Here is a 72089-nt window from a genome sequence, read left to right on the forward strand (position 1 = left end):
TTAACTGCTTGAATCTATCTGGTTGTAAAAATAAAAATTAATTATGAATCAATTTTCTTTTTAGAACTAACATTCTGTAATGTCCAGTCAGTGTAATAAGCAGATTTTTACCATCTGTACCTTTAAAAACCCTTTAATCTATTTTTTTTTAAGGATGGAGACGGATTATAATTTCAAGTAAAAACCTAAAAACGTTAATGGTTAAAGATTTTTTAATTTTTTTTATCAAAATAAGTTTTCAAATATAGAGAAAAATGTTTTTTGTACCAAAGATACACATCCCTCAAATATAAAATTTCCTTTTACTTGTAGTCAATGCTACCCAATAGGAATGTTATAGATCTGTACTATCCAATTCAATAGCTATTATCCAATGAAGTTAGTGACCACCCCAAATTTGGTGAGTGTGACCAGGCAACTGATTTTTTTTTTATTTTCTTCAATTTTAATTAATTTTAAAGTATTAATTAAATTAAATTAATTGCATTAAAATAGTCACATATAGCCAGTGGCTACTGTATCATAAAATCAGAGTTTAAGATGGGAAAATGTATATATTTTTGATATTAGTGTAATTCAGAGAGTCAATGACTTAGCTGATGACATACCAGAGGTGGAAAAATTTACCATGGGACTTATCAGGACTGAGCCAAGAACCTGGAAAAGCAGAGAACTCCTGGAGTGAAGAGAGTAGGGAAGTCTTAAAAGGTAAGTTATATCTTAGCTATTATAAAACAGAGTATTTTGGTGACATAATGACATTTTGTCTTTTACCTTTCTTTTTTCTTTCCCTGATTATTGATTGATTGATTGTTTGTTTTTTAATTATCAGAGGCTGTGTGGAAAAGGAATGAGTGTTTGAAGTAAACCTTGTGTTCTAATCCAGACCCAATCACTCGTTATATGACCATAAACAAGTTACTTAATCTCTATGATCCTAATTGTACTAAATGAAAATATTACCTATAATACTTAGAGTTTTCAAATTAAGATGATAGGGGCGCCTGGGTGGCTCAGTCGTTAAACGTCTGCCTTCGGCTCAGGTCATGATCCCAGGTTGTTCCCTCTCTCGCTGTGTCTCTTGCTGTCAAATAAATAAAATCTTTAAAAAAATAAAATAAAAAAATAAAATTAAGATGATATATGAAAAACACTTAAACTGTACCATTTAATGCACATTCAATAATGAGAATTGTATTTATTATTATTTTTTCATTTATTCTCTTCAGATAACTTTGTGCTGGAATGCCAGCAAGATGATTTGACTGGCCAAAACTATATTTCTGATAGTCCTAAAATGGCTGGGAGAGAAGGCAGGGACTAAGATAATTTGTGAATTAAATTGATTTGGGAATTCATAAAAGGGTGCATTGACAAGGATGTCACACAAATTATCTACCCCCAACTTTTTTAGAAATACACCTGCTGTCCGCACTGTTCCACAGTATAAGTACACTGCGGGAGTTCGCGATCCTCAACAGCATCTTAATGCACAGCCACAAGTTACCATGCAGCAGCCTGCTCTTCATGTACAAGGTCAGGAGCCTTTGACTGCTTTCACGTTGGCATCTGCCCCTCCTCAAGAGCAAAAGCAAATGTTGGGTGAACGGCTCTTTCCTCTAATTCAAGCCATGCATCCTACTCTTGCTGTTAAAATCACTGGCATGTTGTTGGAGATTGGTAATTCAGATATTTTTCTTCGGTGAAGCACGAGTTTTTTTCGTGGTCCCTGATCAATTTTAAACAGTTTTAACACCAGTGGTACTGTTAACTGCTTTCTGGGCAGCCTCTTTAGCTTGGTGGGCTTGTAGTACAACTACAGCTTCATCAACTTTAGAACGGAGAGACTCTGGAGACTCAAGCATATGAAGAAGTTCTAAACATCGAAAAACTTAAACATTATGAAAAAAAAAACCATTGCAAAATGTAAAATAAATAAAAAAAGGAAAGGAAACTTTGAACCTTATGTACCGAGCAAATGCCAGGTCTAGCAAACATAATGCTAGTCCTAGATTACTTATTGATTTAAAAACAACAACAAAAAAACCCACAAAAAATAGCAAAATATAAAAACAAATTAATGTTTTATAGACCCTGGGAAAAAGAATTTTCAGCAAAGTACAAACATTTAAAACATTCCTTTCTTTAATTTTGTAATTCTTTACTGTGGAATAGCTCAGAATGTCACTTCTGTTTTAAATAACAGAATTGATAACTGAGCAAGGAAAACTAATTTGGATTATAAAATTCTTGCTTTAATAAAAATTCCTTAAACAGTGGAAAAAAAAAGAAATACACATAAACTGTAGAGTACACAAAAATCAACATGAAGGTTTTTTTAAAAAGTGGATTCTTGAGTTCTACCTCTAGAAGGGCCCAGTAATCTGCATTTGTAATAATCAAAAGTAATTTTAGGCAGATGGAAAATGAGCAGCCTTTGATAAACAGTAGATTTCACCTCATTTTTTGTTGAATTATTATTTATTAACAAAATAGGGTAACAATCTGTATTCAGATTGCCAAGATTTAATGCATTTTGCTTTAGTTGCCAGTGTACCTCTTCCCTGAGTGGATTTTTTTTTGCATACAACTGTTTTGTTTAACTTTACTGTCAATATTCAAACCCATTTATGGTTATAGACATCGTTTACATACTTTATAGCTTTGCAGATATGAGAATTTAAGCTATTTGCCCTTGTTACAGATCACATGAAAGGCAATAATTAAGTGTAGCCTTGGATTCATCAAATGATGAGTGCAATTAATGTTGAAATTATGAAAATTTCTGAGTGAGCTCTTGAAAAGAATATTGTCTTTCATTTAAAATATCAATTTGAATTCTCTTTATCCATCATTACTTACTATAGGAAGTAGCATTTCTTTACTAAATCTGTGGACATGTAACTCAATTCTGTTTGAAAGTCCTTCAGTGAGATTTTTCTAAGAATTAAGACTAAAGATTACATTACTATTTAATAATATTTAAAGATTCTTTCAGTGGTGGGATAGAACAAACTAATCTTGGATAGATGAAATGCAGAAGTCTGTGTTACTTATATTTACAAACTAGACAAGGCTGCCACACAGAGAGTTGCACTCAGGAGCAGAGTAACACGGAGCAATTGATGTATGGGGAGTGGGGGTGGGGTTAGCTAGTTTTCCTAGGCTTGATGTGGATTGGCTAAACTGAATAATTTCTCATGTTCTTGGGCATAGGGGCTGTCCCTATTTGTCTGGTACCTAGCTCTGGAGTGTGGGAGCCTAATGAGGAAGGTGGTTAGGGTGGGGGCTTAGCAAACTGCCAGCACATAGGAACTGAGAGTTTTTAGGAATGATTTTAAAACTATATCAATACCTGATACCTGGGTGGCTCAGTCAGTTAAGCATCCAACTCTTCATTTCAACTAAGGTCATGATCTCAGGACCCTTAGAGCAAACCCTGCGTTCTTGGGCTTCCTGCTTACTGGGGAGTCTATTTGAGATTCTTTCCTTCTGTGCCCCCCTCCCCACCTTGGGTGTGCACTCGCACTCGTGCTCTCTCTCCCTCTCAAATAAATAAATAAAATCATTATAAATAAACAAACAAACAAACAAATCTATATCAATACAGCATTTATGACACATTACATTATACTAACCTTTCCCCTCCTTCCCACAAAATTTACCTTAGATAACTGTGTGAATGAAACTTCACAAGCATTTAATGTTTATAGTAAGGCACTGAAAAGAAGCAGGGATTTCCACACTCTAGTAAGAAAAGTAAATATCTATTAAGCATGTCTTATTTGATAAGCATTTTTGTGAAGTGTTTTAATACATGTCTTCTCTATTCTTACTCACCTAGAGATACCAAAAGCCGCCCAATTCTGGAATAGCGATGAGAAGGTGGTGTGATTAAGTTAATTATCCCTAAGTTGAACCTTGAGGTTGAGCATATTTCATTAGTAGATGAGGGACAGAAAAGGCATTGTGGATAGCAGGAATATAACACAAAGGTACAAAAGCATGAAAAAGTATATTGTGAATGTTTTCTCTATCCTTCTCGGTCTCTTTAACTCTTCTAATAATCAAATTAACATAAAACAGATTAACAGGAAAAATTTTTATTTACATACATACAAGGGTCCCATAAGAATAGACAAAAGGACAAGCTAGGAAATTGAGGCTTATGTGTAATTTTGAACTAAGGAATGGTATAAAGGTGTGGGAGCTTGAAATGGGGTGGGGGAGGGTGAGTCACAGGAAGATAAAAAGAGCAGATGTTTAGTAATTAGATGTTTGTCCTGCCATAAATATAGGTCATTTAGATTAAAAAAAAATGTTATCTCTTGGTAATAGTTCTCTTTCTGATCCAGTATCCCTATCTAAATTATTTTAGGTAATTAGGGCGCCTAGGTGGCTCATTTGTTAAGCATCTGCCTTCGGCTCAGGTCATGATCTCAGGGTCCTGGGTTCGAGGCCCACATCGGGCTCTCTGCTCAGCAGGGAGCCTGCTTCTCCCTCTCCCACTCCCCCTGCTTGTGTTCCCTCTCTCGCTGTGTCTTTCTCTGTCAAATAAGTAAATAAAAAATCTTTAAAAAATTTATTTTAGGTAATTTAACAGAGAGGTAAAAGGTTTTCTTCAGTCTTCTGGGTCTTAATTGAATTCAGCTCAAAATAGACCATATGACAATGTGGCACATTTTGGGAGAATTGTTCTGGACCCTGTGGTCCTGCCTTTGAAATTTCTCCAAGAACCTTCACAGTCCAGAATTTGGTAGATTATTCTATCTCAGTAAACCAATCTCTTACTAGTGGGGGAGGGATTTCATGCCCACTGGCTCTTTTGTCTCTGGAGAGATGTCTCTGCAAATGCCACCCCTCACAGATGTGCTACAAGAAGAGTGAACAGTCTCTCCCCTAGTGCCTTAGACAATCCTCAGATGCCACTGTCTGTACCTCCTGCCCCCCCCCCCCCCCCGGGGTTGCTTTTCTGCCCTCTCTCCATAAGTAGGGCAGCACCCTCAGGGCTCTAGCCCAGCCAAACCTTCTGACCTTTAAAACTCCATTCTTCGAACCCTGCTTATTGCAAAAACTCATGAAAATCCCCCCTCTTGTTTTCCCAGCCAATGGCTTTGGGGAAGTGTTCTCCTTGTGCATATCCCTGTGCACTCCACTCTCTCACCTTTCTCCATGACCAGGGCTCCTTCCCCTCTACAGTACCTGTGATCTGTTTCTCCCCCAAACCATGTCTCTGCACTTTCTACCTTCCTTGATGCTGTCTTTTCTTTACCTCTAGTTGTGCAGCTGTTCTATCAGTCTTCAGGGCAATTTCTTGGGTATTCAGAATGATTTGATAGTTATCTAGCTGTGTTCAAAGGATAAGGCAAGCCTAGGGTCCTCTTACTATGCTGCCATCTCAGCTCCCTCTGTCTCCTGAAATATTCGTAAAAAAACAAACAAAAAACTGATGACATCTTAATAAAGTCTGTAGTTTAGTTAATATTGGTGTACTAATTCTAATCTCTTAGTTTTGATAAATACATTGTTTTTGTAAGATGTTAACTAAAAGGAAGTTGAGGGAAGTGTATATGGAACACTCTGTATTATGTTTTCAACACTTGGTAATCTAAAATCGTTCCAGAAAAATGATAAATTTTGTTTTATTGATAAAATAAGCTGCAATCTTAGCTTTTCCTCTTTTTACTTTTTGTTTTTTTATTTTTTTTTCTTTAAAAAATTTTCTTTCTTCAAAAAGTCATGGTTTAAAAGAGCAGTGGCCATAGAAAAGAGCCAGACCTAGGGGCGCCTGAGTGGCTCAGTTGGGTAAGCATCTGCCTTCAGCTCAGGTCATGCTCCTGGGGCCCTGGGATGAGCCCTGCATCAGACTCCCTGCTCAGTGGGGAATCTGCTTCTCCCTCTCCCTCTGCCCCTAGCCCCACTGCTAATGCTTTCTCTCTCTCTCTCAAATAAATAAATAAAATCTTAAAAAAAAAAAAGAGCCAGACCTAGAACTCTACCAAATGACTCTGGGGCTTCTGGAACACTCTTGGTAAAAGAGGCTGATGTACATGGTTTGTGCTCCACTTACCTCCTTGAAAACATCAGTGCTCCATCTGGTTGCCCTAACTGTCCTGTTGCCTCAGTGATCCTAGGGCCCATAGCCCACATCAGTGCCAACTGTCCTAACAAGGCAGCCACAGGGTGGTGCACACTGGGACAACCCTGGTTAGAGCTCACTATAGCCCCAGTCTTCATGCCAAGGTGACACAGGTACAAAGCAACCCAGAACATTCCAGGCCCATACCACTTCAACTTTTGATGGCTTTCTAGGGCAACACTGGTGCAGAGTGCTCCTGAACCTTTCAGCTGACATCTGCTTCAGATCCAGCTACCCTCCAAGCATGCCCACTGCTTGGAGTACCCACTCCCCAAAATCCCAGCCTGTTCTTGCATTGGTCCCAGGCATTCTACCAGGGCAAACCCCCATGCTAAGCACCTTGGGACATTCCTGGTTGCACCCAATTCAGGGACCTCCCAGCCCATACCCTGCTTCAGCTCCAGCCACACTGCCAGGGCATCTTCTGCACAGAGTGACCCAAGTGATACTGACTTGCACCTATTTCAGCTTCAGCTGTTTCACCAAGGTGTTTTCAATACAAAGAACCCCAGGACACCCCAGCCTGCATCCACTTCAACTTTAACTGTCCAGGCATTGCACCCACTGTTGGGAAAGCCCCAGGACTGCCAACCCACCGCAGCCATATAGTTCGAGCCAGCAAGCAAAAGACAACAACCACACACAGTCTAATTAGGTACAATAACACATGTGACCATTCCTTCAAGTTTAGGAGAAGTAGCTGTTTCACCTAATCCATAGAAACAAACAGAAAGTCAAGCAAAATCAGGAGACAGAGGAATAGTCTCCAAAAGAAAGAACAAGACAAAATCTGGGGAAAAGAAATAAATGAAATGGAGATTAACAATATGCCTGATAAGGAATTTAAAGTAATGGTCATACAGATGCTCACCAGTCCGGAGAGAAAATTGGAAGAATTCAGTGAGACCTTCAATAAAGAGCTAGAAAATATAAATAAAGAACCAATTAAGTAACCTCTTTGATATTGCCTGCAGCAACTTCTTTCAAGATACATCTCCAAAAGCTAGTGAAACAAAAGCAAAAATGAACTTTTGGGACTTCATCAAGATAAAAAGCTTCTGCACAGCAAAGGAAATAGTCAACAAAACAAAGAGGCAATCCACAGAATGGGAGAAGATATTTGCAAATGACACTACAGATAAAGGGCTGGTATCCAAGATCTATAAAGAACTTCTCAAACTCAACACCCAAAAAACAAATAATCAAGTCAAAAAGTGGGCGGAAGATATGAAAAGACACTTCTCTGAAGAAGACATACAAATGGCTAACAGACACATGAAAAAATGTTCATCATCATTAGCCATCAGGGAAATTCAAATCAAAACCACATTGAGATACCACCTTAAACCAATTAGAATGGCAAAAATGGACAGGGAAAGAAACAACAAATGTATATGCACCCCAATGTTCCTAGCAGCAATGTCCGCAATAGCCAAACTGTGGAAAGAGCCGAGATGCCCTTCAACAGATGAATGGATAAAGAAGATGTGGTCCATATATATAATGGAATATTACTCAACCATCAGAAAGGATGAATACCCAACTTTTACATCAACATGGATGGGACTGGAGGAGATTATGCTAAGTGAAAGAAGTCAAGCAGAGAAAGTCAATTATCATATGGTTTCACTTATTTGTGGAACATAAGGAATAGCATGGAGGACATTATGAGAATGAAGTATAAAAAGGAATGGATGGAAATCGGAGGGGAGACAAACCATAGGAGATTATGGACTCTGAGAAACAAACTGAGGGTTTTAGATGGGACTTGGTGGGGGATTGTGTTAGCCCAGTGATGGGTGTTAAGGAGGGCACATATTGCATGGAACAGTGAGTGTTATACGCAAAAAATGAATCATGGAACACTACCCCAAATCTAATGATGTACTGTATGGTTGCTAACAAAGCATAATAAAAAAAAAAAAGAAAAAAATTTAAAGAGTTAAAGAATATAATAACTGACATTGAAAACACACTAGCAAGACCCAACAGCATACTAGCAGATGCAAAAAACATGTCAGCAATCTGTAAGACAATGTAATGTTAAACACCCAAGCTGAACAGCTAAAAGAGAAAAGATTTTTTCAAAAAATGAAGATTGTGGGGCACCTGAGTGGCTTACTCTTTTAAGGCTCAGACCTTTGACTCAGGTCATGATCTCCAGATCCTGGGATTGAGCCCCACGTCAGGCTCCCTGCTCAGCAGGGAGTCTGCTTCTCTCTCCCTCTGTTCCTCCTTCCTGCTCATTCTCTTTCTCAAATAAATTAATAAAATCTTTAAATAAATAAATAAATAAATAAATAAATAAATAAATAAATAAAATGAGGATAGTTTAAGAGATGTCTTGGACTACATCATGAAAACAAACACTCACATTATAGCGGTTCCAGAAGAAAAAGAAGAAGAAAGAGAAGGGGGTAAAAAACTTATTTAAAGAAAGAATACATGAAAACTTCCCTAATGTAGGGAAGAAAATAGACATCAAGATAAAAGAAGCATAAAGAGTTCCAAACAAAATGAAACCAAGGATGTCCACACCACAGCACAGTATAATTAAAATCTCAAAATCTAAAGATAAAGAGATATTTTTAAAAGCAACAAGAGGGAAGCAAAAAGTTACATATAAGAAAAAATGTGTAAGGCTATCTGCTGATTTTTCAGCAGAAACTTTGCAATCCCAAAGGGACATAAGGACATAAAGAAGGGAGTGGCATAATATATTCAAAATGTGAAAGGAAAATACCTACAGCGAAGAGTACTCTACTGGCAACTTTCTCATTTAGATTTAAAGGAGTTATTAAGAGTTTACCAGACAAACAAAAGATAAAAGGTTTTATCACCACTAAACCAGCCTTTTAAGAAATGGTAAAGGCACCTCTTTAAGTGGAAAAGAAATAGCTGTAATTAGACATAAGAAGATTATGAATAACATAAGTAAAATATGACAACATATACATAAAATGTGGGAAAATGTGGAAGAGGGAGAAAAAAGAAGTTTATTTTTAAGAATGTGTTTGAACTTAAATGACCATCAAATTAATATACACTTCTATATAGTTATGATGTCATATAAGAACTTCATGGTAACCATCAGCCCAAATCCTACTGAAGATGTGCACAAAGAAGAAAGCCAAACAAAACACCACAGAAATTCTTCAATCACAAAGAAAGAGACCAAGAGAAGAAGAAAGGAGCAGAGAAGAACCACAAAAACAACCAGAAAACAGATAACAAAATGACAAGTACATACCTATCAGTAATTACTTTAAATGTAAATGGCCTAAATACTCCAATCAAGAGACATAGAGTGGCAGAATGGATTTAATCCAAACAAAAACAAAGAAAAAGCAAAACAAAACAAAAAACAAGACCCATCTATATGCTGCTTATGAGAAACTCATCTCAGACCTAAAGACAGATACAGACTGAAAGTGCAGGAGTAGAATACCATTTATTGTGCACTTGGAAGCAAAGAAAAAAAAAGTAGTAAAACTTATATCAGACAAAGTAGACTTTAAAACAAAGACTGTAACACCAAAGAAAGATATTACATAATGATAAAGGTATCTATCCAACAAGAGGATATAACAATGGTAAATATCTATGCAAACAACACTGAAACACCTGAGTATATAGAGCAAATATTAATGAACATAAATAAAGAAATTTATGGTGCTATGATAATAGTAGGAGATTTTAAAACTCCACTTGCAACCCTCAGTTTGTTTCCTGAGATTAAGAATTCCTCATATCAGTGAGATCATGTGGGAAGGATGGGGTGACTGGGTGATAGACACTGGGGAGGGTATGTGCTCTGGTAAGCGCTGTGAATTGTGCAAGACTGTTGAATCTCAGATCTGTACCTCTGAAACAAATAATGCAATATATGTTAAGAAAAAAAAAAAAAAGAAGAAGGTAGCGGGAGGGGAAGAATGAAGCGGGGGAAATCGGAGAGGTAGACGAACCATGAGAGACGATGGACTCTGAAAAACAAACAGGGTTCTAGAGGGGAAGGGGGGTGGGAGGATGGGTTAGCCTGGTGGTGGGTATTGAGGAGGGCACATTCTGCATGGAGCACTGGGTGTTATGCACAAACAATGAATCATGGAACACTTCATCTAAAACTAATGATGTCATGTATGGGGATTAACATAAGAATAAAAATAAAATAAAATAAAATAAAATAAAATCTAAAAAAAAAAAAAAAAAAAACAACTCCACTTGCATCAATGAATAGATCGTCCAGGCAGAAAATCAATAAGGAAACAATGTTTTTGAATGACACATTAGACCAGATGGACATAACAGATATATACAGAACATTTCATCCAAAAACCACAGAATATGCATTATTTTTGAGTGCATATGGAACATTATCCAGAATAGGTCACATGTTAGGCCACAAAACAAACCCTTAATAAATTTTAGAAGATTGAAATCATACCATGTATCTTTTCCAATCACAATGGTATAAATCTAGAAATCAATCATAAGAAAGAAGACTAAAATACCCCACAAACATGTGGAAGCTAAACCACATGATCCTAAACAATCAATGTGTCAACAAAGAAATCAAAGAAAAAAATAAAAAAAAAAACTACTTAAAGACAATAAAAATGAAAATGCAACAGGTCAAAATCTTTGGGACACAGCAAAAGTAGTTCTAAGATAGAAATACACAGTGATACAGGCCTACCTTAAGGAACAAATAACAAGCTCAAATAAATAATTTTAACTTATACCTAAGGGAGCTAGGAAAAGAACAAACAAAGCCCAAGGTGAGTAAAAGGAAGGAAATAATAAAGATCAGAGCAGAATGAAATGACATAGAGACTAAAAAAAAAAAAAAAGAGAGAGAGAGAAAGAAAAAAATCAATGCTGCTTCTTTGAAAAGATAAAATTAATAACCATTAGCTAGACTCATCAAGAAAAAAGGTACCCAAATACATAAAATCAGAAACAAGAGAGGAGAAAAAAACATATTTTTATTGCAGCATTATTTACAATAGCCAAGATATGGAAGCAATCTAAGTGTCCATCAATAGACAACTGGAAAAGGAAGAAGTGGTACACACACACACACACACACACAAACACATACACATACATAATGGAATATTACACAGCCATAAAAAGGATGAGATCATTCCATTTCCAACAACATGGATGGAGGTTAATAGGCTAAGTGAAATATGTCAGACAAAGAAAGACAAATACCATATGATTTCATTTATATGTGAAATCTAAAAACAAACAAACAAAAATGAATAAACAAAAAGCAGAATCAGACCTGTAAATACAGAGAACAAACTGATGGTTGCCAGAGGGGAGGTGATTAGGGGAATGGGAAAATGGGTAAAGGGGAGTGGAAGATACAGGCTTCTAGTTATGGAATGAATAAGTCACAGTTATAAACAGAGAATAAAAAATATAGTCAATGATATTGTAACAGTGTTGTATGGTGACTGATGGTAACTACACTTGTGGTGAACATAACATCATCTATAAACTTGTTGAATCACTATTTGTACACTACACTTGAAACTAATATGTATTGTGTGTCAAGTGCACTCAAATAAAAAATAAAACATTAACATTTATTTGGCACTGTAAAAGAATTAAAACAAACCCCAGTTTTCCTTGCTTCTACTTTTGCCTTCTTTCTTTTCTCTCTGTCTTTCTCTTCTACTACTACTTTTTCACTTTTTATCTCACCTTCCTCTGAACTTCAACTGGCATTAGAAAGTTAACAGATAGCCTTCACATCTTATAAAGAGAGCTCTCTATTGAATTGTTCTTACAGCTGCAAAAGTGAGATTGTACCAACAATCCCTAGCAGGCAGCATGAAAAACTACATCTCCTCTCCAACAATTCAAGCTGCAAGTTTTGTAGAAGTTACAGATAAAACAAAACAAAACAAAAGCAAAAGCAAAAGCAAAGCAAAACAAACAAACTAAAAACTAAAACCCTGGGCAGGACTACAATCACTGTGGCAGACATACTCTCAGGTGAATTCCAGTGATGTGCTCCCTTATATAATCTTCTTTTGATTGCAGACAGAATCCTTGATTTGTTTTTAACCAATAAAAATTATGACAAAAGGTTATGGTATATTTCTCCCTTGGTTATATTATAGAAGACTTTGTTTTCACAAAATGGAGCAAGAGGCTTTTTTGCTGACCTTGAAGAAGCAAGCTGACATAAAAGGAAAGGTATATATGACCGGGACCTCAGGACAGCCTCTAGAAGCTTAAAGTCTCAGTTCTACAATCACAAGGAACTGAATTCTGCTGGAAATCATGTGAGATGGAGGATCTCAAGCTTCAGAAAAGAATGTAGATTAGCTGACTCCTTGATTGCAGTCTTGTGAGACCCTGAATGGAAGAACCCAGCTAAGCCATGCTCAGAATCCTGACCCACAGAATCTGTGAGATGATAAATATGTGTTGTCTTAAATTGCTGTCTTAATTTGTGGTAGTTTGTTACACAGTGATAGAGAACAAATTCAGTCACACACCTTTCTTCTCACCCAATAAAAACTCCAATTCTGCTTTGGTTCAGAGTCACGAGGTCTTAAGCTGCTTTCTGATGTGCATCACTTAAATAAAGTCTTTAACATCTTTTTAAGTCACTTTGACTATTTTTTTTCTTGACAATTTTGTTCTGTGATGCAGAGCCAGTCTGAATGAACCCTTCTCCTGCTGAGGTTTCACACTAGAACAGAGTGCATCAAGGATCTCAGGCTTCCTCCCTTTTCTGGAACTATAGGTAGGTTGGGTGTTAAGGCCTCCTCCTACTCCTGTGCTTAAATTTGTCCCGCAACATAGATATTGTGGCTTTGAATCTTTGAAAAGGTTAATCTACTGTCTGATTAAAGGCACTACCTCTGTTTCCTTTCATCTTTCTGGAATATCTAGCCAAGCAGAGAATTAGATAATTGTCCTAAGGTACAAAAAGGCCTTTCTCCCTTCTTCTATCTGCAATCTTTTATCATGAGCTAAGTAGTGACCTCAGGGAAGATAAACTTGAACTTAGTGGCTCCTTTCATGGTGCCTTAAAAAAAAAGAAAATAAGATAGCCAACTAACAATGGGCAACTTTCTTTAACTAGTACAAAGAAGCTGAGAAAAGAAAACAATTCAAGAGATTCCAGTCTATTGTGGCCTCTCTTAAAACAACTTCAACCTCTCTCTCCCCAAAGACCTGCTCCTAACTCTGTTTCTGTGCCTTAGTGCCACTCTGCTAGTTTCTGGGAGAGGCTGTTCCTCAACCTCCATTACTTTTTTTCTCCTTCTTCCCTTTCCCAGGTCCTTTTAACCTTTAGAGTAGAACCTTTATCCTTTCTCCTTCAAATAAGTGAAAGCATTGGGGATACAAGAAAGTTTTTTAAAGGCAATTCCTGGGGATTTCCCCTCAAATTGACTGGGGAATAATCCAACTCTGTCAACAAATCAATCTGTCTCTTAATTTTAAGCATCAACTGGAAACCACTTTTAGGAAATATTCAGGGTTTGGCATTCACATTAACACTGCCACAGGCAATCTTCACCTTTTTGTTAATGGCCTTTAGCCTAAAATAGATGCTATTTTGAAGCATGATATAAGCTGGAAGACCATACGGCCCAGTGTTTTGAGGATAGCATAATAAACATAGAGAAAAACACACACTGCAAAATCATATCACTGTCATTTTAAAACAGACACAATGCAGGTAAGGATCGATACTTGAAGATATTACAAATAAAAAGGCTACTGGGTCCATAGTTGTCTTTCTTTGGCCAGGAAACAAGCCACCCAACAGGCTGCTTAATCAGAAATAGAACAATTCCTCTCTGAGGAGGGCTTCCTCCTGTGTCCTAACTGTCTCTGTATCAGTAAAAAAAACAAAACAAAACATAAACTAACTATATTAGTAAATGACTATCCAATCTTGTTTTTAGTAGACATTAGAGCCACACTATCCACCAATAATCTCTCCTAATTTCCTACCACCCTTCCTCAACAATAAAAAGGTCTTGGTGTTGGGACTTACCAAACACATTTTTTCTTCCTCATTTTTCTGTCCACTCCCATACTGCCTATCTCCTTGAGAACCTTAACTTCTCCAGGTGACTTTTTTCTAAGTCTTTACAACTCTGCTAATTTATTAAAATTAGATAAATGGGTAAAATTTGCTCAGTGGTTACCTACTATTAGGTGCACATTCAAAGGACTTTTTCTTGATTCCCCAGACTTTGATAGTCAAATATACCATATTATGTGGTTCCACTTGACTACTTTGGACTCTTGTGTCTCTAACTCTTTTCTACTCTAGAATTACCTAAAATTTCTTATTTGCTTGCCTTAATACCTTATGTCCTCTAGGCTACCTCATCTATGGATGTGGGAAAAATATAGAACTTTAATGAGTCATTATACAACCCATAGAGCCTCTTCTTTTATTACCCTAGGAACCCTAAATCCCAAAACGTTAGGGGTACTATCCATTTGATTTTTCATCTCCCCCCAAAAAGGGGTGGGTGGTTTGAAATTAGTACACCCCTAACATTATTCAACAAAATCCTAGCCATGGGCACCAGTCCTATAAACGTCCCTACCAGGCTCTTTCCCTCTCTCCTTCTGGATATCAGAAGGTCCTATAACTGGTTGGCACTCTTGCCCAGGGATTCCCCTTACTTTGCCAATTCCTGAAAGAGTAATAAACCTTTGAATCACTTGCAGTCAGCGGTTCCTGTGTGGAATATTTTGACATCTGATACCATTTAATGGAAAAGAACAGCAGATCCAACAAAGGGCCAAGGTGAATCATAACGCATCCATAGTTGTCATACCCTTAATCCAGCTACCTATCTTTTTTCCCTCTTCCAGAGAAAGTAATAGTTTAACATTAACCCCAAAATTTTCCCCACCTCACTCTGAACTCCTCTGTTAGACTCATAATTCTTTGTAGATGGGTCACATCTTAAGAATGAACAGAATATTTTCAAGCTGGATATACTGTTATCACTTTCCAAGAATTTATTGAATAATCCTTTTTCTGAAGTCAAATCAGCACAACTAGATAAAGTAGCTTGACTAGATCCTGTCAGCTAGCAAAGGATGAAATGGCTAACATAAATAGACAGCATATGCTTTGTGTGTGTTTCCAAATGTTATGGAAACGTGGTTTCTCAACTGCTGATGGTGCACCCATTAAGCACAGTGAGCAAGTTTGAGTTTTACTAAATGCCTTGTTTTTCCCTAAAAAATTGGTTGTAATTAACATTGAAGCTCATACTAGAGAATAAACTTGTGAAGGAAAATGAAATATCTCAGCAGACCAGTATGTTAACCAAGTTACTCTCACCCAGGTTTAATTAAGTCAGCAAATTAAAGTTAATCTGGTTAATCCAGATCACTTCATGAAGTTTATGAGCAAACTGAAATCACAATGATCAGACTGTGAAAAAAGATAACTGGAGAAATCTGGGTGTGCTCTCTAATCCAACTGGTTATAGAGGTAGCAAGATGACTGGTTAGTCTCTCCAGACACTCTGAAATGGATCTTGGCGAAAAAATGTGCACACTATGACCCACCACAGTAAAGAAAACATAAAAACTCTTCTGGAATAACATTAAAGGGGAAGATTTAATTGTATAACAGATAAGGGTCTCCAGCGTATGTCTTACCTACCAGACTCATAACTCTAGAAAACTTTGTAAAGGTGGTACATAGATAGGAACGACAAGGGAACCTTTGAATATTCTCAAATGGACTTTATACAACACCCTACATCACAAGACTTTGAATATGTGCTTATTATTGTCTGCTCTTTCAAATGGTGAAAGGCTTTCTAAATTTGCTAAAAGGAAGCTATTTTTATTGTGGCTGAAAAATGATTAGATTTTGTTTTCCTACTTAACTTTCTAGTAAAGAGCTACTCATTTTACCAGGACCGTAATTAAGGAATTTTGTAATGTGTTGCCTGCTGGCCAAAAATTATACTGTCCTCACCATGCTCAATTCTCAGGAAAAATAGAAAGAGCTAATACTTTAAAATCAAAACTTGCTAAGGTTTCTGAAGACATAAAACTACTTTGGCCTAAGTTTGTCCTGTTGACCCTAATAGCAAATGTAGATTATGAGCTTATATGTTTGTCACGGGCAGACCAAAGAGATTAGGAGCTACACTCTTATTTTTTATTTATTTATTTATTTTTTATTCTTATGTTAATCCCCATACATTACATCATTAGTTTTAGATGAAGTGTTCCATGATTCATTGTTTGTGCATAACACCCAGTGCTCCATGCAGAATGTGCCCCCCTCAATACCCACCACCAGGCTAACCCATCCCCCCACCCCCCTCCCCTCTAGAACCCTCAGTTTGTTTTTCAGAGTCCGTTGCCTTTCATGGTTCGTCTCCCCTCCGATTTCCCCCGCTTCATTCTTCCCCTCCCGCTACCTTCTTCTTCTTCTTCTTTTTTTTTTTTCTTAACATATATTGCATTATTTGTTTCAGAGATACAGATCTGAGATTCAACAGTCTTGCACAATTCACAGCGCTTACCAGAGCACATACCCTCCCCAGTGTCTATCACCCAGTCACCCCATCCTTCCCACCCCACCCCCCACTCCAGCAACCCTCAGTTTGTTTCCTGAGATTAAGAATTCCTCATATCAGTGAGATCATATGATACATGTCTTTCTCTGTTTGACTTATTTCACTCAACATAACACCCTCCAGTTCCATCCACGTCATTGCAAATGGCAAGATCTCATTCCTTTTGATGGCTGCATAATATTCCATTGTATATATATACCACCTCTTCTTTATCCATTCATCTGTTGATGGACATCTTGGCTCTTTCCACAGTTTGGCTATTGTGGACATTGCTGCTATAAACATCCGGGTGCACATACCCCTTCGGATCCCTACTTTTGTATCTTTGGGGTAAATACCCAGTAGTGCAATTGCTGGATCATATGGTAGCTCTATTTTCAATTTTTTGAGGAACCTCCATACAGTTTTCCAGAGTGGCTGCACCAGCTTGCATTCCCACCAACAGTGTAGGAGGGTTCCCCTTTCTCTGCATCCCCGCCAACATCTGTCATTTCCTGACTTGTTAATTTTAGCCATTCTGACTGGTGTGAGGGGGTATCTCATTGACGTTTTGATTTGGATTTCCCTGATGCCGAACGATATTGAGCACTTTTTCATGTGTCTATTGGCCATTTGGACGTCTTCTTTGGAAAAATGTCTGTTCATGTCTTCTGTCCATTTCTTGATTGGATTCTTTGTTCTTTGGGTGTTGAGTTTGATGAGTTCTTTATAGATTTTGGATACTAGCCCTTTATCTGATATGTCATTTGCAAATATCTTCTCCCATTCTGTCGGTTGTCTTTTGGTTTTGTTGACTGTTTCCTTTGCTTTGCAAAAGCTTTTTATCTTGATGAAGTCCCAATAGTTCATTTTTGCCCTTGCCTCCCTTGCCTTTGGCGATGTTTCTAGGAAGAAGTTGCTTCGGCTGAGGTCAAAGAGGTTGCTGCCTGTGTTCTCCTTTAGGATTTTGATGGACTCGGCTACACTCTTATTTTAAGCTCTACTTTGTTGCAGGAAAATATTACCCAATAATGTAAAGGGCTAATGCAATATACTCTGACTTATCATCAACAGGGTCAATTCGTCTTTCTAAAGAAGCCACCCTACTTTCTGGACTTACAATCAGGACACTTAATCTACTGGAATAGACACACACACACACACACACACACACACACACAAAACTGCTCTAGAACCCCACTGGAAAGACCTCTACCAGGTCCTCCTTATTACTAACAGGACAGCAAACCTACACAGGATACATCTTTGGTCCCTTGTGTTGCAGCTAAAGAAATATGTACCCCTTATCAACTCGACTTCTACTTTAACCAGAGTCCCTAAACTGAGGTATCTCAAAACTTCTCTGAAGTACATGATGACATAAAGGAGACAGCTATCTCATAAAAATTGGAATAAGTAGATTCAGATAGCGAGCAACTTCTGCTCAAAACAATGGAACAAAAATGCCTCAAATTTAGTATTTCCCTTTTTATCTTAACCTTGAATTTGTGCATCTCTAGAATTATATCCAAGTGCTGACTATAGAAATGCTTCCTATTCTTGCTCTGTTATTTCTACTCTGTCCTGCCCTTTCTCTTCTCTTTCTCAAATCTAAAATCTTTGGCATTTTTTGGGCTGACATGTCTATTAAACTATTATCACCTATGATTGTTGCTTCTGCTTACTCTTTCCCATTACCTCCTTCCCTCCTTTACAAATATCAGTTCCTTATCCAAGAAGATATCTCTGCCATTACCATTGCCATTTGGCATATAGTCCCATCCAAATTAGGTCTCTGACAAATCTCTGAAGTTACTACATCTTACCTAGTATATCCCCCAAAAGAAGAAGTTTTTCTTGAAAGAAAACATTTGTTTTTAGCAGCCACATGAAAAAATGTTCATCATCATTAGCCATCAGGGAAATTCAAATCAAAACCACATTGAAATACCACCTTACACCAGTTAGAATGGCAAAAATGGACAGGGAAAGAAACAACAAATGTTGGAGAGGTTGTGGAGAAAGGGGAACCTTCTTACACGGTTGGTGGGAATGCAAGTTGGTACAGCCACTTTGGAAAACAGTGTGGAGGTGCCTCAAAAATTTAAAAATAGAGCTACCCTATGACCCAGCAATTGCACTCCTGGGTATTTACCCCAAAGACACAGATGTAGTGAAAAGAAGGGCCATATGCACCCCAATGTTCATAGCAGCAATGTCTGCAATAGCCAAACTGTGGAAAGAGCTGAGATGCCCTTCAACAGATGAATGGATAAAGACGATGTGGTCCATTTATATAATGATATATTACTCAGCCATCAGAAAGGATGAATACCCAACTTTTACATCAACATGGATGGGACTGGAGGAGATTATGCTAAGTGAAAGAAGTCAAGCAGAGAAAGTCAATTATCATATGGTTTCACTTATTTGTGGAACATAAGGAATAGCATGGAGGACATTAGGAGAAGGAAGGGAACAATGAAGGAGGGGGAATCAGAGGGAGAGATGAACCATGAGAGACTATGGACTCTGAGAAACAAACAGCGTTTTAGAGGGGAGGAGGGTGGGGGGATAGGTTAGCCCGGTGATGGGTATTAAGGAGGGCACGTACTGCATGGAGCACTGGGTGTTATATGAAAACAATGGATCGTAGATCACCACATCAAAAACTAATGAGGTATTGTATGATGACTAACATAACAATAAAATTTAAAAAAAAGAAGTAAAAAGATGACCCATAGAATGGGAAAAAATACTTAGAACATATTATAAGGGACTAGTCTCAAAAATATTTAACAGACTCTTAAAATACATCAATAAAAATGCAAATAACCCAACTTAAAAAAATGACATCAAATATTTCATATCTTTACACAATTTTTAACTAAACAACTGCTTTATGAAAAATCCTGAAATTTTATCTTTTATACAGAACAGCAATTTTTACTAAAAACTGTTAGTGTGAAATCTAAAACTCTCCTTTGTCAACAAAATAATGTATTTAACTTTAAAACAAAGAAAAATATAAACCTTTATAGATGGCATTATTTTTTCTTGTCTTTGGTTAACAGTTTGGATTTAGTATAATAAAAGGAAATTTTGCTTTAAAAAATTTACATGTTATTGTCTCTGTTCTTATTCCCTTAGTCTCTTTAGTTTGTTTTCTAAAAAAAAGCCTTATTTTAGGTCAATATTATGTATTTATATATACTGCATTTCTCTTCAGCATTTTCCATTTTATATTGTAATATTTTGTGAAGCTATTCATGAAATAGTTGTAGCTATTGGAATCTTTCATATTTTTACCTTCTGTTAAACTTTTACTAAAAATTTTAAAACTCAAGTTACATTTCCTTTTGGAATTATTGAGTAATTACCAAGTAAAATCCAAATACCACATTCTAGAATATAAAATACTGGTGTCGTTTTATACTACTTATAGGTAAGAAAAATATTAAAAATAAAGACTGATTTATTGTTTTCTGTATAATTTTGCCATAGTCCTTCTACATCCTTTGAAAATTCTGCATTTTAATTTTTTTTAAAGATTTTATTTATTTATTTGACAGAGAGAGTTAGCAAGAGCAGGAACACAAGCGGGGGAGGGGGAGAGGGAGAAGCAGGCTTCCCGCCGAGCAGGGAGCCCGATGTGGGGCTTGATCCCAGAACCCTGGGATCATGACCAGAGCTGAAGGCAGATGCTTAACGACTGAGCCACCCAGGTGCCCTGGCATTTTAATTCTTTTTCTTTCCTCTTTCTCTCTTTTTTTTTAATTTCCTGTTCTTATATTCTGTATTTACTTTTATTTAAAAAAAATTTTAAAAGATCTTATTTAATTATTTGAGAGTGAAAGCACAAGTAGGGGGAAGTGGCAGAGGGAGAGGGAGAAGCAGGCTCCCCACTGAACAGGGAGCCCAACTTGGGGCTCGATCCCAGGACCCCGGGATCATGACCTGAGCCAAAGGCAGATACTTAATCAACTGAGCCACCCAGGCGCCCCTCTATATTTACTTTTAAACCCTGAATAATCAAATACCAGTAATGAAACTTGACATTTGCTTGGTAAAGTATAAATTTATTTTTCTTAAAAATTTGTTTTTATTCTCATCATTTTCTCCAATATTTATGTTTTTCATTGTTTGAAAATTTCATTTCTCCAAGCAGGAATTTCATTTTACATAAATTGGATACTGGGAGTGCTGTTAGTAGCTTTTAGGGCAATATCTTAAGCTTGGTTGGACTGCAGAATAAGGATCACTTCATTAATCTTGGCACGGAGAAACTCAGGATATTTGAGCATATAAAGAATTTCAGCATCATCCATCTCCAACAGTATTCTAGAGATTTTTCCAGCCAGAGTTGGGTGAATGGATTGAACCAGAGGTACCAGCTTTTCACCCAAGATATTCTTCTGAGTAGTAGCTGATGCCAACACAGACACATTTGAAATATCATGACCAACGGGGATAGGCTTCTGGTTGGATGCTGGCCTTCCTACTTTAAATTTAAGAGGCCTGCAGACATTTGCAATAGCTGTAACTTTTTTGAATCTTTGGTTTGCAGGTGGTCTTAAAGCAGAAGTTTGAGGGTAAACAGCCATTTTCGGGGTTGTCATATTGGTGATTTGATAGGTTGACTTGACCCCTGGCACTTGTGGCTGTATGAAAGTGCTGATTGATGGCTTAGGCACTGCTACTGAGTGGGTAGCATAATGTAAATTCTGAGATGGATGATATTTGGCCCTTACCACAGGCTTGTAAAGATGTACATTGCCACATTGAGACTGAGGAAGAATTGGTATGAAGTTATTGGATGATGTTATCTTTTGATAGTTGAGTATAGCATTATCTCTATCTCTCACAGCTGAGATTCTTTCCATATAGTTCTTGGTGAGGAAAGCCTGGCGCTCATCCTTACTTTGTGCAATAGCCACATACAGTGGTTTGGTGATCACAATTTTTCCATTCATTGCCATGACAGCTTTATTAGCTTCCTCAGGAGATGTATAACAAACAAAACCAAAGCCTTTGCTGTGGCCTGCCTCCATCATGACCCTGGCACTAGAGATTGTGCCAAAGAGGGAGAATTCTTCTCTCAGTCGTCTGTCATCAATATCATCTTCAAGATTTTTCACATAAAGGTTAGCACCCTTGCACTTGGTGAGTTTACCCTGTTTTATTTGTTCAAATTTATGTTTTAGTTCAGATTGTCTCTCTAGTTTTTTCTGGGCTCTACCAACATAAATTTGATTTCCATTAAGGACTTTTCCATTCATCTTTTCAATGGCTTTCTTGGCATCTTCAAAATTCTCAAAATTCACAAATCCAAACCCTTTGGATTTTCCACTTTCATCAGTCATAACTCTTACACTTAATACAGAACCAAACTCACCAAAAACCTCTTTAAGACATTCATCATCTACATCATCTCCAAAATTTTTGATGTAAACGTTGGTAAATATGTTTGCTTTAGCTCTCAGCTCTGCTTCCCTTTCTTTGCGAGGTTTAAACTGCCCAACAAAAACTCGGCTACCCTTCAGCAGAATACCATTCATCTTTGCAATGGCCCTTTTAGCAGCTTCTGATTTCTCAAAATGCACAAATCCAAAACCCCTTGATCCGTTTTCATCGGTTACTACTTTACAAGAAAGAATGTTTCCAAAGACAGAAAATGTATCATAAAGGGACTTACTATCAATAGACTTGGCAAGATTTTTGATGAATATATTGCCCACTCCACTCTTACGAAGTGATGGGTCACGCTGGGACCACATAATACGCAGTGGCTTGCCATTGATAATATCAAAGTTCATAGTGTCCAGAGCCCACTCAGTATCAGCCCGCAGCAAGAAGTTCACGTAAGCGTAGCCCAGAGAGCGGCGCGTTACCAGATCACGGCACACCCGAATGGAAAGGATTGGCCCAGCAGAGCTGAATTTCTCATACAGCATTGCCTCATTCACTTCGGGGTGCAGGTCTCCAACATAGAGTGTGGACATTTCAAAGTGGGGAACTGAAGCACTCATCTTCAGTTAGATCTCGAGCAAAATCTTGAGGGAGATCTCAAGCAGGCACCAAGACAGGATCTCTTTCATTGAAACAGTCAATGAAAGGAGGAATGGAGGCCGGGAACACTGTTTGGCCCCAGCCACAGTCCCAGGGGGGAGCTCAGCCCTCGGAAACAGACTATAGACCCCAGGTTATGGTGAGTCACGAACATTGCCAATAGATACCCAGCATCCCAGATTGTGATGCAATCTGTGATTCTTTGACGTCATGTGCGTAGGCGCCACGTGCGTAGGCACCATGTGCATAGGGCAGCCTTTGATGGCGTCTTTGTCTGGTCCCCAAACCCAGAAGTTCCTTGCTTCAGGTGGCCAAGGGCAGCAGCCATAACTGCTCAGTGGGCTGCTTGGAGACAAGAAATATGCCTGCAGGCAGTAAAAAGCAGGTAATTCAGTGGTCTTTTTCTGACTTTACTTTTTTTTTTATCTCTAACTCACCACCTCTACTCACCCCACCCCCTCCCCTCCCCTCTCTTTACCTTCTCTCTTCCACCTTTCTCCACTTTCCGTGTGTGTGTGTGCGTGCACACATGTCTGTGCTTTCTCTTTGAAAGCTTTTCTGGGGCAAGCCTGAGAGGGAGGGGGGATATTTAAAAAAAATCTCCAGGGCGCCTGGGTGGCTCAGTTGGTTAAGCGACTGCCTTCGGCTCAGGTCATGATCCTGGAGTCCTGGGATCCAGTCCCGCATCGGGCTTCCTGCTCAGCAGGAAGCCTGCTTCTCCCTCTGACCCTCCCCCCTCTCATGTGCTCTCTGTCTCTCTCATTCTCTCTGTCTCAAATAAATAAATAAAATCTTTAAAAAGAAATAATAAACAAATAAATAAATAAATAAAATCTCCAAGTGGATACACTGCTGTAACAGCTTGGTTGGGCTTAGGTTTTAAGGTGTTGTGCTTTTTTTTTTTTTTTAACTATTTAAAAAACTTCACTATTTCCTGTGGTAATGCCAAAATTTTTTTAGGCTTGTTACTGCTTATTTCTGGTATTAAAATTTTACTTTAGGGGGTGCCTGGGTGGCTCAGTCGTTAAGCGTCTGCCTTCGGCTCAGGTCATGATCCCAGTGTCCTGGGATCGAGCCCCGCATCGGGGTCCCCGCTCAGTGGGAAGCCGGCTTCTCCCTCTCCCACTCCCCCTGCTTGTGTTCCTGCTCTCACTGTGTCTCTCTCTGTCAAATAAATAAATAAAATCTTAAAAAAAAAATTTACTTTAGAATAAATACCAGCAGCTTAAACCTTAGATGTTCCTGGCATGTCTGATGTATGCTAAATTTTGGGGCTAATAAAATTTTCAAGAATTGAACTATCAGTAGGAAAATGTCACGTTTAGAGCAAAATGAAAGAGCACTCTATTACTGTTCTGTCTTGAATTGACTGATGGAAGTTTGCTGATGTACTGTTAATTTTTTACATATAAAAATTAGTAAGAATTAGGGGTTATTAAAAAGAATTGAGATGAATTCTCCAAATTACTCACTGTTCATCCTGTTTGGGGAATTCTTGTACATATGTATCAATGGAGAATGGACCTTGGACCCAAATTTAGGAAATCAACAATAATTCCCTAATTTTCTAATAATTCTTTAAACTGTAAAAGGGTATCATGTCCTTTTTTGGTTGCTCCCCAAAATAATTTACATGTAACAAAATATTTTTTTTCACTATATAGGTTTTCTTGTATCTTATTTTGTTTTATTCTAATAGGTTTATGTAAAAGAATATTTGCAAATTGTATGTAGAGCAGAGCAGTAAAATAAAGCAAACATTTATTGAGCAACTTGATTGTGTTACTTCATTGGGTCTATATAACCTTATGAAATTGGTACTTTCATTGCCATTTTACATATAAAGAAACTGAGATACAGGAATATTAACTTGTATAAACTGGTAAGTGTCAAAACTAGGATTTGAACATATGCAGCCTGGCACTCATTCTTTGTTTCTACTCCACATTGCCTTCCTGTAATAGGGGAAAAATTTTGCTTGTCTTTCTATGTGATCCATCACTATAGATTTCAAACTAAACCTCTGTGGGACCTGAAACAATAGTACCACAGATTCTGAAAGAAGTCTAAGGTTCTAAGAAAATCTAGAGTTCATTAACACTATTAATATACTTGGCACAGTCTAAAACTTTGGAACTGTATTCAAATATATCTATTATATATGGTTGAGCAGATTATTCACACTTAAATTCTTGGGCATTTGTTAAGATCAGACATTTTCTGATCAGTTGTACAAATGCTGAGCTTTGAGTTTTTGAACCCCAAAACCCAGTAAATACATGTGGTAAGATGTTATACCTTCTGCATTTAAGCCAAATGTGTACAGAAACTTTGTGTATTTTAATTTTAGATTTAGCTCTATTGTCTTTTTAAAATTCATATTGTCTCAAAATGAATTTAAAAATTTAAAAATCTACTTCATAAAATTTAAAAATCTTTTATTCCTGGTTATTTTCTATGCCAAGATAATACCCTCATTTAGAGTTTATACTGTGATTATCTATGAAATTATATTATCAAAATAAGGGTTAGCAGTGTAATGAAAAATAAACACTGACCTTTTCATTAAGAGTTGTATAAACACATGCATGTATGAATAATAGTAGTGGCACTACTATTACTTGGCAGAGAAATTTAAGTTACTTAAATATCATCCATATGATGTCATCCACACCATTAAACATTTACTAAGGTTTAGGAATTCAGTAAGTAAAAACACACTGCAAATTTTAATATGTTAAGGATCATTAACTTCACTGTATCAATTTGTTAAAGGGCCAAATAGTGATTTTACAAATAATTAGACTTTAACAGGCAGAAATGAATTTATGTCCTTCTTGCTTTTAAGATGCATATAATGATAGATGTACTGTCATGCAAGCTTTTGTTTTTAGGTACACAACATCTCTTAATGTCCTCAAGAAAATGAAATATTACATATCAATTACTGATCAGTGACTGTATAAAATGCATTAGTGGCTTTTCTTCTTTTAGTTACTTTTAATTAAAGCTCATCCATCATAGGTTAGAAAGATGGAATGTTTTCAGGCTGTTTTTATTGGAAAATGGCAGTGAGCCTTTAAAGTCAAAAGTACATGACAAGAGTTTCAGATCAATAAAATTGTTTTCATAGTACTTAAGATTTATATAAACTTGGGTTGGTTCCTTCCCCTCTCTTCTAAATATGTTCCTTAAGACAAATTTGGAGGGGTGCCTGGATGGCTCAGTCAGTTAAGTGTCTGCCTTCAGCTCAGGTCATGATCCCAGGGTCCTGCAATCGAGCCCCACATCAGGCTCCCCACTCAGCAAAAAGTCTGCTTCTTCCTCTCCCTCTGCCTGCTGCTCCCCCTGCTGTGCTCTCTGTCAAATAAATAAATAAAATCTTTAAAAAAACAAATTTGGAAAATATTTTTTAATAATATCAGGTTTCATGTGTTTTTGTAATGCCACACTTACAATATCATGGCCTAATGAGAAATACCTGTAGGGAAAGAGACAAATTTTAGTTCTACCCTTCAAAATCTTCTAGCTGGTTTAAGAGTTAAATTGACATGAGGCAGATTAAGAGGAGAAAAAAAATACAAAGTCTAATTATATGTGCACAGAGGCCCAATAATGAAATCGAGACCCATATAAATGACCATAGCAGGTAATTTTTATACTTTTTAGGCAAAGAGAATAAATCTGTGAGGAATTGACAGGAAAATGAAAACTCTGGGAGCTTCAATTAGTAAGGAATTCTAAACAGAATTTGACCTGGAGTAATAAATTGGTAAAAAGTAATTAAGGTTTTTTATACAGCCTTCTCTGCTCTAAATTTCCCATCTCTAGTGATAAGGATGTCTCTTTACTTTCTGGTATGGAGAGGGTACCTTTTATATGGGAGATTTATTTCTTGCTTTCCGGAGACAAAAAGGGGGAGTCAGAGTGTTTTTGTTTGTCTGTTTGTTTGTTTTTTGTTTTTTGTTTTCTTTATTTTTTGTTTTTTTGCATTGTCTATCTTTTATGTAACTTTTATTTAGAATAATCAATAGGCCAAAGTTGTACATTTTGGAGTGGCCTGTCCTTGTTCCCTACATACTTCTTTGATTTTTTTTTAATAATTCCTACTGGGCTGCTCTGTGTTATGGCCATCAATTTTTACATATTGCAAACAAATCTCTATAAAAGGATTAAAATTAATGATATTCAAGGCCTGATGCAAGATAAGTTCCAAAGTGAGGAAAATAACAGAATAACATGCTCTCCAATCTTTATACTGAGAAGGATAAATTAATAGTTTTAATTAGGAAAAAAAACTAATTGCTGAAATACATTTATACATTTTTAATTCACATTTTTAGCTAAAGCTATAAAATCTAATGTACTCTTTTGAGGATATAAAGATTCCTTTTAAATTCTGAATGTGAATGAGCACCTCTGAATGAGATAAGGTTTTTCTGGAGAGGTGTTCAGGTCTACTGGGCTGGAAGCCAGAAATATAATTTCCTGGTTCTCCTCTAACTTGTAAAGATAATTACTTATCCTCTCTGTGCCTACTGTAAGGATGTTATTAGAATGACTGAGAATACTGAGGTATTGTTAAGATTTTTTATGGCTAAATGGAGAAAAATGGTGACACAAACTTTATGTTACCTTACAGATGGTACTTTACCTTTCCTTTTTTCTTTCAAACAAAGGCTATTTGAAAAAATCAAGGTCGGTTTTTAAAATTAATATCCTCATATGACATGAAATCCTTGAGACTTTTACCTTCATATCACTTACGAATTGCAAGTTTCAAATTTAAAAAAATGTCAGCAAAATGATGTTTTTTATTCAATAAACATTTATTAAAATAGTAACTTTTTATTCTAAATTTTAGGACAATATTGGGAGACTCCTCTTTTCCAGGAGTCAGTGAGTGAAAGGTTCACAACCAAGGTAGATATCAGTCAAAAATTTTTCAGTAGATTCTCTTTAGTTTCTACCAGAGGTAAGATGAAGAAATGATCAGATATTACCTGGATGGGTTTCTTGGCCCTTCAATAGTAAAGTTTCTCTATTTAACTCTTGAACTTTCTATTAGGGCTTTCCAGAGAACAGAGTGACAACAACAACAAAATAGGATGTAGATAAGACATGTGTATATCTATATCTATCCACCTATCTATCTATTATCTATCATCTATCTATCTATCTGCCTACCTACTTATCTATTTATAGAAAGAGACAGAGGAAGAGGGAGAGGGAAAGAAGGAGAGAAAGGGGTGAAGGGAGAGACAGTGAAAGAAGGTGAGGCAGAGATTTATTTTAAGGAATTGGCTCATGTAATTGAGGGGCCTGGGAAATCCAAATTCTGCAGGGCAGGCTTAAAGGCTGGTGATACAGGGTGGCGTGTTGATGTTGAAAGCAATCTGGAAGCAGAATTCCTTGCTTTTTGAGGGACCTCAGTCTTCTTTCATTAAGGGCTTGAACTAATTGGATGAGCCCACCCACATTATGTAGGATAATTTGCTTTACACAGAGTCCACTGATTTAAATTTTAAATTTATCTAAAAAATATCTTCACCCCAATATCTAGACTGGTGTTTGGTCAAATATGTGGGTACCCTGACCTAACCAATTTAACACATAAAAATAACCGCCACATCTATTTTGCTCACCCACCTCTTCTCTGGCAACCACCAGTTTGTTCTCTATATTTAAAGAGTCTGTTTTTTTGTCTATTTGGTTTTTTTAATTTAATTTATTTTATTTATTATTTATTTATTTTTAAAATTATTTATTTATTTGAGAGAGAGAGCAAGCACAGGAGTGGGGGGGGTGGGCAGAAAAGAGAGGGAGAAGCAGACTGCCCACTGAGCATGGAGCCCAATGCAGGGCTCAATCCTGGGATTCCAAGATCATGACCTGAACTGAAGGCAGACGCTTAACTGACTGAGCCACCCGGGTGTCACTGTTTTGTTGTGTTTTTTTTTAGATTGCCTTTCTCTGTCTAACTTATTTAAATTAACATAATACCAAGAGACTATGGACTCTGAAAAACAAACTGAGGGTTCTAGAGGGGAGGGGGGTGGGGGGCTGGGTTAGCCTGGTGATGGGTATTAAAGAGGGCACATACTGAATGGAGCACTGGGTGTTATACGCAAACAATGAATCATGGAACACTACATCAAAAACTAATGATGTAATGTATGGTGATTAACATAACATAATAAAAAATAAATAAAATAAAAGGCAATATGGACAAATAAAAAAATTAAAAAATAAATTAGCATAATACCCTTTAGATCCATCCATGTGTTCACAAATGGCAAGATGTCATTCTTTTTTATGGCTGACTAATATTCAATTTTGTGTGTCTTTGTGTATAACATCTTCTTAGCTCATTTATCTATTGATGGACACTTGTGTTGCTTGCATATCTTAGCTATTGTAAATAATGCTGCAATAAACATAGGGATGCATATAACTTTTCAAGTTAGTATTTCCATATTTTTGTCTGTCAAATCCCCAGTAGTGGAATTACTGGATCATATGGTATTTTTATTTTTAATTTTTTGAGGAAATTCCATATTATTTTCCACAGTGGTTGCACCAATTTACATTTCTACTGACAGTGCACAAATGTTCCCTTTTCTTCACATCCTTGCCAACACTTGTTATTTCTTGTCTTTTTGATACTAGCCATTCTGACTAGTGTGAGATGATATATCATTGTGGTTATTTGTATTTCCCTGATGATGACTGATACTGAGCATCTTTCCATGTGACTGTTTATTATCTATATGTCTTCTTTGAAAAAAAAATGTTTATTCAGGTTTTCTGCCCATTTTTAAATCAGATTGCTTTTATGGTATTGAGGGGTTTATGAGGTACAAACTTCCAGTTATATAAAAAATCATGGAGATGAAAAGTACAGCATAAAGAATATAGTCAATAATATGTCATAATATATGGTGACAGATAGTGACCATGCTTATTGTGTTGAACATTGAGTAATGTATAAAATTGTCTAAACAATATGTTGTACACCTGAAACTAGTACAGCATTGTCAATTATACTTCAAAATGAAACAAAAAGTAACCATCACAAACTTTCAGTTTTAAGCAGAGATTCAAGGCCACATTGCCACTTTCTTGAGGAATAGAGAACAAGAGGGTTGCCCACAGTTAAGCACAATGGACAAGACCTTTTCTCTGTTGAGGTGAGCAATTTTATATAATGTTATCAATTGTTCAGGTCCTAGGGATTATTTAGAAAATGTAGTGTTTTGTGCAAGGAAAAAAAATGGATGGCCAAGGCAGCTTACCCCCTCATCAAAACCTTATATCTACAGTATATTGTACTCGCCACATAGAGTCACCCTTGTGCCAATTTCCTCTACCCATTCTTTGCCAGGGATGCTATATAATTCAATCCATTCAGAGTGCAGGCTATGACTACCCTATCAGTGCTTCTTGGAACTGGGGATGTCTGGGGCTCTAATCCCTGGGCATTGGCACATCCAGTTTGAATCAGGGATCTTGAAGGTTGGGCCACAAATATCTCATAGCTCATTTGATAATTGAGTTGGCTTTGCAGCAGGACATAAAAAACATAAAATTATCTAACAGAACAGAACAACAGAATCAACATTGGGTCACTTCTTTATGCCTGTTACCATGTTTTGCCCATATTGTTACAGGATCTCTGTGAGGGGGATAATATCCCCATTTTACAAACCAGAAAGCTGAGGTGCAAAAGTTGATAATTTACTCATTTTCACATAGCTCTTAAATATAAGAATCTCGATTTGAATTCAGGTTTTTCCAACTAAAGAATATAGTGCTGAGCAAACAGGCATGGGCCTATTCTTCTGGAGAAATGCGTGTTTTATTCTATTACTGTTTTAGTACATGCTATAAGCAAAGTCACAAAGATAAAAATATTAGATTTATGAAAGAACTGTGTATATTAATTTCTTTCTCAGCAAATCAAAACCAAAAGCTGTGTAATCAACAAGACTTTTTCACTCTGTCCTTTTAATCTTCCAGATAGATACAAGGGATGAGAGATAGTGCATATCTTATTTTTACTAAATAAAAGTCTCTTGTCATATTTGGCCTCCTAAACTAAGAAGCTTACTGTCATTCAGCTTTGTTTTCAGCAGAACTGATTACCAGTAATGTGCATAAGCAGTAATCTGATTCATGCAGCTCGTTGCTTGACACTTAATAAGTGAAATGTTTAATACCTCTTTAACTATAATAATAGTGTCAGAACTCATGGTTCCATAGTTAAATATCTGTCGGAATTTCCATTATATAACTTATTTTCTCTGGTCTGTATATACAAAACCTGGGTGTAATGAAACTTGAATTACATAAGCTAATTCAGTGAGGAGTTAAAATACAGGAAATTAGTTACACTTCTTCATCATCAATATCTTCCTATGTAAGGCAAAGGGAGGGTCATGAAAAGATATAGGTAAAATAAACAGTGGATGACTTGGTCTCCACTTCTGAATAGAAGAAAACAGTGGGATGTATTGATAAAATGGGTAATGTAGCCCCACAGATTGCAATTTCAGGCAGAGAAAAAGTCAGCTTGAGATTGTGGCTCTAAAAGAATTACCATTTGAGTCCCAGTCTGTATTAGCTCAGCTTGCCATGACAAAGTACAATAGACTGAGTGGCTTAAACAACAGAAATTTCTTTTCTCACAGTTCTGGAAGCTGGAAATCTGAGATCAGCGTGCCAGTATGGTTGGGTTCTGGTGAGAGCTCTTTTCCTAGCTTGCAGATGGGTCACTGTGTCCTTACACGGGAGAGAGAAAAAGGGAGAGGGATAGGTAGAGAGAGCTAGAGAGACAGGTTGTGGGGGAGAGGAAGGGGGAAAGTTGGGGGTAGGAGAAGGAGAAATATATATATATATATATATATATATATATATATATATAGGAGGGATTCATAAGATATATATATATATCTTCCTCTTCTTATAAGGCCACCAACCTTATGAGATTAAGACTCTATTCTTTGACCTCATTTAAACTTAATTACCTCCGAAAAGCCCTATCTCCAAATATAGTGTTATTGGGGGTTAGAACTTCAATACATGAATTTGGAGGAGATACAGTTCAGTTCATAGCATGATCTTAGGAAATAAATTCCTTTATACCTCTACTCCCACCCCACCATCATATCCTCCCTAGGGCACCTGAACTCTTCTTCCCCCTTCCCCAAGTGGCTCTGTATTTCTATAAACAAATGAATTAGAATAGACAAAAGGGTAGTTGCATAGTTGGATGGACCAACAGATGAACAGAGGGTGAAGGAATGTATAAATATGTAAGTAGTGAATGCCTGCATATATAGACACAAAGATATTTGTGTTCATGTTTAAAAGGAGAAGGAGGTGTGCTACACTGAAGAGCCTTAGTAGAACACTCTTTGTATCACATTCTAAAATACAATTAAGTTTTAATCATTTGATCATTTGGGGAATTGTGAGACATTCTGACCTGATTATTGAACTGACCTGCAAAAATTATACTATGAGTGAAGTTCATCTGTAGTTTTCAGCACAACCTTCTGCATGTATCCTGAGCTCTTTTCAGACCTTCTTATTTTAGGTGCTTACCGGTCCCATTCCCATCTCTAGTTGTTCTCCTCACTCTAATCAGAATTTACCATATGGTACTTTATTTACTTTCTAAGGGTCTTCTTTCTCTTACCTGTCAATGTGATGTTATAAATTAATCAAAATTTGGGCTATTATTCAGCTTAACTAGAGATTCAGCTGATAGAAGATCACCAAGAATTGAATGGGATACTGGAAGGTCAATAATATTCAACTACTTAGATAATAAAAGTAACAAAGTGGTTTTGGTCAGTCTAACTCATTTTAACAGCTAGATGGAAGAGACCATCTGGAAATTTATTCCCTGCTGTGACAATTTACATTATGACAAATAAATAATAAATAGGAAAAAGCTTAATGATAGCATGTTACTAAAAAAATATTATTTACATTGTTCCAAATTAAATTTAACGTTTATTTTCTATATATGTTAGAACCAGTATTTCTGAACAATCTTCAAATTATGTTTCTATAGTTTATGTGAAACTATATTACTTACTCTCAAATATGGAGTTCTTTATACATCGAATCAGGTAACACTAAATTAGGAATGTTAATGTTTACTGGTTAGGTTGCTTATGAAAAGTTGTTATGGATAAGGGGAACTAAGATGGCAGCATAGTAGGAGGACCCTAGGCTAGTGTTATCCCTCAAACACAACTCAATAACTATAAAATCATTCTAAATACCCCAGAAATCAACCTGAAGACTGACAGAACAAACTCCACAACTAAAAGGAGAGAAGAAGCCACATCAAAGAAGTAGGAAGTGCAGAGACTTGGTTTAAGGGAGAAATAGATGGCAGGTCCTGTGGAAAGGAACGAGCTGTGGTCACAGAGACAGAGAGGAGCACATGTCATGTCGGGGTGGGGGGTGAAGCACAAGGAGAACATTTCCTCAAAGCAATTGTTTGGGGAAGTGAGAGGGGCAAATTTTAGTGAGTTTTTGCAGCTGCAGGGCTTAAAGACTAGAGTTTTAAAGGTCAGCAGGCAAGACTGGAATAGAGCCCTGAGGGTGCTTCCCTGCTCCTGGAGAGAAGGCAGGCAAGCAAGCCATGGGCAGGCAACATGGTAACAGCAATTGGAAGAATCTCTGGGGCACGCATGGGGGAGATGATTCTTTCTTGATGGAGTGCATTCCTGAGAGGTAGTGTTGACAAAGACTCCTCTCTTGGGACAGAAGAGACAGCTGGTGCCATTTCCTTCCCTTGCCCCTCAGCATAAATGCAGAGCCACCTGCAGAAAGCAGCTCAGCTCAACCACAATACTGGCTACCTAACCCACTTACACCAAGGCCCACACTTATGTGCTCTGGTGTGTCTGCCCTTCCTGGTCAAGCCTGCCTCAGTCCCCACACTGCAAGACCCTCCTCCAGAAGAATAGCTCAGGCCTATGCCCACACTGCATACCTAAAGCCTGAAGTTTTAAAACTCAGCAGCTTGGCTGGGATAGAGCACTGGAGGGCATTGTGCTGTTCCTGGAAAGAAGGCAGGCAAACAACCTGGAGGCAAACCATGTGGAACAGTGATCTAAAAAATGCCTGGGACATACACGGGGGATATTATTTGCTCTTCTCAGATTCCCTGAGAGACAACATTCATGGAGACTCCTATCTAGGGACAAAGGAGTTGATTGACAACAATTCCCTCCTCAGTCCCTCTGCACGAACACAGAACCACCTAAGGTAAACAGCATAGAGCCAGCACTGGATGTTTAATCTACTTACACCAAGACCCATACATGTGTGCTCTGGCAGTACTGCCCTTCTCAGTCAAGGATGCTTCAGTCTCAGTGCAATGGGCTCTTCCCTAGAAGACCAACAGAAAACCCTGCCGACACCATGTCTCCTGACTAGAGAGAATTGCAAGGCCTCAGTTCTACCAGAAATAGTATCAGGTCTCATTTGAAAAGCAGATCAGAGCACACCTGGTTAAAATTTGCCACATTCTGGCCAAGGACCAAGCACTGCCCACTGTACACAAGGGGAGACTCTGCAAATGACTGGCCTGAAGATACAGCAGCCAAAACAACAACAGAGTGAAAGCAGCACACAACAGAGAACTTCCTGAAGTGCCAGGCCCTAACAGTATATGACCTCTTCATAGAATCAATACTCTCGGGAGTAGGAAACATAAGGAGATTTTCTAACACAGAGAAGAAAACAGAGACTTAGACAAAATGCCAAGATGGAGGGATTCATCCCAAGTGAAAGAACAGGACAAAGTCATGGACAGAGACCTAAGTGAAACAGAGATAAGTAATATACCTGATGGAGATTTTTGTTTTTTTGAGAAAAAGAATGCACAAGATGGGGGTTAGAGCAGAGGGAGAGGGAGAGAGACACTCTTAAGCAGGCTCTACACTGAGTGTGGAGCCCGATGTGGGGCTCCATCTCATGACCCTGAGATGATGACCTGAGCCAAAATCAAGAGTCAGATGCTTAACCAACTGAGCCACCCAGGTGCTCCAACTGATGGAGAATTTAAAACAACCATCAAAAGGATACTAGCTGGGCTTGAGAAAAGAATGGAAGACTTCAGGGAGGCCCTTACCACAGAGATAAAAGAGTTAAAAAAAATCAGTCAGAAATGAAAAATACATTGAAATTTGAAAAGGACTTGATGCAATGAATAAGAGTATGGGAGAAGCAAGGGGGAAATAAGTGATAGTGGAAAATAATGAAGATGAACAAAAGAGAGAAAAATTACGTAACATGAGAATAAGTTTAGGGAACTCAGTGACTCCATCAAATGTAATAACATTCACATTATAGGAGTCTCAGAAGAAGAGAGAGAAAAAGGGGACAGAAAATTTATTTGAGAAAATAACAGAAAACTTTCCTAATCTGGGGAAGGAAACAGACATCCAGATCCAGGAGGCACAGAGAACTCCCACCAAAATCAACAAAAGTAGGCCAACACCAAGACATATTTTAGTTAAATTTGATAAATATAGTGGTAAGGAAAAATAAATCCTAGAAGCAGCAAGAGAAAAGAAATCCCTAACATACAAGGGAAGACCCATAAACCTAGTGGCAGATCTCTCCACAGAAACTTGGCAAGATAGAAGAGAATGACATGATATATTCAATGTGCTGAATGGGAAAGATCAGTAGCCCAGAATATTCTAGCCAGCAAGGCTATCATTCAGAATAGAAGGAGAGATAAAGAGTTTCCCAGACAAACAAAAACTAAAGGATTCCATAACCACTAAACAACCCCTGCAAGATATATTAAAGGGGACTCTTTGAGGGACAAGGAAAAACCAGAAGTGACAAAGACTAGAAAGGAACAGAGAAAATCTCAAGAACCAACAAAACAGTAATAAAATGGCAATAAATACATATTTGCTAATAATTATTCTGAATATAAATGGACTAAATGCTCCAATCAAATGACATAGGGTGACAGGATGGATTAAAAAAAAAGATCCATCTAAATGCTGCCCACAAGACACTCATTTCAGACTAAAGACACCTGCAGATTGCAATTGAGGGGATGGAGAAATGTTTATCATGCCAATGAACGTCAAAAGAAAGCTGAAGTAGCAATATCCATATCAGAAAAATGAGATTTTAAACCAAAAACTGTAACAAGAGATGAAGAAGGGCACTGTATCATAATAAAGGGGACTATCCAACAAGAATATGTAACAATTGTAAATATGTATGCACCCAATGTGGGAGCACCCAAATATAAAAAATAATTTATAACAAATATAAAGAAACTCATTGATAATACAATAAAACAGGGGACTTTAATACCACACCTACATCAATTGACAGATTATCTAAGAAGAAATGCTACAAGAAAACAATGGCTTTGAATGGCACACTGGACCAGATGGCCTTAACAGATATATACATTTCATTCTAAAGCAGCAGAATGCATATTCTTTTCAAGTGCACATGGAGCATTCTCCATAATAGATCACATACCAAAGCATAAATTAGTCCTCAAGAAGTATAAAAAAGATTAAGATAATGCCATCCATATTTTCTGACCACAAAGCTATGAATCTCAACCACAAGAAAAAGTTTGGAAAGACTTCAAATACATGGAGATTAAAGAACATCCTACTAAAGAGTGAATGGGTTAACCAGGAACTTAAAGAAGAAAATTTAAAAAAATAAAACATAAGAGCAAATAAAATGATATATATTATTAATTATATATATAATTATATATAAAATATATATATATTATAAGCAAAGAAAATGAAAACACAATGTCTAAAAACTTCGAGATGCAGAAAAGGCAGTCATAAGAGGGAAGTATATAACAATACAGGTCTACCCCAAGAAGCAAGAAAAATCTCAAATACACAACTTAACCTAACAACTTAAAGAGCAGGAAAAGGAACAGCAAATAAAGCCTAAAGCCAGCAGAAGAAGGGAAAACATAAAAGCAGAAATAAATGATATAGAAACAAAGAAAAACAGTATAACAGATCAACAAAAGTAAGAGCTGGTTCACTGAAAGAATTAATAAAACTGATCAACCTCTGGCCAGACTTATCAAAAAGAAATGAGAAAGGACTCAAATTTAAAAATACCACAAATGGGGGCACCTTGGTGGCTCAGTAGGTTAAGTGTCTGCCTTTGGCTCAGGTCATGATCCCAGGATTCTGGAATCGAGCCACACTTGGGGCTCCTTACTCAGCAGGGTTTCTACTTCTCTCTCTCCCCCTGCTCCTTTACCCTGCTTGTGCTCTCTCTCACTCACTCTCTCAAATAAATACATAAAATCTTTAAAAAAATAAAAATAAATACAAATATCAAAAATGAAAGGGGAAAATTCACAACCAACACTACAGAAATACAAACAATTATAGGAGAATATTATGAAAAATTATATGCCAACACACTGGGCAATCTGGAAGAAATGAACAAATTCCTAGAAACCTACAAACTACCAAAACTGAAACAGGAAGAATTACAAAATTTTAATAGATCCATAACCAGCAAGGAAGTTGAATCAGTAATCAAAAATCTCCCAATAAAAGTCCATCACCAGATATCTTCCCAGGGAATTCTACCAGACATTTATTTATTTATTAAGATTTATTTATTTTAGAGAGAGAGAGAAACTGTAGGGGGCGGGGTAGAGGGAGAGAGAGAGAAGAATCTCAAGAAGACTCCTTCCTGAGCATGGAGTCCAACATGGGGCTTGATCCCACAACCCTGAGATCATGACTTCAGCTGAAACAGGACTCAGATGCTTAACCAACTGAGCCACCCAGGCACCCCACTACCACACATTTAAAGAAGAGTTAACAATTATTCTTCTAAAATGTTCCCCCCAAAAAATGGAAGAAAAACTTTCAAACTCATTCTATGAGGCCAGCATTACCTTGATTCCAAAACCAGACAAACACCCCACTAAAAAAGAGAATTACAGGCCAATATCCCAGACGAACAAGGATGCAAAAATTCTCAACAAGTTAAAAACAAATCGATCCTACATACATTGATAAGATTATTCACCACAATAAAGTGGGATTTGCTCCTGAACTGCAGAGTTGGTTCAATATTTGCAAAGTAATCAATGTGATAAACCACATTAATAAAAGAAAGGATAAGAACCATATGATCCTATCAATAGATGCAAAAAAAAAAAGTGTTTGACAAAATACAGCATCCATTCTTGATTAAAAAAAAAAAAACTTCAACAAAGTAGGGATAGGTGGAACATACCTTAACATCATAAAGGCCATATACAAAAAACTACAGCTATTATCATTCTCAGTGGGGAAAAACTGAGAAATTTTCCTCTATGGTCAGGAATAAAAAAGGGATATACACTCTTACTATTTGTTTTAACATAGTACTGTAAGTCTTAGCCTCAGGAATCAAACAACAAAAATAAATAAGAGGCATCCAAATTGACAAGAAAGAAGTCAAAGTTTCACTATTTGTAGATGATATGATCCTCTATTTAGAAAACCCAAAAGACTATCAAAAAATTGCTAGAATGGACATATGAATTCAGCAAAGTCGCAGGATATAAAATCAACATTTAGAAATCTGTTGCATTTCTATACACTAATAATGAAGCAGCAGAAAAGGAAATCAAGGAATCAGTCCCACTTACAATTGCACCAAAACCAATAAGATACCTAGGAATAAACCTAACCAAAGAGGTAAAAGATCTATATTCTGAAAACTATAAAATACTGATGAAAGAAATTGAAGATGACACAAAGAAATGGGAAAACATTCCATGTTTATGGAATCGAAGAACAAGCATCATCAAAATGTCTATACTACACAAAGCGATATATACATTTAATGCAATCCCTATGAAAATACCACCAGTGCACAAAGAAATAAAAGACATCCAAATTGGCAAGGAAGAAGTCAAACTTTTACTATTTGCAGATGACATGATACTCTATATTATATGTTGGCTAATTGAACATAATTAAAAAAATAAAAAGCTACAATGTTTTTCTAGGACTCAAACAAACAGACCCCAAAAGACTACACCAAAAAACTGCTAGAACAGATAAAGGAATTGAGTAAAGTCGCAGATACAATATCAATATATAGAAATCTGTTGCATTTCTATAAAATGATAAGGAATCAGGAGAAAGAAAAATTAAGAAAACCATTCCATTTACAAATGCACCAAAAAGGGGCGCCTGGGTGGCTCAGATGGTTAAGCATCTGCCTTCGGCTCAGGTCATGATCCCAGGGTCCTGGGATCGAGCCCCACATCGGGTTCCCTGCTCAGAGGGAAGCCTGCTTCTCCCTCTCCCTCTCCCACCCTCCCTGCTTGTGTTCCCTCTCTTGCTGTGTCTCTCTCTGTCAAATAAATAAACTCTTTAAAAAAATGCACCAAAAATAAGATACCTAGGAATAAACCTATTGAAACAGGTAAAAGATCTGTACTCTGAAAATAGTGAAACACTAATGAAAGAAATTGAAGAGGATACAAAGAAATGGAAAAGCATTCCATGCTAATGGATTGGAAGAACAAATGATAAACTGTCTATAATACCCAAATCAATGTACACATTTAATGCAATCCTTATCAAAATAACACCAACATTTTTCACAGAGCTAGAACAAACAACCCTATAATTTGTATGGAACCACAAAGACCCCAAATAGCCAAATCAACCTTGAAAAAAGAAAAGCAAAGCTGGAAGCATCAGAAATTCAGAATTCAAGTTATATTACAAAACTGTAGAGATCGAGATAGTATGGTATTGGCACAAAAATAGACACATAGATAAATAGAACAGAGTACAAAACCCAGAAATGAACCCATAATTATATGGTCAATTAATCTTCAACAAAGCAGGAAAGAATATCTAGTGGGAAAAATACAGTCACTTCAACTAATGGTGTAGGAAAATCTGGACAGCAACATGCAAAAGAATGAAACTGGACCACTTTCTGACACCATACACAAAAATAAATTCAAAATGAATGAAAGACCTAAATGTGAGACAAAAAAATATAAAAACCCTAGAAGACAACACAGGCAGTAATCTGGCGAGTTGACATTGGCCATAGCAACTTCTTACTAGATATGTCTCCTGAGGCAAGGGAAATGAAAGCAAAAGTAAGCTTTTTGGGCTTCATCAAAATATAAAGCTTCTGCACAGTGAAGGAAACAATCAACAAAATTAAAAGGCAACCTATAGAATGGGAGAAGATATTTGCAAATGATATATCTGATAAAGGATTAGTATCCAAAATATGTAAAGAATTTAACAAACTCAACACTGAAAAAACAAATAATCCAGTTACAGAAATGGGCAGAATACATAAATAGACATTTTTCCAAAGAAGACATACAGATGACCAACAGACACATGAAAAGATGCTCAACATCACTCATCATCAGGGAAATGCAAATCAAAACTGCAATGAGGTATCACTTCACACCTCTCAGAATGGCTAAAATCAACACAAGAAACAAGAGGCTTTGGAGAGGATGTGGAGAAAGGGGAACTGTCTTGCACTGTTGGCAGCCACTGTGGAAAACAGTATGGAGGTTCTTAAAAAATTTAAAAATAGAACTACCCTGTGATCCAGCAATTGCACTACTAGGTATTTACCCAAAGAATACAAAAATACTAATTTGAAGGGATATATGCACTCCAATGTTTCTCACCACGTTATCTACAATAGCCAAATAATGGAAAGAACCCAGATGTCCATGGACTGATGAATGGATAAAGAAAATGTCGCATATATAGGAATATTACTCAGCCAGAAAAAAGAGAATTAAATCTTACCATTTGCAATGATGTGGATGGAGCTAGAGAGTATTATGCTTAGAGAAAAGTCAATCAGAGAAAGACAGATACCATATGATTTCACTCATATGTGGAATTTAGGAAACAAAAAAAAATGAACATAGTGGGGCAAACCAAGAAGCCGACTCTTAACTATACAGAATGAACTGATGGTTACCAGAGGGGATGTGGGCAGGGGGATGGGTTAAATAGATGATGGGGATCAAGGAGGGCACTTTCTGTGATGAGCAAAAAGTGTAATTGTTGAATCACTGATTTCTACACCTGACATTAATATTATACTGTATGTCAAATAACTGGGATTTAAATAAAGACTTAAAAAGAAAAGTTGATATGCCTTTTACTTCATTGGGTGTTTTAAGGAAAATTTTTCTTTGGCTTGAGTATCATTGAAAAACTGACCTACAAATAATAGTCTTCTTAGATATGTAAAGCTTCAAAATGTAATGAGTACAGACTAATAGAACAACCTCTTTGTTATTAATTAGCACAAGGTTGATCTGTGCATAATAAAATATACTCTGTTACACAACATTATAAACACTATTTGGCATTTTTAGGAGGCCATTTATGAGAATAAATTACTAATAGTTTCAACTTTTACACATAGATTATATGGTTTAATTTTGTGGAGGGTAAAACATTTAAAATAATTCTAAATTGATGCATAGAATCCTGTTTATTTTAGAAAGTGATTCCTATGTAAATCACTTCACAAGGAGTAAGGGTGATACAGAAGTTCTCCTGCTATTTTAAGTGCATATATTTCCCAAATTCTTGTTTTTGTGCCTTGTTTTTGTTTTATGATATTATGCCTTGTTTTGAAGAAGGGTAAAATAGTAGTGATATGTAGTCAGTCCATTTTATAATGCCACCCACCAACATTTCATCTTACAGAAAACCTATTTTATCCTTTACAATAACTAGATGGAGAACAGTGAATAAGTAAAAGGAATGAGGGCCTGAATAAATAGGCATATCTTAACTGTACAGATAGAGGACATTTGAATATAAAATGTAAAATTTTTAAATAGAATTTGAGAAAATTTGCTGAGCAGTGATTCCCAGTGAGAATGATTTTCTACTCAGGGGACATTGGGCAATGTTTAGAGATACCTTTGGTTGTTCAGAACTGGGATGGAGCTGTCCTATTGGCATCTAGTGAATAGAAGCTGGAATGCTGTTAAACATCCTATAATGCACAGGACAGACTCCTCTACTTCGACAAAGAATTATCCTGCTCTAAATGTCAATAGCATTGCTGTTGAGAATCTGTGGTTTACAGTGTTGGTTTTTAATTTTATGGAAGTGATTTCAAATTCTCTCATGTTTTAAAAGTTAAATCTTGAATTGTGATGAAACATTGTCACTAAAGAATTACTAACATTAAGGGACCCCTGGGTGGCTCAGTCAGTTAAGCGTCTGCCTTCAGCTCAGGTCACGATCCCAGGATCCTGGGATTGAGCTCTGTGTCTGGCTCCCCTCTCAGCGGGGAGTCTGCTGCTCCCTCTCCCTCTCGCCCTCCCCCTGCTCATGTTCTCTATCTCTCTCAAATGAATAAAATCTTTAAAAAAAAGAATTACTAACATTGAACTCTGAAAAAAATCAAAACCTACTAAGCAACAGAACTTTAGAAGTATGGATTTATAGTAAAGCTACCTTGGTTGTTCTTCCTGTGTATTCCAAAATCATTAGTTTTTCTTTTAAGGTTTTATTTAATTATAGTGCCCTGAGCCAAAGGTAGACACTTAACCGACTGAGCAACCCAGGCGTCCCAGTCTTCCTGTGTACTCTAAAGTGGAGTAGACCCTCTCCCACTCTCCCTGCTTGTGTTCCCTCTCTCACTGTGTCTCTTTCTGTCAAATAAATAAATAAAATCTTTAAAAAAATTGAAAAAATAAAGTGGAATAGAGAGAACATTTGAACACTGCATTTTATTTTTTTAATTTTATTTTGATAAGTTATTATTTTATTGTTTATTTCTTGAGCACTACATTTTTAAATCCTTAATCTAGTTCTTGAAAGTTAGGGATAAGGTACAGCTTCCTAATAATTTCTTTTTGTACAGGACATTTTTTCTTATTTACAAACCATTAAAAGCAAAAATTCAACTGAGTAAATTTGGAGATCTAATTGGCCTTATTAAGTTATTCATGAATCAGACAAATTCCAACTAGGAAGTAGTCGGGAGCTCCCAGGAGTTGTACAAAATGGAGGGGGAAAGGTGGATGAGGAAGGAAGGAGAGTGGGGCAGGAAATTTAGTAGCGAAAGTAAAGAAAGGATTGTTCCAGGCAACATCACCTTCTCTTAGAGGAAAAGGCAGTGGGGGTTGTATTAGATGGATTACCTCATCTTCTTTTGGGGGATGAAGAAGGCCCATGTGACAGATTACCTCATTGGTTCCTGATCCCAAAATTCCTCAATACCAATTGAAGACTTACATTTCTGGAGGAGGTTGAAAGTGCAATTATTAGGTTAGGTGGTAAGCCCCTGTATAGGGACTTGGCTTAAGTGATTCCATTTTAGGCCTGTGTTTTTTTAAACAATCCCCCCTTTTAATCTGACTCTCAGCTTAACTGAGAAGTATGATAAAAATTTAAGGCATTAGCACCATTTTCAGCCAGCACTCTGTAGTTCTGGTAGCTTTTACTGATCCTCTCTGTGATATTCATAGGTCATGATATTATTCATAGTCTACAACATGTATTATTCATAAGCTACAACATTAGGCTCACAAACCTAAATTCAGTCATATTCTTCACTTCTCCGTCAAAGTTCCAGTCCCAAGAAGATCATTGGCTTGGTAGTTAGCAGCTGAAATTAGGCCTTTGAAGATTTTCAGAGGATACAATGCACCAGGGAGATTAATATGAGAGCTAGACCCCAGATAATTCACAGTGTTTGGAGTAAACTTCAGAGCCTTGGTCCCTAAGGCCCAAACCAATCAAAGAAAGACCCCATTAAAGGAGTCAACTTTTTAAGCCAAGTGGCTTCTTCAGTTATCTTACATAATTGAGTTTCAGCTTCCCTGAGGTTTTGGTGATTTCTTTTCCAGTTTTTATTTTAATTCCAGTTAGATAGCATACAGTGGGAGGGGGGAAAGATGGCGGAGGAGTAGGGGACCCTATTTCATCTGGTCCCCAGAATTGAGCTGGATATCTACCAGACCACTCTGAGCACCCACGAAGCAACCCTGAGATGTAAGAAGATCTGGATCTCTATAAACAGAATATCGCAGGCAGTTGGTTTTAAGGTATGAAGTGGGGAGCCATGATTCTGTGGGCAGATATCAGAGGATAAATGGCAGCGGGAGGTTGCCTGACCATGGGGATCCTACACCGCTGGTGAGTGACAGCCTCGCATGCTGGGGACCAGGCACAGACTTACAGACCGGTAGCAGCGGGGAAAGAACTTTAGGGCAGCCCCCGGGGCGGAAAGCCAGAGCAGCAGGGTCATGCACGGGTGCGTGAACTGGGAGCGGCTGGCAGTTTTAGAAGCACAAAGGGCAGAGACGTGCCCGGACCTGGAGGCAGGACTGGGAGCGCTGCGGAGGGGCGCACAACTCAGGACGCTGCAGTTTATAGCAGCACAGACAGAAATGGAGAGAGGGTGGCCTGGAGAGCTCACTGAAGAACAGACTGCAATCTCTCTGCTCTGAGGCAGAGGGTTGGAAACGGTCTCTTCTGCTCTGACTCATGGAAGAGACACAGAAAGCCGCTAGGGAAATCCACCAGAGAAAAAAAGCCCCAAAGATTGATTCCTGCTGAGCCCATCCCCAAACACAGGGGGCAGGGCAACTCCACCCAAACAGGGTTGCCTGAGTAACAGCGCATCAGGCCCCACCCACAGAAGACAGGCTGGGAAAATAAGAGGCCAGCAACCCTAAGGTCCCAAGGAAACAGGTGCATCTTGCTTGGATTCTGGTCAATAATTTGGACTCTATACATTCCCTCAACCACCCATCAACAGAATGACTAGGAGGAGGAGCCCCCAAAATAGAAAAGACTCAGAGATTATGATTTATGCTGCAGATTTACAAATGGATGCAGATATAACCAAGATGTCAGAGATGGAATTCAGGCTCCCAATTGTGAAGACAATGGCTAGAATGGAGAAATGAATTAATGGCAACATAGAGTCTCCAAGGGCAGAAATGAAAGGGGAATTGGCAGAACTTAAAAATGCTATCAATGAGATCCAATCCGATCTAGATAATCTAACAGCTAGGGTAACTGAGGCAGAAGAGCAAATAAGCGACCTGGAAGACAATATAATAGATAAAAAGGGAAAAGAGGAGGCCAGGGAAAAACAACTCAGAATCCATGAAAATAGAATCAGAGAAATAAGGGACACCATGAAGCATTCCAATGTCAGAATAATTGGAATCCTGGAGGGAGTGGAGAGAGAGAGAGAGGACTAGAAGATGTATTTGAGCAAATTGTAGCTGAGAACTTCCCTAATCTGGGGAATGAAACAAACATTCGCATCCTAGAGGCAGAGAGGACCCCTCCAAGATCAAGGAAAACAGGCCAACACCCCAGCATGTAATAGTAAAACTTGCAAATCTTAGAACCAAGGAAACTATCTTAAGGGCAGTTAGGGGGAAGAGATTCCTTACATACAGAGGGAGGAACATCAGAATAATGTCAGACATATCCACAGAGACCTGGCAAGCCAGAAAGGCCTGGCAAGACATATTCAGGGTACTAAAGGAGAAGAACATGCAACCAAGAATACTTTATTCAGCAAGGCTTTCATTTAGAATGGATGGAGTGATGCAGAGCTTCCATGACCTGCAGAAACTGAAAGAATATGTGACCACTAAGCTGGCCCTGCAAGAAATATTAAGCGGGGTTCTATAAAAGGAGAAAGACCCCAAGAGTGATATACAACAGAAATTTACAGGGACAATCTATAAAAACAATGTCTTCACAGGCAACATGACAATTAATTCATACCTTTCAATAATCACTCTCGACGTGAATGGCCTAAACATTCCCATAAAATGGCACAGGGTTGCAGATTGGATAAAAAGACGGCACCCATCCATATGCTGTCTACAAGAGACTCATTTGGAACCTAAAGATACATCCAGACTGAAAGTGAAGGGATGGAGATCCATCTTCCATGCCAGCAGACTTCAAAAGAAAGCTGGGGTAGCAATTCTTATATCAGACAAATTAGATTTCAAACTAAAGTCTGTAACAAGAGACACAGAAGGACACTATTTCATTCTTAAAGGGTCTATCCAACAAGAAAATCTAACAATTGTAAATATCTATGCCCCCAACTTGGCAGCAGCCATCTACATTGGCAAACTGTTAACCAAAATAAAAAGCGATATTGATAACAATATGTTAATTGTAGGAGACCTCAATACTCCACTCTCAGCAATGGAAAGATCATCTAAGCAGAAAATCAACAAGGAAACAAGAGCTTTGAATGATACATTGGACCAGATGGACCTCATAGATATTTACAGAACATTCCCCCCTAAAACAACAGAATACTCATTCTTCTAGAGCGCATATGGAACTTTCTCCAGAATTGACCACATACTGAGTCACAAATCAGGTCTCAACCAATACCAAAAGATTGAGATTATTCCCTGCATATTCTCAGACCACAATGCTCTAAAACTGGAACTCAATCACAAGAAAAAAATTTGGCAGAAATTCAAACACTTGGAAGCTAAAGACCACTCTGTTCAAGAATGTTTGGGTCAACCAGGAAATCAAAGAAGAACTCAAACAATTCATGGAAATCAATGAGAACGAAAACACATCAGTCCAAAACCTATGGGACACTGCAAAGGCGGTCCTAAGGGGGAAACACATAGCCATCCAAGCCTCACTCAAAAAGCAGAAAAATCCCGAATTCACCAACTCTACACCTTAAAGAACCAGAGAAAAAGCAACAAAATATGCCTAAGACAAGCATTAGAAGAGAAATAATTAAAATTAGAGCAGAAATCAATGAATTAGAAACCAGAAACACTATAGATCAGATCAACGAAAATAGAAGTTGGTTTTTTGAAAGAATTAATAAGATCAATAAACCACTGGCCAGACTTATCCAAAAGAGAAGAGAAAGGACGCAAATTAATAAAATTATGAATGAAAGGGGAGAGATCACGACTAACACCAAGGAAACAGAAACAATTATTAGAAATTATTATCAACAATTATATGCCAATTAACTGAGCAATCTGGATGAAATGGAGGCCTTCCTGAAAACCTATAAGCTGCCAAGACTGAAACAGGAAGAAATTGACAACCTGAATAGGCCAATAACCAGTAAGGAGATTGAAGCAGTGATCAAAAACCTCCCAAAAAACAAGAGTCCAGGGCCTGATGGATACCCTGGGGAATTCTACCAAACATTCAAAGAAGAAATAATACCTATTCTCCTAAAGCTGTTTCCAAAAATAGAAACAGAAGGAATGCTTCCAGACTCATTCTATGAGGCCAGCATTACCTTAATTCCCAAACCAGGCAGAGACCCCATCAAAAAGGAGAATTTCAGACTGATATCCCTGTTGAATATGGATTCCAGAATCCTCAACAAAATCCTAGCTAATAGGATCCAACAATACATTAAAAGGATCATCCACCACGACCAAGTAGGATTTATCCCCAGGATGCAAGTGTGGTTCAACATTCGCAAATCAATAAATGTGATAGAACACATTAATAAGAGGAGGGAGAAGAGCCATATGGTCCTCTCAACTGATGCAGAAAAAGCATTTGACAAAATACAACATCCTTTCCTGATTAAAACTCTCCAGAGTATAGGGATAGAGGGAACATTCCTCAAGCTCATAAAATCCATCTATGAAAAACCCACAGCGAATATCATCCTCAATGGGGAAAAGCTGAGAGCCTTTCCCTTAAGATCAGGAACACGTCAGGGATGCCCACTCTCGTCACTATTGTTCAACATAGTACTAGAAGTCCTAGCAACAGCAATCAGACAACAAAATAAAAGGTATTCAAATTTGCAAAGAAGAAGTCAAACTCTCTCTTTTGGCAGGTGACATGATACTTTATGTGGAAAACCCAAAAGACTCCACCCCCAAATTACTAGAACTCATACAGCAATTCAGTAATGTGGCAGGATTCAAATTCAGTGCACAGATCAGTTGCTTTCTTATACACTAACCATGTAACTGTAGAAAGAGAAATTAGAGAAATGATTCCATTGTCAATAGCACCAAAACCCATAAGATACCTTGGAATAAACCTAACCAAAGAGGTAAAGGATCTATACTCTAGGAACTACAGAACACTCATGAAAGAAATTGAAGAAGACACAAAAAGATGGAAAAATATTCCATGATCATGGATCGGAAGAATAAACATTGTTAAAATGTCTATGCTACCCAGAGCAATCTATACCTTCAATGCCATCCCGATCAAAATTCCAATGACATTTTTCAAAGTGCTGGAACAAACAATCCTAAAATTTGTATGGAATCAGAAAAGACCCCGAATCGCCAAGGAAATGTTGAAAAAGAAAAATAAAGTTGAGGGCATCACGTTGCCCAATATCAAGCTATATTACAAAGCTGTGATCACCAAGACAGCATGGTACTGGCACAACAACAGACATACAGACCAATGGAACAGAATAGAAAACCCAGATATGGACCCTCAACTCTATGGTCAAATAATCTTTGACAAAGCAGGAAAAGACATGCAATGGAAAAAAGTCTCTTCAATAAATGGTCCTGGGAAAATTGCACAGCCACATGCTGAAGAATTAAACTTGACCATTCTCTAACACCATTCACAAAGATAAACTCAAAGTGGATGAAAGACCTCAATGTGATACAGGAATCCATCATAATCCTAGAGGAGAACATAGGCAGTAACCGCTTTGACATTGGCCACAGCAACTTCTTTCAAGATACATCTCCAAAAGCTAGTGAAACAAAAGCAAAAATGAACTTTTGGGACTTCATCAAGATAAAAAGCTTCTGCACAGCAAAGGAAACGGTCAACAAAACAAAGAGGCAACCCACAGAATGGGAGAAGATATTTGCAAATGACACTACAGATAAAGGGCTGGTATCCAAGATCTATAAAGAACATCTCAAACTCAACATCCAAAAAACAAATAATTAAGTCAAAAAGTGGGTAGAAGATATGAAAAGACACTTCTCTGAAGAAGACATACAAATGGCTAATAGACACATGAAAAAATGTTCATCATCATTAGCCATCAGGGAAATCCAAATCAAAACCACATTGAGATACCACCTTACACCAGTTAGAATGGCAAAAAATGGACAGGAAAAGAAACAACAAATGTTGGAGAGATTGTGGAGAAAGGGGAACCCTCTTACACTGTTGGTGGGAATGCAAGTTGGCACAGCCACTTTGGAAAACAGTGTGGAGGTTCCTCAAAAATTTAAAAATAGAGCTACCCTATGACCCGGCAATTGCACTCCTGGGTATTTACCCCAAAGACACAGATGTAGTGAAAAGAAGGGCCATATGCACCCCAATGTTCATAGCAGCAATGTCCGCAATAGCCAAACTGTGGAAAGAGCCGAGATGCCCTTCAACAGATGAATGGATAAAGAAGATGTGGTCCATATATACAATGGAATATTACTCAGCCATCAGAAAGGATGAATACCCAACTTTTACATCAACATGGATGGGACTGGAGGAGATTATGCTAAGTGAAATAAGTCAAGCAGAGAAAGTCAATTATCATATGGTTTCACTTATTTGTGTAACATAAGAAATAGCATGGAGGACATTAGGAGAAGGAAGGGAAAAATGAAGGGGGCAGAATTGGAGGGAGAGACGAACCATGAGAGACTATGGACTCTGAGAAACAAACAGGGTTTTAGAGGGGAGGGGGGAGGGGGGACTGGTTAGCTTGGTGATGGGTATTAAGGAGGGCATGTGCTGCATGGAGCACTGGGTGTTATACGAAAACAATGGATGGTGGATCACCACATAAAAAACCAATGATGTATTGTATGGTGACTAACATAACATAATAATAATTAAAAAAACGATTGCACTTTATAAGGTTTGATAGGTAAATAAAGAATGTCACTTTTTTATTTAAAAAAGCATACAGTGTTATATTAGTTTCAGGTGTACAATATAGTGATTCAACAATTCCAAACATCACCCAGTGCTCATCACAAGTGCATTCCTTAATCATCATCACCTATTTAACCCATCCCCCTAACCCTCTACCATCTGCTAATCATCAGTTTGTTCTCTATAAATAAGAGTCAATTTCTTCATTTCTCTTTCTCTCTTATTTTCCCTTTGATCATTGCTCATTTATGCTTTTTTCATGAATTACACATATGAGTGAAATCATTTTGTATTTGTCTTTCTGTAAGTGACTTATTTCACTTAGTATTATACTTACTATCTAGCTGCATCCATGTCATTGCAAATGCCAGCATTTCATTTCTTATGGCTGAATGCTATTCCATTGTATGTATATGTATGTGTATATCTATATCATCTATATCTATATATCTCTATCTACATATCTATATATATCAATCAATGGATACTTGGGGTGCTTCCATTATTTTGGCTATTGTAAATAATGCTGCTATAAACACAGGAGTGCATGTATCCCTTTCAAATAGTGTTTTTGTATTCATTGAGTAAATACCCAGTACTGGGATTGCTGGATGTTTGGGTAGTTCTATTTTTAACTTTTTGAGGAACCTCCATACGGTTTTCCACAATGGCTGCCCCAGTTTGCATTCACACAAACAGTACACGATTGTTCCTTTTTTTCCACATCCTCATCAACAATGTTTTTTCCTGTGTTGTTGATTTCAGCCATTCTGGCAGGTATGAGGTGATATCTCATTGTACTTTTGATTTCCATTTAGAAAAAAAAAAAGAAGGCTCAGTTTTCCTTAGTAATCAAAGGCCTGATAAAGACTGCATATATGGGAAACAATTTTGATAAAACACAGAATCCTTGTTTTCTAGGTGGGTCACTTATAAGGTAAAAACAAAGAAACTAACAAATAACAAACAAACAAAAAAAACAAAAAAAACAAAAACCTTACACAATCTGTTACCAAACATTGACCAAAAGTTCAAAATCTTTGTCCATTTGACAGAGAGAAAGCTAAATTCTAATTTTGCATCAGCTAAATTTGATATAAAAACTATTTATTACAATCATAGTCCTGACCATCCATAAAATTATTTTTAAAGATTCCCTTTTTATAATTTTTTTGCAACTTTATTTTTCAAATTCAGATTTTGTCGTTTTTGTTTTTGTTTTTGTTTTTTTTCATTTTTAAACACCCAACCTCAGTTCAGGACAAATTTACTTTCTTTGCCTTAAAAAAATGCATCTCTATTTTTCATATATTTTCCTAACTGAAAACACATCCTATTTTCCTGGCATATTACAATAATTCCCTTATTATTTCTACTAGCATTAAATAAATATCTTAGACTTTTAAAAAAATTATTTAAATTCAATTTAGCTAACATTTGCTGTATTATTAGTTTCAGGGGTAGAATTTAGTGATTCATTAGTTGCATATAGCATACAGTGCTCACTACATCAAGGCCCTCCTTAATGTCCATCACCCAATTACCCCTCCCCCCCACCTCCCATTCAGAAATATATATCTTCTTTATCCATTCATCTGTTGATGGACATCTGGGATCTTTCCATATTTTGGCATTTATGGGCATTGCTGCTATAAATATTGGGATGCATATGCCCCTTTGAATCACTATGTTTGTATCCTTTGGATAAATACCTAGTAGTGCAATTGCTGGGTCATAGGGTAGCTCTATTTTTAACTTTTTCAGGAACCTCCATACTGTTTTCCAGAGTGGCTGCACCATTTGGCATTCCCACCAACAGCGTAAGAGATTTACCCTTTCTCTACATTCTTGCCAACATCTGTTGTTTCCTGAATTGTTTACTTTTGCCATTCTGACTGGTGTGAGGTGGTATCTCATTGTGGTTTTGATTTGTACTTCCCTGTTGCAAAGTGATGTGAAGCATTTTCTCATGTGTTTGGTAGCCATTTGTATGTCTTCCTTGGACAAATGTCTGTTTATGTCTTCTGCCCATTTCATGATTGGATTTTTTGTTTTTTGGGTGTTGAGTTTGATAAATTCTTTACAGATTTTATCTGATAAGACATTTGCAAATATCTTCTCCCATTCCATGAGTTGCGTTTTAGTTTTGTTGACTGTTTCCTTTGCTCTGCAAAAGCTTTTTATCTTGATGGAGTCCCAATAGTTCATTTTTTATTTGTTTCCCTTACCTTTGGAGATGTGTCTAGCAAGAAGTTGCTGCAGCCAAGGTCAAGAGTTTGAGGGTAAAAAGTTTGTTTTCCTCTAGGGTTTTGATGGATTTCTATCCACATTTAAGTCTTTCAACTATTTTGAGTATATTTCTGTGTATGTGTAAGAAAGCAGTTCAGTTTCATTCTTCTGCATGTGGATGTCCAATTACCCAACACCATTTGTTGAAGGGACAATCTTTTTTTCCACTGGATATTCTTCCCTGCTTTGTCAAAGACTAGTTGACCATAGAGTTGAGGGTCCAATTCTGGGTTCTCTATTATTTTCCATTGATCCATGCATCTGTTTTTGTTATCATACTGTCTTGATGATTACAGCTTTGTAATAGAGCTTGAAGTCTGACGCTGTGATGCCTCCAGCTTTGGTTTTCTTTTTCAACATTCCTTTGGTTATTCGGGGTCTTTTCTGGTTCCATACACATTTTAGGATTATTTGTTCCAGCTCTGTGAAAAATGTTGATGGTATTTTGATAAGGAGTGCACTGAATGTGTGGATTCCTCTGGGTGGCATAAACATTTTAACAATATTTATTCTTCCAATCCATGAGCATGGGATGTTTTTTCATTTCTTTGTGTCTTCCTCAATATCTTTCATAAGTGTCCTGTAGTTTTTAGAGTATGAATCCTTTACCTCTTTGGTTAAGTTTATTCCTAGTTATCTTATGGTTTTTGGTGCAATTATGAATGGGATCAATTCCTTGATTTCTTTCTTCTGCCTCATTGATAGTGTATAGACTTGCCACCGACTTCTGTGCATCGATTTTATATCTTGTAATTTTGCTGCGTTGCTGTATTAGTTCTAGCAATTTTTTTGGTGGAGTCCTTTGGGTTTTCTACATATAGTATCATGTCATTTGTGAAGAGTGAAAGTTTGATTTCATTGCCTAGTTGGATGCTTTTTATTTCTTTTTGTTATCTGATTGATAAGGCTAGGACCTTCAGTACTATGTTGAACAAAAGTGGTGACAACGGGCGTCCCTGTTGTGTTCCTGACCTTACAGAAAAAGCTCTCAGTTTTTCACCATTGAGGATGATATTCACTGAGGATTTTCATATATGGCTATCCCAACATGGCAGAGAGTGTTATAAGAAAGAATGCTGTATTTTTCTCAAATGCTTTTCCTGCATCAATTGAGAGGATCATATGGTTCTTGACCTTTCTTTTATTAATATGGTGTATCACATTGATTTATTTCTGGATGTTGAACCACCCCTGCGGCCCAGGAATAAATCCCATTTGGTTGTGATGAGTTATCCTTTTAATATACTATTGGATTCTATGAGCCAGTATCTTGGTCAGAATTTTTGCATCCATTTTCATCAGGGATATTGGTCTGTAATTCTCCTTTTTAGTGGGGTCTCTGTCTGGTTTTGGGATCAAGGTAAAGCTGGCTTCATATATTGAGCTTGGAAGTTTTCCTTCCATTTCTATATTTTTTAAACAGTTTCAGAAGAGTAGGTATTAATTCTTCTTTAAATGTTTGGTTAGAATTCTGGTGGAAGGCCATATAGCCTTGGACTCTTATTTGTTGGGAGATTTTTGATTACTGCTTCAATCTCTTTGTTGGTAATGGGTCTTTTCAGATATTCTGTTTCTAGCAATGCATCTATTTCTTCCAGATTGTCTAATTTATTGGCACATAATTGCTGGTAATATTGTCTTATGAATGTTTTTATTTCTGTGGTGTTGGTGTTGATCTCTCCTTTTTCAATCATCATTTTATTTATTTGGAGCCTTTCTCTTTTCTTTTTGATAAGTCTTGCTAGGACTTTATCAATAGTATTAATTATTTCACAGAATCAGTTTCTAGTTTCATTGATCTATTCTACTGTTTTGTTTTGTTTTTTAATTTCTGTACCATTGATTTCTGCTCCTAATCTTTATTATTTCTCTTCTCCTGCTGGATTTAGGCCTTATTTGTTATTCTTTTTTCCAGGTTCATTAGGTGTAAGGTTAGCTTGTGCATTTGAAAATTTCTTGTTTCTTGATGAAGACTTGTATTGCTAAATACTTACCACTTAGGGCCACCTTTTCTGCATTCCAAAGGTTCTGAACTGCCGTCTTTTCATTTTCATTTGCTTTCATGTGTTTTTTTTTTTAATTCTTCTTTAATTTCCTGGTTGACCCATTCAATCTTTAGTAGGATGCCCTTTAAGTTCCATGTATTTGTTGTCTTTCCTTTTTTTTTTTTTTTACTTTGACTTCAAGTTTTAAAGCTCTGTGGTCTCAAAATGTGCATGGTATAATCCCAGTCTTTTGGTACTGTTTGAAACCTGATTTGTGACCTAGGATGTGACCTATTCTGGAGAACCTTCCATGTGCCCTCAAAAAGAATGTGTATTTTGCTGCTTTAGGATGAAATGCTCTAAATATATCTATGGGGTCCATCTGGTCCAATGTGTCATTAAAAACCCTTGTTTCCTTGTTAATCTTCTGCTTAGATGATCTGTTCATTGTTGTGAGTGGAATGTTAAAGTCCCCTACTATTGTATTATTATCAATGAGTGTCTTTATTTTATTAATTGGTTAATATATTTGGCTGCCCCCATGTTAGGGGAATACATATTTTTTTTTAAAGATTTTATTTATTTATTTGACAGAGAGAGAGATAGTGAGAGCAGGAACACAAGCAGGGGGAGTGGAAGAGGGAGAAGCAGGCTTCCCGCCGAGCAGGGAGCCCGATGTGGGACTCGATCCCAGGACCCTGGGACCATGACCTGAGCCGAAGGCAGACGCTTAATGACTGAGCCACCCAGGTGCCCAGGGGAATACATATTTATAATTGTTAGATCTTCTTGTTGGTTAGACCCTTTAAGTATGATATAGAGTCCCTTACTACAGTCTTTGATTTAAAGTCTAATTTGTTTGATATGAGGATTTCTATCCTGGCTTTCTTTTGATGTCCATTAGTATGATAAATGGTTCTCCACCTCCTCACTTTCAATCTGGAGGTGTCTTTGTGTCTTAAATGAGTCTCACATAAGCAACATAACAATGGGTCTTGTTGTTTTGATATTCTGATACCCTATATCTTTTAATTGGAGCAATTACTCCTTTTCCATTTAGTCCATTTCTATTCAGATTCAGATTAATTATTTAAAGAAATGACTGTAGTACCATTGTATTACCTGTAGAGTCACTGTTCATGTAGATTGTTTCTGCTCCTTTCTGGTCTTTGTTACTTTTGAGCTCTCTCTCCGCTCAAAGGGTCTCCTTTAATATTTCTTCAAGGGCTAGTTTAGTTTTCACAAATTCCTTTAGTTTTTGTTTGTCCTGGAAACTATCTCTCCTTCTATTCTGAGTGACAGCCTTGCTGGATAAAGTATTCTTGGCAGCATGTTTTTCCCATTTAGTATATTGAATATGTCATGCCAGTTCTTTCTGGCCTGTTAAGTCTCTGTGGATAGGTCTGCTTCCAGCCTTATGTGTCTACCCTGTAGTTTAAGGACCTCTTGTCCCAAGCTGCTTTCAGGATTTTGTCTTTATCTTTGAAATTTGCAAGCATCACTATTATATGTGGAGGTATTGATTTATTTTTATTGATTTTGAGGGGGGTGCTCTGTGCCTCCTGGACTTGAATGCCTGTTTCCTTTCCCAGATTTGTGAAGTTCTCAGCTTTATTTTGTTCAAATAAGCCTTCTGCCCCTTTTTCCTACTGTCCCGCTCCTTATCCTCTGCCACCCCTATTATCTGGATTTTTTTTGCTTTATGAAATCACTGAGTTTCCTAACTCTACTTTCATGAGCCAGTAGTTTTCTTTCTCTCTTCTTTACAGTTTCCTTATTTTCCATCATTTTATCTTCTCTATCACTGATTCACTCTTCTTTCTCATTCATCCTTGTTTTTAAAGCCTCCATTTGGGACTGCATATTGGTTGTAGCATTTTTTAATTTCAGGTTGACTAGATTTTAGGTATTTTACTTCTACAGTAAGGATTATTTAATGTCTTCTCTGCTTTTTTCAAGTCCAGCTAGTATCTTTATAATATATATATATATATATATATATATATATATATATATATATATATAAATTCTAATTTAGATACCTTATATCTGTATTAATTAAGTCCCTGGCAGTGAGTGATACCTCCTGTTCTTTCTTTTGGAGTTAATTTCTCCATCTTGTCATTTTGTTCAGAAAAGAATAGAAGAAAGAAAGAGAAAAAAACAACAATAACAACAACAGAAAACATGCACACACACACAAACCCAAAAAACAAAACAAAATAAGAAAAAGACAAACAAGAGATAAAGCAAAAAACTACATCCTGGGTGTGTTTTGGTCTGCTTGCCACAAGAAACTAGATCCCAAAGTAAGAAAGAAAACCATATAGATATACAAAAATAAAATAAAATAAAACAAAATAAAATGCAATGAAAGGAAACAAAATAAAATATATATGTATAACAAAATATAAAAATTAAAATTAAAAAAAGAATAAAAATAATTGAGAAAATAAGAAAACTGAAAAAATAATACTGAAAGACTAAAGAATAAAAATACAACAAATGCAGTATACTTTTTTCTCCAAGAGCTGAGGCTTTGCCCCCCTCTGTGATCAGTAAACTTGGTGTGAGCCAGTTGTTCGTGCTGTTCTTCTGGGCCAGGGACCTGTGGTACTGATTCTCAGGTGTACTTGCCCTAGTGGAAATATGCCTCCAGTGCACAGGGAGGTAGGGATAGGTGTAAGTGGCTCTGGATTCTACTATTTGTAGCTTATTTGCTCCCATAAGGTTTTTAGAACCGATGGGTGGGATAAATATAGCTGGGCCCACTCTCTAGCCCCAGAGCTCAAAATTCATGCTCCTCACTCTTCAGCGAGCCTTCACAAAAAAGCTGTCAATCACTCTTGTTTCCCCATTTTCCATCAGAACTCTGTTCACCCAGCCTGTCACTGTTTTTATCTCAGGCGTGAGACTGAGTTTCAAAACTCCAAGTTTTATGGACTCCCACTGCATGGACCCATGCTGTTCTTCCTGGGGGATGGGGGCATCTCACCATGCTTCTGGCTTTTGCTGGACCCTTGCCAGGAAAGTGGTTGCATGACTGTGCAGCAGTTTGAAGTTTATGGCATCTAGACTCACTCTTCTCAGCCAGCTTCCCTGCTCCTATGCTTGGGAACTTGGCCTCACTCAGGAACCACCTGCTCTTCTATTTTTCACTCTGCTGCTTATAATACTTTGTGATAGCTTCCTTAAGCAGGCTTCCTTGCCTCCCTCATACCCTCAGATATGTCTCCCAGGATTCAAGTCTCCATACTTCCTACCTTCCAAAAAGGGGTCAATTTTCTACTTGTAGAGTTGCAACATTTCTTTTCTCAGATCTCTGATTGATTTTGCAGGTGTTCAAAATGATTTAATAATGATCTAACTGTATTCAAGGGACCAGACAAATTTAGGTTCCCCTACTCTTCTGCCATATTAACTCCATCCCCTTCTTAGTTAGAAATTTTAACCCTTAGAAACCATAAGTAATTTTCAGCTGTTATACTAGCTTTATTTCAATTGGCAAATTTATTAATATATTTCATAATTTTTAGAAACATGCCTTTTTGAATTTTCCAGTGTTGCACTAACACTTTCAAATATCTTTTAGTTTTCCTGTAATAAGAAGCCAAAAGTAGAGAAACCTAATTTCAGTATTGATGTTTCATTATTTTATCTTATTGGGAAATAATCGATGTATTCAATTAATTTAATTTAACACATCACTTAGCAAAATCTTAAGGTTTCAAATCACCAAGAAGACTTGGGAAAACTATTTAAAAAGTTAAGCTAAAACTTGTTATCCATTCAGTCTACTTGTTCTTTTCTTTCATAATTCTATATTTCTATAATTGTTTTTAAAAATTCAATTCCAGGGTGCCTGGGGCGCTCAGTTGATTAAGCATCTGCTTTCAGCTCAGGTCATGATCTCAGGGTCCTGAGTCCCAGCTCCCTGCTTAGCGGGGAGTCTGCTTCTCCCTCTCCCTCTGACCCTCCTCCCTGCTTGTGTGCACTATCTCTCTAATAAATAAATAAAATCTTTAAAAAAATTCCAGTATAGTCAACATATGTGCTATATTAGTTTCAGGAGTGCAATATAGTAATACAGCAGTTCCATACATTATTTAGTGCTCATCAAGAGAAGTGCACTCCTAATCCCCTTTACTTATTTCACTCCCTGCTTCCCCTTTGGTAACCATCTATTGGTTCTCTGTAGTTGAGGTCATTTTTTTTGTTTGTTTGTTTATCTGTATTTTTTAATCTCTTTTGGCCATTTGTTTTGTTTCTTAAATTCCACATATGAGGTAAATCGTGGTATTTGTTTTTCTTTGACTGGCTTATTTTGGAGATTTGAAACCTAGTTTAATTATATATACATAATGATATTTATATAGTTACACAATACATATATAAACTGTAGGGATTCCAAACAGGTTCCCCCCAAGGTGTGCCACTTTTGCATGCACATTATTTTGAATTGAAAACAATCAAGGCCCAAAAGATTAAGGAAGAAACTTTGACATCCCCCATAATTAACTAAAATAATTTAGAATACCTGCCCATGAAGATAGCTATCCCCATAGGTAACTATTTTATGACATGAACTAGGAGTGGTAGATAGAGAGGAATTTAAGAAAGTCTGTTTATTAAAATTCCTATGTCCTATGGGTTCTTATGGCCCAGCAAACATTTGTTTTATCAAACATTTACTCCTTTTCATCTTCCTGTGAATTTCTTTCTTTTCCTTTGAAGTCCCAACTCCTGCCCCTTTCTCCTTAGTTCAGGATGACATACCTACATCATTTTGTCTGACTGTTTCTTGGAATCTCATGTTTATGTGGATTTCCCATACATATGTAATTAAATTTAATTTTCTTCTGTTAATCTATGTTGTGAATTTTATTTTTAGACCAGCCAGAAGAACTTTATAATGTGTAGAAATTTTTTCTTCCCCAATAAGGTCAGTGCTGTGTATTTTCATCCTTATTTACTATATCACAAGTGAATTCAAAGATATTTTTATCTATTACAATTGTGTGAATTGATATAAGATTTTTAGAAGTTCAACACTATAAGCATTGTTACTCTGAGGGCACTTAACTGATTAAAATCATTATGTCTAGAAAGAAAATGGTGCTGGATAACTGTACATGAAGCTTCAGAATTTTACAGAGTAGGCTATATAAAGCAAATGCATATATTTAATCATTTTTAAATTACTATTATCTTAAAAATCACAAAGATTTTATTACCAATATTATATTAATACTAATTCATTAAAAATTCTCAATTTATCAACTAGTGGATACTGAAACACTGGATACTGAAATGGATTGTTAAGATGTTCATATGATGAATTATAAAGGTGTTACATTAGTAAGGGAAATAAACCTGAATTCTAATTTGACTTAAATTTAAAACAATACAAAAGTAGCACAGATGTATTTAACATAGATAAATTAGAAAGATAACACTACTAACTTGAGATTACTTTTGCTAGGTAATTTTAAAACAATTTTAACTACCATGCTAAAAATACTAGTGTGGTGGAAGAATGTTTTCAGTAGACACTTTTAAAGTTTAGAGAGTGCTGAGATTTTTTTTTATACTTTAAATTCTATAACCCATACATATTATCCTGAAATAAAATGCTATGTACCCCAACAAATATACAAAAAAATACCACTTAGTAAGTTTCCAAAATTATGATTCTATTTTTACAAAATGTATTTTTATATATTATCTACATACATTTTTTTCTTAATAGAAAATGATCATAAATACACAGTAAAGGATTTGTCTGTGGTGTAAAATAATATTGTCTTTTTCTTTGAATTCTAGAGAAATATTATAAGACAATACATAGACTTTTTTGAATATGAACTGTGTATTGAAATCTAATTTTAGACCAGTTATTGTCCGTTTTATCTTGGTTAAAAATTGTCACAAAAAATGGTTTTCTTAAGGCACTAACCTACGGGAAATATGTAAAGCACTTTGTCTATAGATTTAGCTGGAGAAATTTGAGAGAACACAAGAAATAATAGTGGGTCATGTGTTCAGAAAGGTAGGGTATAACCATTTGGAAAAAATAAGGTACATATAAGTTCACTTACCCATACCCAGAAAATATAATATTTAACCAAGGTATGCAAAAGTGTCCTGTAAAATGAGGTTTTTCTATAAAATCAGGTGAATGAGCCCTAGCAAAGGATAACCAGAAAACCTGTAAAAATACACTAGCCAGTATAGGGGAGAAAAAATAATTTTCTCCCTACACTTCTATGTTCTTGGCTGAGACCCTCTGTAGTAAAAGACTTATTAAAAGAGAAAAACGTGGGTTCCTGGGTGGCTCAGTTGGTTAAGCGTCTGCCTTCAGCTCATATCATGATCGCAGGGTCCTGGGATTGAGCCCCACATCGGACTCCTGGCTCAGCGGGGAACCTGCTTCTCCTTCTCCCTCTGCTGCTACTCCTGCTTGTGCTCTCCCACTCTCTCTCTCACTCTCAAATAAATAAATAAAATTTTAAAAATAAATAAAGAGGAAAAAACAAGCATAAGTTTGGGCGCCTGGGTGGCTCAGATGGTTAAGCGTCTGCCTTCGGCTCAGGTCATGATCCCAGGGTCCTGGGATCGAGTCCCACATCGGGCTCTCTGCTTCTTGGGAGCCTGCTTCTCCCTCTGCCTCTCTCTCTCTGTCTCTCATGAATAAATAAATAAAAATCTTTAAAAAAAAACAAGCATAAGTTTAATAACGTGTATACCTATTGTATACAGGGGATACCCAGGAAATTGAGGAACTCCCCAAAATGGTCTAAGCCATAACCTTAAATACAATCTTCAGCTAAAAACAAAAGAAAGATATTAGCATTGTGTGTGTGGGGGGACAATTATGGAAGGTTACTGTGCAAAACACAGTAATCAAGGGTAAGGTTGTTATGCGGATAACACTGATAAGAGTTTATACAGATTTAGTCATTTTTCTCTTCTGGTACAAAGAGGGAGACACCTGTACAAATGGAGATTCCTCTTATAAATGTAAATGTCTCTTTCAAAAGGGTAATTTATACTGATTTTCAGAACTCAGGTGTCTGCTATTTCTTAAAAATAACCAGCTCAAGGTAATATTTGAGGTAAAATATGCTGAAAAGACATATTTAAGAGTGGCATATATTGTTCCCCTCCACCAGATATGCTGTGTCTTTATGGGTCTGTTCTCCCTGGGAACTTCCCTCTTAGGTCTTGTTCTTACCCAGGTAGTGAGAATGAAAAATTGATCTCCTATCTTTTCAAGTGTTATTGGTCCTAATCTTCGTTACTATTGACAACTGGATTCTTGGTATTACTTCTTTATTTTGGACATAAATCACTAAGATTATGATCTCTATGCCACTGGTAACTTAATCCTGATGTAGCAAGAATAGCCTTGGACCATTTGCTTTAACCCTACTCTAACTTTTTTGGAAAAAGAGCTTTACATTTATATATTTGATGATAATGACAAAAATAATAGAGGCAATTAATAGTGCATGAGGGAGGGGGAGGGTTAAGATGGTGGAGGACTGGGGTGACCCTAAGCTTGCTTCCTTACTCAAACAGAGCTAGATAAATATCAAATCATTCTGAACACCTAAGAAATCGATTGGAAATCTTAGAGAACAAAGTTGCATGTCTAAAAACAGAAAACAAACAAAAAAAACAAAAACCAACCTTTGGAAGGTAAGAACTGCGGAGAGTTGATTTGTGGAAGAAAAGAGCCATGGGTGCTGTGGAGGGGGAGGGAACCCTGATCACAGAGTAGTGAGAGAGTATGAGAGAGAGAAAGAATGGGAAAAAAAAAAAGAGTGAATACACATGCAAGGGACTGAACAAGAAACCCATTACCCAAAATCATTGACTGGGAAAAAGGGGAGGGTTTCAATACTGCCAGTTTTTAATAAACAGTGGAGTGCAGAGTTTCATATTTTGGAGGCCAATGCCATTGCCAGGGTCCCACCTGGTGGTTTTCCAGTGGGGAAGCAAAGCAGAGCCTTGGGAGTGGGCAGCACAGTACGAGGATCCCCTGGGTCACACAGGTAGAAGCGGTTCTCTGCTTGGAGTGCATTTGGTAGAGGTGATATGGCCACTCTGAGGGCAAAAACCCTGCAGGCACCATTGAGCTGCCCCATTCACCATTTTAAGAACAAAGATGCCGACTGAGGACAGCAAACCCTGGCACCAGCAGTGTGTTGTGATTTACCATAAATGCTGAACCACTGTGCATTCATGTGACTGTTTTCTGGGACAAACTGGCACTGGCAAGAGCACAGTGAGATCCTTCCCCAGAGGATCAACATGGGTCTGCTCCACAGGGTTCTCTGAAGTGTGGGGTTTTAAAACAGCCTTGTCTGTGATAAAAAAACAGGAATGCTGTGTCACCTGGCAGGCAGACCTCTCAGACAAGGACAAGGCGAAAGTGGGGATCTGACAGAAGCCAGGACAGAAATTCAGTGACCCTTTAAAATGGAATGACATTCATATCATAGGATTCCCAGAAAATGAAGAGAGAAAAAAAAGGGCAGAAGATTTATTTGAGCAAATCATACCTGAAAATGTCTCTAATCTGGGGAGGGACACCATAGACATCAAAATCCAAGAAACACAGAGAACTCCCATTATAGTCAACAAAAGCCATCCATCACCAAGGCATACCATAGTCAAATTCACAAAATACAGAAAATGACAGAATCCTGAAAGCAGCAAGGGGAAAAAAATCCTTAACTTACAAGGGAAGACAGAGCAGGTTTGTACTAGATCTATCCACAGAAACTTGGCAGGCCAGAAGAGAATGGCAGGATATATACAACGTGCTGAATTGGAAAAATATGCTGCCAAGAATACCTTATACAGCAAAGCTGTCATTCAGAATAGGAGAGATAAAGAGTTTCCCAGACAAACAAAAACTAAAAGAGCTCCTGACCACTAAACCAACCCTGCAAGAAATATTAAGGGGGACTCTGAGTGGGGAGGGGAAGACCAAAAACAACAAAGATTAGAAAGGAACAAAGAACATCACCAGAAACACAAAATTTACAGGTAACATAATAGAACTAAATTCATATCTTTCAATAATCACACTGAATGTAAATAGACTAAATGGTCTAATCAAAAGACATAGGATATCAGAATGGATTAAAAAAAAAAAAAAACAAGATCCATCTTTATGATGCCTAGAAGAGATTCAATTTAAACCTAAAGATACCTGCAGATGGAAAGTGAGGAAATGGAGAACCATCTATCATGGAAATGGACATCAAGAGAAAGCCAGAGTAGCCATACTTATTTCCGACAAACTAGAATTTTAAACAAAGACTGGAAAACAAGATGAAGAAGGTCATTATATCATAATTAAGGGATATATCCATCAAGAAGATCTAACAATTTTAAATATTTATGCCTCCAACTTGGGAGCACCCAAATATATAAATTGATTAATAACAAACAAAAAGAAACTCACTGATAATAATTCAATAATAGGGGGACTTTAACATCCCACTTACAACAATGGACAGATCATCTAAAAAGAATATCAACAAAGAAACAATGATTTTGAATGACACACTGGACTGGATGGACTTAACATATCTTCAGAACATTTCTTCTTAAGGAGAAGAATACACATTCTCTTTAAGTGCACACATAACATTCTTCAGAATAGATCATAAAATGGGTCACAGGTCAGCCCTCAGTAAGTACTAAAAGATTGAGATCATACCATGAATATTTTCATACCACAATGCTATGAAACTTGAAGTCAACCATAAGAAAAAAAAAATTGGAAAGGCCACAGTTCCATGGAGATTAAAGAATATCCTACTCAAGAATGAATGTGTAAACCAGGAAATTAAAGAAGAAATAAAAAAGCATATGGAAACATATGAAAATGAAAACACGGCAGTCTAGGGGTGCATGGGTGCCAGTGTCGGTTAAGTGTCTGGCTCTTGGTTTCAGCTCAGGTCATGATCTCAGGATAGTGAGATCAAGCCCCATTTCAGGTTCTGTGCTCAGTGTGGAGTCTGTTTAAGACGCTCTCTACCTCTCACTCTGCCCTTCTCCCTGCTCTCTCTCTGTCTGAAATAAGTAAATTTAAAAGAAAACAAAACAGTCCAAATTTTTGGGATGCAGCAAAGTCAATCCTAAAAGGGAAGTACATTGCAAAACAGGCTTACGTCATGAAGCAAGAAAAATCTCAAATACACAACCAAACTTACACCTAAAGGGATTAGAAAAAGAACAAATAAAGCCTAAAGCCAACAGAAGAAGGGAAATAATAAAGATTAGAACAGAAATACATGATATAGAAAAAAAAAAAAAAACACCAACAGTATAACAGATCAATGAAACTAAGGCCTGGTTCTTTGAAAGAATTAATAAAATTGATAAACTCCTAGCCAAACTTCTCAAAAAGAATAAAGGACCCAAATAAATAAAACAACAAATGAAAGGAGAGCAATCACAACCAACACCACAGAAATACAATTATAAGAGCATATTATGAAAAATTATATGCCAACAAACTGGGCAATCTGGCAGCAATGAACAAATTCCTATAAACAAATTTATAGGATTTATAAACAAATTCTTATAAACAAACAAAGTTTCCTACAAACTACCAAAACTGAAACAGGAAGAAATAGAAAATTTGAACACAACATAAACCAGAAAGGAATTGAATCAGTAATAAAAAAATCTCCCAACAAACAAAAGTCCAGGGTCAGATGACTTTCTAGGAGAATTCAAGACATTTAAAGAAGAGTTAACACCTATTCTTCTCAAACTGTTCCAAAAAAAAAAAAAAAGAAAGAAAGAAACTGGAAGGACAACCTCCATACTCATTCTAAGAGGCCAACATTCCCTTGATTCTAAAACCAGACAAAAGCTCCACTACAAAGGAGAATTACAGGCCAATATCCAGATGAAAATGGATACAAAAATTCTCAACAAGATATGAGCAAATTGATTATAACAGCACAGTAAAAGTATTATTCACCATGGTCAAGTGGGATTTATTCCTGGGCTGCCAGAATGATTCAATATTTGCAAATCAATCAACATGATACAACACATTAATAAAAGAAAAGATGAGAACCATATGATCCTCTCAATAGATGCAGAAAAAGCATTTGACAAAATACAACGTCTTTCTTGGTTAAAACCCTCAACAAGGTAGGGATAGATGGAACATATATCAACATCATAAAGGTCACATATAAAAGACCCACAACTAATACCATGCTCAATGGGGAAAAACTGAGAGCCTTTCCCCTACAGTAAGGAATAAGACAAGGATACCCACTCTCACCATTACTATTTAAAATAGTATTGGATGTCTTAACTTTAGCAATCAGACAACAAAAAGAAATAAGAGGCATCCTATTCAGCAAGGAAGAAGTCAAACTTTCTCTATTTGTAGAAAAACAGGATACTTTATTTTTTTAAAGATTTTATTTATTTATTTATTTATTTATTTATGAGAGAGAGAGTATAAGCAGGGGGAGCGGCAGGCAAAGGGAGAGGGAGAAGTAGGCTTTCCACTGAACAGGGAGCCTAATGTGGGGCTTGATCACAGGACCCTGGGATCATGACCTGAGGCAAAGGAGATGCTTAACCCACTGAGCCACCCAGGTGCCCCAACAACAGGATACTTTGTATAGAAAACCTGAAAGACTCCACCAAAAAATTGCTAGGAATAATAAATGAATTCAGCAAGGTAACAGGATGTAAAATTAATGTACAGAAATCTGTTGCATTATTTTTTTTAAAAAAGTATTTTATTTATTTATTTGACAGAGAGCATAAGCAGGGGAAGCATCAGGCAGAGGGAGAAGGACAAGCAGACTCCCCACCGAGCAGGGAGCCCGATGTGGGACTGGATTCCAGGACCCTGGGATCATGACCTGAGCCAAAGGCAGTGGCTTAACTAACTGAGCCAACCAGGTGCCCCCTGTTGCATTTCTATACACCAATAACAAAACAGCAGAAAAATAAATCAAGGAATTGATCCATTGCAATTGTAACAAAAAATATCATATATCTAGGAATAAACCTAATCAAAAGATCTGTACCCCGAAAATTATAGAACACTTATGAAAGAAATTGAAGAGGACAAGAAGAAATGGAAAAGCATTCCATGGTCATGGATTAGAAGAACAAACATTGTTTTTTTGTTTTGTTTTGTTTTGTTTTTTAAAAGATTTTATTTATTTGACAGACAGAGACACAGAGAGAGAGGGGACACAAGTAGGGGGAGTGGGAGAGGGAGAAGCAGGCTTCCCGTGGAGCAGGGAGCCCGATGCGGGGCTCGATCCCAGGACCCTGGGACCATGGCCTGAACCGAAGGCAGACACCCAACGACTGAGCCACCCAGGCGCCCGAAGAACAAACATTGTTAAAATGCCATACTACCCAAAGCAATCTACATATTTAGTGTTAACCCTATCAAAATACCACCAGCATGTTTCACTGAGCTAGAACAAACCTAAAATTTGTATGGAACCACAAAAGACACTGAATAGCCAAAGTAATCCTGAAAAAGAAAAACAGAACTAAAGGCATCATGATTCCGGACTTCAAGTTATATTAAAAAGTTGTAGTCATCAAGACAGTATGGTACTGGCACAAAAACAGACACATAGATCAATGGAACAGAATAGAGAACCCAGAAATGGACCCACAACTATATCATCAACTAATGTTTGACAAAGCAGGAAAGAATATCAAATGGAAAAAAGACAGCCACTTCAACAATTGGTGTTTGGGAAACTGGACAGCAACATACAGAGGAATGAATCTGGACCGCTTTCTTACACCATACACAAAAATAAATTCAAAATGGATGAAAGACCTCAATGTGAGACAGGAGTCCTTCAAAATCCTTGAGGAGAACACAGGCAGCAACCTCTTCGACCTCAGCCACAGCAACTTCTTCCTATAAACATCGCCAAAGGCAAGGGAAGCAAGGGCAAAAATGAACTATTGGGACTTCATCAAGATAAAATACTTCTGCACAGCAAAGGAAATAATCAACAAAAGTAAAAGGCAGTCTATGGAATGGGAAAAGATATTTGCAAATGACATATCTGAAAAAGGGTTAGTATCCAAAATCTATGAAGAACTTATCAAATTCAAGACCCAAAAAATGAATAATCCAATTAAGAAATGGGCAGAAGGCATGAATAGACATTTTTCCAAATAAGACATTCAGTTTGCTAACAGACAAATGAAATGATGCTCAATATCACTCATCATCAGAGAAATACAAATGAAAAGTGCAATGAGATACTACCTCACACCTGTCAGAATGGCTAAAATTAACAACACAAGAAACAACAGGTATTGGTGAGGATGTGGAGAAAGGGGAACCCTCTTCCACTGTTGGTGGGAATGCAAACTGTTGAAGCAACTCTGGAGAACAGTATGGAGGTTCCTCAGAAATTTAAAATTAGAACTACCCTATGATCCAGCAATTGCACTAGTAGGCATTTACCCAAAGGACACAAAAATACTGATTTAAATGGATACATTCACCCCAATGTTTATAGCATTATCAACAACAGCTAAAGTATGGAGAGAACCCAAATGTCCGTAGACTGATGAATGGATAAAGAAGATGTGGTGTGTGTTTGTGTATTACTCAGCCATCAGAAAGAATTAAATCTTGCCATTTGCAATGACATGGATGGAGGTAGAACGTATTATGTTAAGAAAATAAGTCAGTCAGAGAAAGACAAATACCATATGATTACACCCATATATGGAATTCAGGCAACAAAACAGATGAACATATGGGAGGGGGAGAATAATAAAAAAGAGAAAAAAGAGAGAGGGAAACAAACCACAAGAGACTCTTAAAGATAAAGAACAAACAGAGGGTTAAATGAGGGAGGTGGCTGGGGAATGGGCTAGATGTGTGATGGGTATTAAGGAGGGCACTTGTGATATGCACTGGGTGTCCTATGTGATGAATCACTGAATTCTACCCCTGAAATCAGTCTTGCACTGTATGTTAACTAACTAGAATTTAAATAATAACTTGATTAAAAAACACACAACAATATTAGAGGCATAAACAGCAGTGCTTGAAACTATTTTCCACTTAAATTTTGGTAGCTTATGAGTATATGAGATGAGAAGTGTGAGGTTGCAGTTTTGTGAGAGAAGTAAGAAATCAGTCATTTCCTTCCATTATATTAATTATCATGTAATTCTCGAGGTTGGAGGGCTGTATCCATATTCCCATGGGTATTATTACTTAATAGATGCATGGTAATGGTGGCTACAAATGTATTGTGTGGACTATGATAGTTTTCTTCTGGTGCCTCATGTTAGGAGAAAAAATATATTTACAGCCCTTGTAGCTTGAATAAAACTACAAATAATAATGGCTGCTGAAAACTGTTGGCATTTTACTTTGAAACCACTTCTTCTAAAAGAAGCTACCTACTTGGACCATTAGTCTCTGTTAAAAAACAAAATTCAACTGAGTAAACTAAAGATCTTACTGGCTTTATTCAGCAATTCATGAATTGGGTGGCATCCCATCTAACAGATAGAAGAGCTCCAAAGGGCTTTTCTCCCCCAAACGGGAGACTGTTATAAGCAGAAGGGGGCAGGGACAAAGAAAGAGTGGATTACCTCATTTTTCTTTGGGGATAGGAAGGTGTTTATCAGGAGAATTACTTCACTAGTGCTGTTCAGGAAATCCAGATTTATTGGTTTAAGGTTACTTTCCTGGGAGAGGTTGAAACTGCATTTAGGTTTAGGTATTACATCTCAGTTTGGTGATGTTAGCTTTAGCACCAGTGACTACATTTTGGATTTGTTGTCTCTTTTTTTAACACCGCATACCCTTGCAAGACATGAGAAATCTGTGATTAGGTTTGCTCTTTCCCCCGGTATATAACACAGACATAACCCCAGAATGAAAACTGATCATTGAATTCACAGAAAAAGAAAACAAAAAAAAAACAACAATACTTTTACCTATTTTTTGAAGTATGACTTCTACTATAAAGAGAAATATAAAATAATGGACTCTGTCAAATATTCTGCTGAGATGTTACAATATTCTTTTATTCAATCTAGTAGAGACTGCTTGGCTGAAGCCATAGTCTACAATTACTATATAGGCCATAAGGATTAGAATGAACTTTCCATTATCAGCCACTAATATCTTTTTAATGTCTTGATCAAATATATAATATTTTCACAACCTTTTCAAACTGTATGTATGTATGTATTTATTTATTTTAGAGAGAGATGAGGGGAGGGGAAAAGAGAGAGGGAGAGAGTCTTAAGTAGGTTCCATGCCCAGCTTGGAGTCCAACAATAGGGCTCAATCTCATGACCCTGAAATCATGACCTGAGCCAAAATTAAAAGTCAGATGCTTAACTGAATGAGCCACCCAGGCACCCCTTTCCAACTGGTTTAAAAATTTGGGGAAGTAACTCAATTTTTTCTGAATATAATGATGCACTTCCAAAGTAAAATAGAGTGACTGCTATTCATATTAATATTGTCATTGTTCTTTAATTATAACTAGAGTTCTTAAATTATACCATATCTCTATATAAAAACTAATCAATTACTCTCTTTTTAGGACTGAACAGTATGAGAACTTTGATGTCTCAGAATATTCATTGAAAAATTCTAATGGTGGGCACCTGGGTGGCTCAGATGGTTAAGCGTCTGCCTTCGGCTCAGGTCATGATCCCGGGGTCCTGGGATCGAGCCCTGCATCAGGCTCCTGGCTCAGCAGGGAGCCTGCTTCTCCCTCTCCCTCTGCCTCTCTCCCTGCTCATGCTTTCTTTCTCTCTCTCTCTGTATCTCTGTGTCTCAAATGAATAAATAAAATCTTTAAAAAATTTTTAAAAAAAGAAAAATTCTAATGCTGAAGAATGTTTTCATAAATTTCATTTTGGATACAAAGCCTATGGTCTTTAATAATAAAATATTTTTATGTAAAGGAAATATCCTATAAGCATCTATTAACAAGTTTGATAAAATAAGGAAAATGGAAAATATATCAGCTACTTATAAAAAAGCATAAATTATATTACTAACCACTAAATACCCTGAAATCTATGAAATGGAGGGAATCAACAACTCTAATAATATTTATCAATATAAATAATGTACCAAATACCGAACAATTTAGGGCTTATTAGAGCAGTGGTTATTGACATCTTTTCATTCTCAGACCTTTGAGTAACTGGTAAAAATTACTGAATGAGTTACAGGATAAATTCTCATTCACACATGCACATAAAGTTTCATATAAATTTCAAGAGGTTAATGAACAGATTGAGAATCCCCTTTAAAATAAATTTATTTCGGGGCGCCTGGGTGGCTCAGTCGTTAAGCGTCTGCCTTCGGCTAGGGTCATGATCCCAGGGTCCTGGGATCGAGCCCCGCATTGGGCTCCCTGCTCAGTGGGAAGCCTGCTTCTCCCTCTCCCACTCCCCCTGCTTGTGTTCCTGCTCTCACTCTGTCTCTCTCTGTCAAATAAATAAATAAAATCTTAAAAAAAAAATATTTTTTTTATTTCTTTTATTTCTTTAATTGCTTATTTCTTTGGAATGTTTAGGCATATTCTTAGCTTTTTATTCCTAACACATTTAGTCATGCATTGTGATATAGATACAAATTGACATATATCATATATGTAGTATGTAGGGGACATAGTAAGGCCCCTAAAAAGAATTTATAGTCCAATTACAACAGGTGGTCAACTACAAAGTTAGAGGGCAAAGTCTCACAAAAGTCCTTTACTTTTAATACCGGTTGCAAATTTAGAGTTCCCCAAACCACCCTCAGTTTCCATAGTTCACTAGTATACTACAACTCACTGAAAGTTTTTGTAAATGATTACCATTCATTACAGGAAAAGGATACAGGGTAAAATAAACTGAAGGTAGAGATAAATCAGGGAGAATCCATGAGCAGTGAAAACATGAAACTTCTTGTCATCTCTCTGTAGGAGTCATGGACAGTGTTCCTTCCTCTTGGACACAATACACATAGAATATTGCCAAACAGGAAAGCCTACCTGAATCTTTGGTGTTGATGATTTTAATTGGGGTTCTATCACATCCAGTCTACCTGGTTGAACTTTGGTTTCCAGACCCTCCTGGAGGTCTGACTAATCAGTTTCTCCAGGGGTTAAGACTGATACCACATGAACCAAAGCCCCCCATCATAAATCACAGTGATAGTAGACCTTCAGTTGGCCTAAGCCCTTAGGCAAACAGGGACACACCTATCAGGCAGGACATTCCAAGGGCCTGGAGATAACCTCCCAAAAGCCAAGGGCAAAGGCCAGACTTTTTTTCATTCTTCACCTTCACAAATTCTGAGTAAAATCAACATATAAAAAATAAAATTACATTTGTAAAGATACTGACTTAAAAAAGAGAATTTTCACTCAGGACAAAATCCCAAAGAGGAGTTTTACTGAGGTTTCATTGTGCTAGCTTTTCCCACTAAATATAGACAAACTAAGGGTATATGTATCAACAGAACAGGGATTGTAAATTTTCTGGGGAGAGGGGTTCTTTCTCTTTTGTTCATTGCTGTACCAATAATGGTGAGCATAGAGCCTGCTAAAATGGTGGGGATTCAATAAGTACCTATTGACAGAAAGAATGAACAAGTGAATGCATGAATGAATGGCCAGTATGGGAATTTATTTATTTATTTATTTTTTTTTTAAGATTATTTATTTATTTATTTGAGAGAGAGAGAGAGAGCACACAGAGGGAAAAGTAGACTCCCCACTGATCAGAGAGCCTGACTTGGGGCTTGATCCCAGGACCCCGAGATCATGACCTGAGCTAAAGGCAGGTGTTTGACTGAGCCACCCAGGTGCACCACCAGTATGGGAATTTAATAAATTAAATCACAGAAGTGGAATTTAGAAGTGTTTACCTGTTATTGTCCCAAGGAGATAATATCCTGACTAGCCCAAGCTATTTCTACAGTAGAGACATACATCAGGTTAGCATAGCTTGATAATGCTGGCTGTTAAATTCTGAGTGAGCAACTTTCTGTCTGTAATTTTGT

At 37.1% G+C, this 72089-nt stretch overlaps 1 protein-coding gene across 1 annotated transcript; it reads right to left on the reverse strand.

Annotated features, from left to right (window-relative positions):
• Positions 1-1739: 1739 nt before the first annotated feature.
• LOC110582580 (polyadenylate-binding protein 4-like) lies at positions 1740-22751 on the reverse strand. The gene is made up of 3 exons (XM_021692635.1): positions 21042-22751; positions 15813-15816; positions 1740-1876 (listed from the first exon to the last, which is right to left on the reverse strand). Exons 1-3 carry the CDS (start codon positions 22749-22751, stop codon positions 1740-1742), a joined length of 1851 nt encoding a protein of 616 aa, XP_021548310.1.
• Positions 22752-72089: the final 49338 nt, after the last annotated feature.

Source organism: Neomonachus schauinslandi, chromosome X (genome assembly GCF_002201575.2).
Source record: "Neomonachus schauinslandi chromosome X, ASM220157v2, whole genome shotgun sequence".
Lineage (NCBI taxonomy): Eukaryota > Metazoa > Chordata > Mammalia > Carnivora > Phocidae > Neomonachus > Neomonachus schauinslandi.

Bases quoted from the DNA above. Each gene is read 5' to 3' on its own strand.
- LOC110582580 (XM_021692635.1), bottom strand. From the start codon at position 22,751: ATGAGTGCTTCAGTTCCCCACTTTGAAATGTCCACACTCTATGTTGGA.